Here is a 72,089-nt window from a genome sequence, read left to right as displayed (position 1 = left end):
AGACCATAGGGTGGGGTAGACAGTAGGACAGACCATAGGGTGGGGTAGACAGTAGGACAGACCATAGGGTGGGGTAGACAGTATGACAGACTATAGGGTGGTGTAGACAGTAGGACAGACATGGACCATAGGGTGGGGAAGACAGTAGGACAGACATGGACCATAGGGTGGGGTAGACAGTAGGACAGACCTAGGGTGGGGTAGACAGTAGGACAGACATGGCCCTAAGGGTGGGGTAGACAGTAGGACAGACATGGACCATAGGGTGGGGTAGACAGAAGGACAGACCATAGAGTGGGGTAGACAGTAGGACAGACAATAGGGTGGGGTAGACAGAAGGACAGACATGGACAATAGGGTGGGGTAGACAGTAGGACAGACCATAGAGTGGGGTAGACAGTAGGACAGACCATAGGGTGCGGTAGACAGTAGGACAGACCATAGGGTGGGGTAGACAGTAGGACAGACCATAGGGTTGGGTAGACAGTAGGACAGACATGGACCATAGGGTGGGGTAGACAGTAGGACAGACCATAGGTTGGGGTAGACGGTAGGAAATGACATGGACCATAGGGTGGGGTAGACAGTAGGACAGACCATAGGGTGGGGTAGACAGTAGGACAGACATGGACCATAGGGTGGGGTAGACAGTAGGACAGACCATAGGGTGGGGTAGACAGTAGGACAGACATGGGCCATAGGGTGGGGTAGCAAGTAGGACAGACATGGCCCATTGGGTGGGGTAGACAGTAGGACAGACCTAGGGTGGGGTAGACAGTAGGACAGACATGGACCTAAGGGTGGGGTAGACAGTAGGACAGACATGGACCATAGGGTGGGGTAGACAGTAGGACAGACCATAGAGTGGGGTAGACAGTAGGACAGACAATAGGGTGGGGTAGACAGAAGGACAGACATGGACCATAGGGTGGGGTAGACAGTAGGACAGACCATAGAGTGGGGTAGACAGTAGGACAGACCATAGGGTGGGGTAGACAGTAGGACAGACCATAGGGTTGGGTAGACTGTAGGACAGACATGGACCATAGGGTGGGGTAGACAGTAGGACAGACCATAGGGTGGGGTAGACAGTAGGACAGACCATAAGGTGGGGTAGACAGTAGGACAGACCATAGGGTGGGGTAGACAGTAGTACAGACATGGGCCATAGGGTGGGGTAGACAGTAGGACAGACATGGACCATTGGGTGGGGAAGACAGTAGGACAGACATGGACCATAGGGTGGGGTAGACAGTAGGACAGACATGAACCATAGGGTGGGGTAGACAGTAGGACAGAGCATAGGGTCGGGTAGACAGTAGGACAGACTTGGCCCATAGGGTGGGGTAGACAGTAGGACAGACCATAGGGTGGGGAAGACAGTAGGACAGACATGGACCATTGGGTGGGGTAGACTGTAGGACAGACCATAGGGTGGGGTTGACAGCAGGACAGACATGGGCCATAGGGTGGGGTAGACAGTAGGAGAGACATGGACCATTGGGTGGGGTAGACAGTAGGACAGACATGGACCATAGGGTGGGGTAGACAGTAGGACAGACATGGACCATAGGGTGGGGTAGACAGTAGGACAGACCATAGGGTGGGGTAGACAGCAGGACAGACCATAGGGTGGGGTAGAGAGTAGGACAGACATGGACCATAGGGTGGGGTAGACAGTAGGACAGACCATAGGGTGGGGTAGACAGTAGGACAGACATGGAACATAGGGTGGGGTAGACAGTAGGACAGACCATAGGGTGGGGTAGACAGTAGGACAGACATGGACAATAGGGTGGGGTAGACAGTAGGACAGACCATATGGTGGGGTAGACAGTAGGACAGACCATAGGGTGGGGTAGACAGTAGGAGAGACATGGACCATAGGGTGGGGTAGACAGTAGGACAGACCATAGGGTGGGGTAGACAGTAGGACAGACATGGAACATAGGGTGGGGTAGACAGTAGGACAGACCATATGGTGGGGTAGACAGTAGGACAGACCATAGGGTGGGGTAGACAGTAACACAGACATGGAACATAGGGTGGGGTAGACAGTAGGACAGACCATAGGGTGGGGTAGACAGTAGGACAGACCATAGGGTGGGCTAGACAGTAGGAGAGACATGGACCATAGGGTGGGGTAGACAGTAGGACAGACCATAGGGTGGGGTAGACAGTAGGACAGACATGGGCCATAGGGTGGGGTAGCAAGTAGGACAGACATGGCCCATTGGGTGGGGTAGACAGTAGGACAGACATGACCCATAGGGTGGGGTAGACAGTAGGACAGACATGGCCTATAGGGTGGGGTAGACAGTAGGACAGACCGTAGGGTGGTGTAGACAGTAGGACAGACCATAGAGTGTGGTAGACAGTAGGACAGACCATAGGGTGGGGTAGACAGTATGACAGACCATAGGGTGGTGTAGACAGTAGGACAGACATGGACCATAGGGTGGGGAAGACAGTAGGACAGACCATAGGGTGGGGTTGACAGTAGGACAGACATGGGCCATAGGGTGGGGTAGACAGTAGGAGAGACATGGACCATTGGGTGGGGTAGACAGTAGGACAGACATGGACCATAGGGTGGGGTAGACAGTAGGACAGACATGGACCATAGGGTGGGGTAGACAGTAGGACAGACCATAGGGTGGGGTAGACAGCAGGACAGACCATAGGGTGGGGTAGACAGTAGGACAGACTTGGACCATAGGGTGGGGTAGACAGTAGGACAGACCATAGGGTGGGGTAGACAGTAGGACAGACATGGAACATAGGGTGGGGTAGACAGTAGTACAGACCATAGGGTGGGGTAGACAGTAGGACAGACATGGACAATAGGGTGGGGTAGACAGTAGGACAGACCATATGGTGGGGTAGACAGTAGGACAGACCATAGGGTGGGGTAGACAGTAGGAGAGACATGGACCATAGGGTGGGGTAGACAGTAGGACAGACATGGGCCATAGGGTGGGGTAGCAAGTAGGACAGACATGGCCCATTGGGTGGGGTAGACAGTAGGACAGACATGCCCCATAGGGTGGGGTAGACAGTAGGACAGACATGGGCTATAGGGTGGGGTAGACAGTAGGACAGACCATAGGGTGGTGTAGACAGTAGGACAGACCATAGAGTGTGGTAGACAGTAGGACAGACAATAGGGTGGGGTAGACAGTATGACAGACTATAGGGTGGTGTAGACAGTAGGACAGACATGGACCATAGGGTGGTGAAGACAGTAGGACAGACATGGACCATAGGGTGGGGTAAACAGTAGGACAGACCTAGGGTGGGGTAGACAGTAGGACAGACATGGACCTAAGGGTGGGGTAGACAGTAGGACAGACATGGACCATAGGGTGGGGTAGACAGAAGGACAGACCATAGAGTGGGGTAGACAGTAGGACAGACAATAGGGTGGGGTAGACAGAAGGACAGACATGGACCATAGGGTGGGGTAGACAGTAGGACAGACCATAGAGTGGGGTAGACAGTAGGACAGACCATAGGGTGGGGTAGACAGTAGGACAGACCATAGGGTGGGGTAGACAGTAGGACAGACCATAGGGTGGGGTAGACAGTATGACAGACCATAGGGTGGTGTAGACAGTAGGACAGACATGGACCATAGGGTGGGGAAGACAGTAGGACAGACCATAGGGTGGGGTTGACAGTAGGACAGACATGGGCCATAGGGTGGGGTAGACAGTAGGAGAGACATGGACCATTGGGTGGGGTAGACAGTAGGACAGACATGGACCATAGGGTGGGGTAGACAGTAGGACAGACATGGACCATAGGGTGGGGTAGACAGTAGGACAGACCATAGGGTGGGGTAGACAGCAGGACAGACCATAGGGTGGGGTAGACAGTAGGACAGACATGGACCATAGGGTGGGGTAGACAGTAGGACAGACCATAGGGTGGGGTAGACAGTAGGACAGACATGGGACATAGGGTGGGGTAGACAGTAGTACAGACCATAGGGTGGGGTAGACAGTAGGACAGACATGGACAATAGGGTGGGGTAGACAGTAGGACAGACCATATGGTGGGGTAGACAGTAGGACAGACCATAGGGTGGGGTAGACAGTAGGAGAGACATGGACCATAGGGTGGGGTAGACAGTAGGACAGACATGGGCCATAGGGTGGGGTAGCAAGTAGGACAGACATGGCCCATTGGGTGGGGTAGACAGTAGGACAGACATGCCCCATAGGGTGGGGTAGACAGTAGGACAGACATGGACTATAGGGTGGGGTAGACAGTAGGACAGACCATAGGGTGGTGTAGACAGTAGGACAGACCATAGAGTGTGGTAGACAGTAGGACAGACCATAGGGTGGGGTAGACAGTATGACAGACTATAGGGTGGTGTAGACAGTAGGACAGACATGGACCATAGGGTGGGGAAGACAGTAGGACAGACATGGACCATAGGGTGGGGTAGACAGAAGGACAGACCATAGAGTGGGGTAGACAGTAGGACAGACAATAGGGTGGGGTAGACAGAAGGACAGACATGGACCATAGGGTGGGGTAGACAGTAGGACAGACCATAGAGTGGGGTAGACAGTAGGACAGACCATAGGGTGGGGTAGACAGTAGGACAGACCATAGGGTGGGGTAGACAGTAGGACAGACCATAGGGTGGGGTAGACAGTATGACAGACTATAGGGTGGTGTAGACAGTAGGACAGACATGGACCATAGGGTGGGGAAGACAGTAGGACAGACATGGACCATAGGGTGGGGTAGACAGTAGGACAGACCTAGGGTGGGGTAGACAGTAGGACAGACATGGCCCTAAGGGTGGGGTAGACAGTAGGACAGACATGGACCATAGGGTGGGGTAGACAGAAGGACAGACCATAGAGTGGGGTAGACAGTAGGACAGACAATAGGGTGGGGTAGACAGAAGGACAGACATGGACAATAGGGTGGGGTAGACAGTAGGACAGACCATAGAGTGGGGTAGACAGTAGGACAGACCATAGGGTGCGGTAGACAGTAGGACAGACCATAGGGTGGGGTAGACAGTAGGACAGACCATAGGGTTGGGTAGACAGTAGGACAGACATGGACCATAGGGTGGGGTAGACAGTAGGACAGACCATAGGTTGGGGTAGACGGTAGGAAATGACATGGACCATAGGGTGGGGTAGACAGTAGGACAGACCATAGGGTGGGGTAGACAGTAGGACAGACATGGACCATAGGGTGGGGTAGACAGTAGGACAGACCATAGGGTGGGGTAGACAGTAGGACAGACATGGGCCATAGGGTGGGGTAGCAAGTAGGACAGACATGGCCCATTGGGTGGGGTAGACAGTAGGACAGACCTAGGGTGGGGTAGACAGTAGGACAGACATGGACCTAAGGGTGGGGTAGACAGTAGGACAGACATGGACCATAGGGTGGGGTAGACAGTAGGACAGACCATAGAGTGGGGTAGACAGTAGGACAGACAATAGGGTGGGGTAGACAGAAGGACAGACATGGACCATAGGGTGGGGTAGACAGTAGGACAGACCATAGAGTGGGGTAGACAGTAGGACAGACCATAGGGTGGGGTAGACAGTAGGACAGACCATAGGGTTGGGTAGACTGTAGGACAGACATGGACCATAGGGTGGGGTAGACAGTAGGACAGACCATAGGGTGGGGTAGACAGTAGGACAGACCATAAGGTGGGGTAGACAGTAGGACAGACCATAGGGTGGGGTAGACAGTAGTACAGACATGGGCCATAGGGTGGGGTAGACAGTAGGACAGACATGGACCATTGGGTGGGGAAGACAGTAGGACAGACATGGACCATAGGGTGGGGTAGACAGTAGGACAGACATGAACCATAGGGTGGGGTAGACAGTAGGACAGAGCATAGGGTCGGGTAGACAGTAGGACAGACTTGGCCCATAGGGTGGGGTAGACAGTAGGACAGACCATAGGGTGGGGAAGACAGTAGGACAGACATGGACCATTGGGTGGGGTAGACTGTAGGACAGACCATAGGGTGGGGTTGACAGCAGGACAGACATGGGCCATAGGGTGGGGTAGACAGTAGGAGAGACATGGACCATTGGGTGGGGTAGACAGTAGGACAGACATGGACCATAGGGTGGGGTAGACAGTAGGACAGACATGGACCATAGGGTGGGGTAGACAGTAGGACAGACCATAGGGTGGGGTAGACAGCAGGACAGACCATAGGGTGGGGTAGAGAGTAGGACAGACATGGACCATAGGGTGGGGTAGACAGTAGGACAGACCATAGGGTGGGGTAGACAGTAGGACAGACATGGAACATAGGGTGGGGTAGACAGTAGGACAGACCATAGGGTGGGGTAGACAGTAGGACAGACATGGACAATAGGGTGGGGTAGACAGTAGGACAGACCATATGGTGGGGTAGACAGTAGGACAGACCATAGGGTGGGGTAGACAGTAGGAGAGACATGGACCATAGGGTGGGGTAGACAGTAGGACAGACCATAGGGTGGGGTAGACAGTAGGACAGACATGGAACATAGGGTGGGGTAGACAGTAGGACAGACCATATGGTGGGGTAGACAGTAGGACAGACCATAGGGTGGGGTAGACAGTAACACAGACATGGAACATAGGGTGGGGTAGACAGTAGGACAGACCATAGGGTGGGGTAGACAGTAGGACAGACCATAGGGTGGGCTAGACAGTAGGAGAGACATGGACCATAGGGTGGGGTAGACAGTAGGACAGACCATAGGGTGGGGTAGACAGTAGGACAGACATGGGCCATAGGGTGGGGTAGCAAGTAGGACAGACATGGCCCATTGGGTGGGGTAGACAGTAGGACAGACATGACCCATAGGGTGGGGTAGACAGTAGGACAGACATGGCCTATAGGGTGGGGTAGACAGTAGGACAGACCGTAGGGTGGTGTAGACAGTAGGACAGACCATAGAGTGTGGTAGACAGTAGGACAGACCATAGGGTGGGGTAGACAGTATGACAGACCATAGGGTGGTGTAGACAGTAGGACAGACATGGACCATAGGGTGGGGAAGACAGTAGGACAGACCATAGGGTGGGGTTGACAGTAGGACAGACATGGGCCATAGGGTGGGGTAGACAGTAGGAGAGACATGGACCATTGGGTGGGGTAGACAGTAGGACAGACATGGACCATAGGGTGGGGTAGACAGTAGGACAGACATGGACCATAGGGTGGGGTAGACAGTAGGACAGACCATAGGGTGGGGTAGACAGCAGGACAGACCATAGGGTGGGGTAGACAGTAGGACAGACATGGACCATAGGGTGGGGTAGACAGTAGGACAGACCATAGGGTGGGGTAGACAGTAGGACAGACATGGAACATAGGGTGGGGTAGACAGTAGTACAGACCATAGGGTGGGGTAGACAGTAGGACAGACATGGACAATAGGGTGGGGTAGACAGTAGGACAGACCATATGGTGGGGTAGACAGTAGGACAGACCATAGGGTGGGGTAGACAGTAGGAGAGACATGGACCATAGGGTGGGGTAGACAGTAGGACAGACATGGGCCATAGGGTGGGGTAGCAAGTAGGACAGACATGGCCCATTGGGTGGGGTAGACAGTAGGACAGACATGCCCCATAGGGTGGGGTAGACAGTAGGACAGACATGGACTATAGGGTGGGGTAGACAGTAGGACAGACCATAGGGTGGTGTAGACAGTAGGACAGACCATAGAGTGTGGTAGACAGTAGGACAGACCATATGGTGGGGTAGACAGTATGACAGACTATAGGGTGGTGTAGACAGTAGGACAGACATGGACCATAGGGTGGGGAAGACAGTAGGACAGACATGGACCATAGGGTTGGGTAGACAGTAGGACAGACCTAGGGTGGGGTAGACAGTAGGACAGACATGGACCTAAGGGTGGGGTAGACAGTAGGACAGACATGGACCATAGGGTGGGGTAGACAGAAGGACAGACCATAGAGTGGGGTAGACAGTAGGACAGACAATAGGGTGGGGTAGACAGAAGGACAGACATGGACCATAGGGTGGGGTAGACAGTAGGACAGACCATAGAGTGGGGTAGACAGTAGGACAGACCATAGGGTGGGGTAGACAGTAGGACAGACCATAGGGTGGGGTAGACAGTAGGACAGACCATAGGGTGGGGTAGACAGTATGACAGACTATAGGGTGGTGTAGACAGTAGGACAGACATGGACCATAGGGTGGGGAAGACAGTAGGACAGACATGGACCATAGGGTGGGGTAGACAGTAGGACAGACCTAGGGTGGGGTAGAGAGTAGGACAGACATGGACCTAAAGGTGGGGTAGACAGTAGGACAGACATGGACCATAGGGTGGGGTAGACAGAAGGACAGACCATAGAGTGGGGTAGACAGTAGGACAGACAATAGGGTGGGGTAGACAGAAGGACAGACATGGACCATAGGGTGGGGTAGACAGTAGGACAGACCATAGAGTGGGGTAGACAGTAGGACAGACCATAGGGTGGGGTAGACAGTAGGACAGACCATAGGGTGGGGTAGACAGTAGGACAGACCATAGGGTTGGGTAGACAGTAGGACAGACATGGACCATAGGGTGGGGTAGACAGTAGGACAGACCATAGGTTGGGGTAGACGGTAGGAAAAGACATGGACCATAGGGTGGGGTAGACAGTAGGACAGACCATAGGGTGGGGTAGACAGTAGGACAGACATGGACCATAGGGTGGGGTAGACAGTAGGACAGACCATAGGGTGGGGTAGACAGTAGGACAGACCATAGGGTGGGGTAGACAGTAGGAGAGACATTGACCATAGGGTGGGGTAGACAGTAGGACAGACCATAGGGTGGGGTAGACAGTAGGACAGACCATAGGGTGGGGTAGACAGTAGGAGAGACATGGACCATAGGGTGGGGTAGACAGTAGGACAGACCATAGGGTGGGGTAGACAGTAGGACAGACATGGGCCATAGGGTGGGGTAGCAAGTAGGACAGACATGGCCCATTGGGTGGGGTAGACAGTAGGACAGACATGACCCATAGGGTGGGGTAGACAGTAGGAAAGACATGGACTATAGGGTGGGGTAGACAGTAGGACAGACCATAGGGTGGTGTAGACAGTAGGATTGACCATAGAGTGTGGTAGACAGTAGGACAGACCATAGGGTGGGGTAGACAGTATGACAGACCATAGGGTGGTGTAGACAGTAGGACAGACATGGACCATAGGGTGGGGTAGACAGTAGGACAGACCATAGAGTGGGGTAGACAGTAGGACAGACATGGACCTAAGGGTGGGGTAGACAGTAGGACAGACATGGACCATAGGGTGGGGTAGACAGTAGGACAGACCATAGAGTGGGGTAGACAGTAGGACAGACAATAGGGTGGGGTAGACAGAAGGACAGACATGGACCATAGGGTGGGGTAGACAGTGGGACAGACCATAGAGTGGGGTAGACAGTAGGACAGACCATAGGGTGGGGTAGACAGAAGGACAGACCATAGGGTGGGGTAGACAGTAGGACAGACCATAGGGTTGGGTAGACTGTAGGACAGACATGGACCATAGGGTGGGGTAGACAGTAGGACAGACCATAGGGTGGGGTAGACAGTAGGACAGACCATAGGGTGGTTTAGACAGTAGGACAGACCATAGGGTGGGGTAGACAGTAGTACAGACATGGGCCATAGGGTGGGGTAGACAGTAGGACAGACATGGACCATTGGGTGGGGAAGACAGTAGGACAGACATGGACCATAGGGTGGGGTAGACAGTAGGACAGACATGAACCATAGGGTGGGGTAGACAGTAGGACAGAGCATAGGGTCGGGTAGACAGTAGGACAGACTTGGCCCATAGGGTGGGGTAGACAGTAGGACAGACCATAGGGTGGGGAAGACAGTAGGACAGACATGGACCATTGGGTGGGGTAGACAGTAGGACAGACCATAGGGTGGGGTTGACAGTAGGACAGACATGGGCCATAGGGTGGGGTAGACAGTAGGAGAGACATGGACCATTGGGTGGGGTAGACAGTAGGACAGACATGGACCATAGGGTGGGGTAGACAGTAGGACAGACATGGACCATAGGGTGGGGTAGACAGTAGGACAGACCATAGGGTGGGGTAGACAGCAGGACAGACCATAGGGTGGGGTAGAGAGTAGGACAGACATGGACCATAGGGTGGGGTAGACAGTAGGACAGACCATAGGGTGGGGTAGACAGTAGGACAGACATGGAACATAGGGTGGGGTAGACAGTAGGACAGACCATAGGGTGGGGTAGACAGTAGGACAGACATGGACAATAGGGTGGGGTAGACAGTAGGACAGACCATATGGTGGGGTAGACAGTAGGACAGACCATAGGGTGGGGTAGACAGTAGGAGAGACATGGACCATAGGGTGGGGTAGACAGTAGGACAGACATGGGCCATAGGGTGGGGTAGCAAGTAGGACAGACATGGCCCATTGGGTGGGGTAGACAGTAGGACAGACATGACCCATAGGGTGGGGTAGACAGTAGGACAGACATGGACTATAGGGTGGGGTAGACAGTAGGACAGACCATAGGGTGGTGTAGACAGTAGGACAGACCATAGAGTGTGGTAGACAGTAGGACAGACCATAGGGTGGGGTAGACAGTATGACAGACTATAGGGTGGTGTAGACAGTAGGACAGACATGGACCATAGGGTGGGGTAGACAGTAGGACAGACATGGACCATAGGGTGGGGTAGACAGTAGGACAGACATGGACCATAGGGTGGGGTAGACAGTAGGACAGACCATAGGGTGGGGTAGACAGCAGGACAGACCATAGGGTGGGGTAGACAGTAGGACAGACATGGACCATAGGGTGGGGTAGACAGTAGGACAGACCATAGGGTGGGGTAGACAGTAGGACAGACATGGAACATAGGGTGGGGTAGACAGTAGTACAGACCATAGGGTGGGGTAGACAGTAGGACAGACATGGACAATAGGGTGGGGTAGACAGTAGGACAGACCATATGGTCGGGTAGACGGTAGGACAGACATGGACCATAGGGTGGGGTAGACAGTAGGACAGACCATAGGGTGGGTTAGACAGTAGGACAGACATGGACCATAGGGTGGGGTAGACAGTAGGACAGACCATAGGGTGGGGTAGACAGTAGGACAGACATGGACCATAGGGTGGGGTAGATAGTAGGACAGACCATAGGGTGGGGTAGACAGTGGGACAGACATGGACCATGGGGTGGGGTAGACAGTAGGACAGACCATAGGGTGGGGTAGACAGTAGGACAGACCAATAGTTGGGGTAGACAGTAGGACAGACATGGAACATAGGGTGGGGTAGACAGTAGGATAGACCATATTGTGGGGTAGACAGTAGGACAGACCATAGGGAGGGGTTGACAGTAGGACAGACATGGACCATAGGGTGGGGTAGACAGTAGGACAGACCATAGGGTGGGGTAGACAGTAGGACAGACCATAGGTTGGGGTAGACAGGAGGACAGACAAGGACCATTGGGTGGCGTAGACAGTAGGACAGATCATAGGGTGGTTAGACAGTAGGACAGACCATAGGGTGGAGTAGATATTAGGACAGACATGAACCATAGGGTGGGGTAGACAGTAGGACAGACTATAGGGTGGTGTAGACAGTAGGACAGACCATAGGGTGGGGTAGACAGTAGGACAGACCATAGGGTGGGGTAGACAGTAGGACAGACATGGACCATAGGGTGGGGTAGACAGTAGGACAGACCATAGGGTGGGGTAGACAGTAGGACAGACCATAGGGTGGGGTAGACAGTAGGACAGACATGGGCCATAGGGTGGGGTAGACAGTAGGACAGACCATAGGGTGGGGTTGACAGTAGGACAGAGATGGACCATAGGGTGGGGTAGACAGTAGGACAGACCAATAGTTGGGGTAGACAGTAGGACAGACATGGACCATAGGGTGGGGTAGACAGTAGGATAGACCATATTGTGGGGTAGACAGTAGGACAGACCATAGGGAGGGGTTGACAGTAGGACAGACATGGACCATAGGGTGGGGTAGACAGTAGGACAGACCATAGGGTGGGGTAGACAGTAGGACAGACCATAGGTTGGGGTAGACAGGAAGACAGACAAGGACCATTGGGTGGCGTAGACAGTAGGACAGATCATAGGGTGGTTAGACAGTAGGACAGACCATAGGGTGGAGTAGATATTAGGACAGACATGAACCATAAGGTGGGGTAGACAGTAGGACAGACTATAGGGTGGTGTAGACAGTAGGACAGACCATAGGGTGGGGTAGACAGTAGGACAGACCATAGGGTGGGGTAGACAGTAGGACAGACATGGACCATAGGGTGGGGTAGACAGTAGGACAGACCATAGGGTGGGGTTGACAGTAGGACAGAGATGGACCATAGGGTGGGGTAGACAGTAGGACAGACCATAGGGTGGGGTAGACAGTAGGACAGACCATAGGGTGGGGTAGACAGTAGGACAGACCATAGGGTGGGGTAGACAGTAGGACAGACATGGGCCATAGGGTGGGGTAGACAGTAGGACAAACATGGACCATTGGGTGGGGTAGACAGTAGGACAGACATGGACCATAGGGTGGGGTAGACAGTAGGACAGACATGGACCATAGGGTGGGGTAGACAGTAGGACAGAGCATAGGGTCGGGTAGACAGTAGGACAGAGTTGGCCCATAGGGTGGGGTAGACAGTAGGACAGACCATAGGGTGGGGAAGACAGTAGGACAGACATGGACCATTGGGTGGGGTAGACAGTAGGACAGACCATAGGGTGGGGTTGACAGTAGGACAGACATGGGCCATAAGGTGGGGTAGACAGTAGGAGAGACATGGACCATTGGGTGTGGTAGACAGTAGGACAGACATGGACCATAGGGTGGGGTAGACAGTAGGACAGACATGGGCCATAGGGTGGGGTAGACAGTAGGACAGAGTATAGGGTCGGGTAGACAGTAGGACAGACTTGGCCCAAAGGGTGGGGTAGACAGTAGGACAGACCATAGGGTGGGGTGGACAGCAGGACAGACCATAGGGAGGGGTAGACAGTAGGACAGACATGGCCCATAGGGTGAGGTAGACAGTAGGACAGACCATAGGGTGGGGTAGACAGTAGGACAGACATGGACAATAGGGTGGGGTAGACAGTAGGACAGACTATATGGTGGGGTAGACAGTAGGACAGACCATAGGGTGGGGTAGACAGTAGGAGAGACATGGACCATAGGGTGGGGTAGACAGTAGGACAGACCATAGGGTGGGGTAGACAGTAGGACAGACATGGACCATTGGGTGGGGTAGACAGTAGGACAGACCATAGGGTGGTGTAGACAGTAAGACAGACCATAGGGTGGGGTAGACAGTAGGACAGAAATGGACCATAGGGTGGGGTAGACAGTAGGACAGACCATAGGGTGGGGTAGACAGTAGGACAGACCAATAGTTGGGGTAGACAGTAGGACAGACATGGACCATAGGGTGGGGTAGACAGTAGGATAGACCATATTGTGGGGTAGACAGTAGGACAGACCATAGGGAGGGGTTGACAGTAGGACAGACATGGACCATAGGGTGGGGTAGACAGTAGGACAGACCATAGGGTGGGGTAGACAGTAGGACAGACCATAGGTTGGGGTAGACAGGAGGACAGACAAGGACCATTGGGTGGCGTAGACAGTAGGACAGACCATAGGGTGGGGTAGACAGTAGGACAGACCAATAGTTGGGGTAGACAGTAGGACAGACATGGACCATAGGGTGGGGTAGACAGTAGGATAGACCATATTGTGGGGTAGACAGTAGGACAGACCATAGGGAGGGGTTGACAGTAGGACAGACATGGACCATAGGGTGGGGTAGACAGTAGGACAGACCATAGGGTGGGGTAGACAGTAGGACAGACCATAGGTTGGGGTAGACAGGAGGACAGACAAGGACCATTGGGTGGCGTAGACAGTAGGACAGATCATAGGGTGGTTAGACAGTAGGACAGACCATAGGGTGGAGTAGATATTAGGACAGACATGAACCATAGGGTGGGGTAGACAGTAGGACAGACTATAGGGTGGTGTAGACAGTAGGACAGACCATAGGGTGGGGTAGACAGTAGGACAGACCATAGGGTGGGGTAGACAGTAGGACAGACATGGGCCATAGGGTGGGGTAGACAGTAGGACAGACCATAGGGTGGGGTAGATAGTAGAACAGACCATAGGGTGGGGTAGACAGTAGGACAGACATGGGCCATAGGGTGGGGTAGACAGTAGGACAGACCATAGGGTGGGGTTGACAGTAGGACAGAGATGGACCATAGGGTGGGGTAGACAGTAGGACAGACCATAGGGTGGGGTAGACAGTAGGACAGACCATTGGGTGGGGTAGACAGTAGGACAGACCATAGGGTGGGGTAGACAGTAGGACAGACCATAGGGTGGGGTAGACAGTAGGACAGACATGGGCCATAGGGTGGGGTAGACAGTAGGACAAAGATGGACCATTGGGTGGGGTAGACAGTAGGACAGACATGGACCATAGGGTGGGGTAGACAGTAGGACAGACATGGACCATAGGGTGGGGTAGACAGTAGGACAGAGCATAGGGTCGGGTAGACAGTAGGACAGAGTTGGCCCATAGGGTGGGGTAGACAGTAGGACAGACCATAGGGTGGGGAAGACAGTAGGACAGACATGGACCATTGGGTGGGGTAGACAGTAGGACAGACCATAGGGTGGGGTTGACAGTAGGACAGACATGGGCCATAAGGTGGGGTAGACAGTAGGAGAGACATGGACCATTGGGTGTGGTAGACAGTAGGACAGACATGGACCATAGGGTGGGGTAGACAGTAGGACAGACATGGGCCATAGGGTGGGGTAGACAGTAGGACAGAGTATAGGGTCGGGTAGACAGTAGGACAGACTTGGCCCATAGGGTGGGGTAGACAGTAGGACAGACCATAGGGTGGGGTGGACAGCAGGACAGACCATAGGGAGGGGTAGACAGTAGGACAGACATGGCCCATAGGGTGAGGTAGACAGTAGGACAGACCATAGGGTGGGGTAGACAGTAGGACAGACATGGACAATAGGGTGGGGTAGACAGTAGGACAGACCATATGGTGGGGTAGACAGTAGGACAGACCATAGGGTGGGGTAGACAGTAGGAGAGACATGGACCATAGGGTGGGGTAGACAGTAGGACAGACCATAGGGTGGGGTAGACAGTAGGACAGACATGGACCATTGGGTGGGGTAGACAGTAGGACAGACCATAGGGTGGTGTAGACAGTAAGACAGACCATAGGGTGGGGTAGACAGTAGGACAGAAATGGCCCATAGGGTGGGGTAGACAGTAGGACAGACCATAGGGTGGTGTAGACAGTAGGACAGACCATTGGGTGGGGTAGACAGTAGGACAGACCATATGGTGGGGTAGACAGTAGGACAGACCATAGGGTGGGGAAGACAGTAGGACAGACCATAGGGTGGGGTAGACAGTAGGACAGACCATTGGGTGGGGTAGACAGTAGGACAGACATGGACCATAGGGGGGTAGACAGTAGGACAGACATGAACCATAGGGTGGGGTAGACAGTAGGACAGAGCATAGGGTCGGGTAGACAGTAGGACAGACTTGGCCCATAGGGTGGGGTAGACAGTAGGACAGACCATAGGGTGGGGAAGACAGTAGGACAGACATGGACCATTGGGTGGGGTAGACAGTAGAACAGACCATAGGGTGGGGTTGACAGTAGGACAGACATGGGCCATAGGGTGGGGTAGACAGTAGGAGAGACATGGACCATTGGGTGGGGTAGACAGTAGTACAGACATGGACCATAGGGTGGGGTAGACAGTAGGACAGACATGGACCATAGGGTGGGGTAGACAGTAGGACAGACCATAGGGTGGGGTAGACAGCAGGACAGACCATAGGGTGGGGTAGACAGTAGGACAGACATGGACCATAGGGTGGGGTAGACAGTAGGACAGACCATAGGGTGGGGTACACAGTAGGGCAGACATGGAACGGAACATAGGGTGGGGTAGACAGTAGGACAGACCATAGGGTGGGGTAGACAGTAGGGCAGACATGGACAATAGGGTGGGGTAGACAGTAGGACAGACCATATGGTGGGGTAGACAGTAGGACAGACCATAGGGTGGGGTAGACAGTAGGAGAGACATGGACCATAGGGTGGGGTAGACAGTAGGACAGACCATAGGGTGGGGTAGACAGTAGGACAGACATGGGCCATAGGGTGGAGTAGCAAGTAGGACAGACATGGCCCATTGGGTGGGGTAGACAGTAGGACAGACATGACCCATAGGGTGGGGTAGACAGTAGGACAGACATGGACTATAGGGTGGGGTAGACAGTAGGACAGACCATAGGGTGGGGTAGACAGTAGGACAGACATGGACCATAGGGTGGGGTAGACAGTAGGACAGACCATAGGGTGGGGTAGACAGCAGGACAGACCATAGGGTGGGGTAGACAGTAGGACAGACATGGACCATAGGGTGGGGTAGACAGTAGGACAGACCATAGGGTGGGGTACACAGTAGGACAGACATGGCACATAGGGTGGGGTAGACAGTAGGACAGACCATAGGGTGGGGTAGACAGTAGGACAGACATGGACAATAGGGTGGGGTAGACAGTAGGACAGACCATATGGTGGGGTAGACAGTAGGACAGACCATAGGGTGGGGTAGACAGTAGGAGAGACATGGACCATAGGGTGGGGTAGACAGTAGGACAGACCATAGGGTGGGGTAGACAGTAGGACAGACATGGGCCATAGGGTGGGGTAGCAAGTAGGACAGACATGGCCCATTGGGTGGGGTAGACAGTAGGACAGACATGACCCATAGGGTGGGGTAGACAGTAGGACAGACATGGACTATAGGGTGGGGTAGACAGTAGGACAGACCATAGGGTGGTGTAGACAGTAGGACAGACCATAGAGTGTGGTAGACAGTAGGACAGACCATAGGGTGGGGTAGACAGTATGACAGACCATAGGGTGGTGTAGACAGTAGGACAGACATGGACCATAGGGTGGGGAAGAAAGTAGGACAGACATGGAACATAGGGTGGGGTAGACAGTAGGACAGACCTAGGGTGGGGTAGACAGTAGGACAGACATGGACCTAAGGGTGGGGTAGACAGTAGGACAGACCATAGAGTGGGGTAGACAGTAGGACAGACAATAGGGTGTGGTAGACAGAAGGACAGACATGGACCATAGGGTGGGGTAGACAGTAGGACAGACCATAGAGTGTGGTAGACAGTAGGACAGACCATAGGGTGGGGTAGACAGTAGGACAGACCATAAGGTGGGGTAGACAGTAGGACAGACCATAGGGTTGGGTAGACAGTAGGACAGACATGGCCCATAGGGTGGGGTAGACAGTAGGACAGACCATAGGGTGGGGTAGACGGTAGGACAGACATGGACCATAGGGTGGGGTAGACAGTAGGACAGACCATAGGGTGGGGTAGACAGTAGGACAGACATGGACCATAGGGTGGGGTAGACAGTAGGACAGACCATAGGGTGGGGTAGACAGTAGGACAGACATGGACCATAGGGTGGGGTAGATAGTAGGACAGACCATAGGGTGGGGTAGACAGTAGGACAGACATGGACCATGGGGTGGGGTAGACAGTAGGACAGACCATAGGGTGGGGTAGACAGTAGGACAGACCAATAGTTGGGGTAGACAGTAGGACAGACATGGACCATAGGGTGGGGTAGACAGTAGGATAGACCATATGGTGGGGTAGACAGTAGGACAGACCATAGGGAGGGGTAGACAGTAGGACAGACATGGACCATAGGGCGGGGTAGACAGTAGGACAGACCATAGGGTGGGGTAGACAGCATGACAGACCATATGGTGGGGTAGACAGTAGAACAGACATGGACCATAGGGTGGGGTAGACAGTAGGACAGACCTGAGGGTGGGGTAGACAGTAGGACAGACATGGGACATAGGGTGGGGTAGACAGTAGGACAGACCATAGGGTGGGGTAGACAGTAGGACAGACATGGACAATAGGGTGGGGTAGACAGTAGGACAGACCATATGGTGGGGTAGACAGTAGGACAGACCATAGGGTGGGGTAGACAGTAGGACAGACATGGAACATAGGGTGGGGTAGACAGTAGGACAGACCATAGGGTGGGGTAGACAGTAGGACAGACATGGACAATAGGGTGGGGTAGACAGTAGGACAGACCATATGGTGGGGTAGACAGTAGGACAGACCATAGGGTGGGGTAGACAGTAGAAAAGATATGGACCATAGGGTGGGGTAGACAGTAGGACAGACATGGGACATAGGGTGGGGTAGCAAGTAGGACAGACATGGACCATTGGGTGGGGTAGACAGTAGGACAGACATGACCCATAGGGTGGGGTAGACAGTAGGACAGACATGGACTATAGGGTGGGGTAGACAGTAGGACAGACCATAGGGTGGTGTAGACAGTAGGACAGAACATAGAGTGTGGTAGACAGTAGGACAGACCATAGGGTGGGGTAGACAGTATGACAGACATGGACCATAGGGTGGGGTAGACAGTAGGACAGACCTAGGGTGGGGTAGACAGTAGGACAGACATGGACCTAAGGGTGGGGTAGACAGTAGGACAGACATGGACCATAGGGTGGGGTAGACAGTAGGACAGACCATAGATTGGGCTAGACAGTAGGACAGACAATAGGGTGGGGTAGACAGTAGGACAGACATGGACCATAGGGTGGGGTAGACAGTAGGACAGACCATAGAGTGGCGTAGACTGTAGGACAGACCATAGGGTGGGGTAGACAGTAGGACAGACCATAGGGTGGGGTAGACAGTAGGACAGACCATAGGGTTGGGTAGACAGTAGGACAGACATGGACCATAGGGTGGGGTAGACAGTAGGACAGACCATAGGGTGGGGTAGACAGTAGGACAGACATGGACAATAGGGTGGGGTAGACAGTAGGACAGACCATATGGTGGGGTAGACAGTAGGACAGACCATAGGGTGGGGTAGACAGTAGAAAAGATATGGACCATAGGGTGGGGTAGACAGTAGGACAGACCATAGGGTGGGGTAGACAGTAGGACAGACATGGGCCATAGGGTGGGGTAGCAAGTAGAACAGACATGGCCCATTGGGTGGGGTAGACAGTAGGACAGACATGACCCATAGGGTGGGGTAGACAGTAGGACAGACATGGACTATAGGGTGGGGTAGACAGTAGGACAGACCATAGGGTGGTGTAGACAGTAGGACAGAACATAGAGTGTGGTAGACAGTAGGACAGACCATAGGGTGGGGTAGACAGTATGACAGACATGGACCATAGGGTGGGGTAGACAGTAGGACAGACCTAGGGTGGGGTAGACAGTAGGACAGACATGGACCTAAGGGTGGGGTAGACAGTAGGACAGACATGGACCATAGGGTGGGGTAGACAGTAGGACAGACCATAGAGTGGGGTAGACAGTAGGACAGACAATAGGGTGGGGTAGACAGAAGGACAGACATGGGCATAGGGTGGGGTAGACCGTAGGACAGACCATAGAGTGGGGTAGACTGTAGGACAGACCATAGGGTGGGGTAGACAGTAGGACAGACCATAGGGTGGGGTAGACAGTAGGACAGACCATAGGGTTGGGTAGACAGTAGGACAGACATGGACCATAGGGTGGGGTAGACAGTAGGACAGACCATAGGGTGGGGTAGACGGTAGGACAGACATGGACCATAGGGTGGGGTAGACAGTAGGACAGACCATAGGGTGGGGTAGACAGTAGGACAGACATGGACCATAGGGTGGGGTAGACAGTAGGACAGACCATAGGGTGGGGTAGGCAGTAGGACAGACATGGACCATAGGGTGGGGTAGATAGTAGGACAGACCATAGGGTGGGGTAGACAGTAGGACAGACATGGACCATGGGGTGGGGTAGACAGTAGGACAGACCATAGGGTGGGGTAGACAGTGGGACAGACCAATAGTTGGGGTAGACAGTAGGACAGACATGGACCATAGGGTGGGGTAGCAAGTAGGACAGACATGGCCCATTGGGTGGGGTAGACAGTAGGACAGACATGACCCATAGGGTGGGGTAGACAGTAGGACAGACATGGACTATAGGTTGGGGTAGACAGTAGGACAGACCATAGGGTGGGGTAGACAGTAGGACAGACATGAGCCATAGGGTGGGGTAGCAAGTAGGACAGACATGGCCCATTGGGTGGGGTAGACAGTAGGACAGACATGACCCATAGGGTGGGGTAGACAGTAGGACAGACATGGTCTATAGGTTGGGGTAGACAGTAGGACAGACCATAGGGTGGTGTAGACAGTAGGACAGACCATAGAGTGTGGTAGACAGTAGGACAGACCATAGGGTGGGGTAGACAGTATGACAGACCATAGGGTGGTGTAGACAGTACGACAGACATGGACCATAGGGTGGGGAAGAAAGTAGGACAGACATGGACCATAGGGTGGGGTAGACAGTAGGACAGACCTAGGGTGGGGTAGACAGTAGGACAGACATGGACCTAAGGGTGGGGTAGACAGTAGGACAGACATGGACCATAGGGTGGGGTAGACAGTAGGACAGACCATAGAGTGGGGTAGACAGTAGGACAGACAATAGGGTGGGGTAGACAGAAGGACAGACATGGACCATAGGGTGGGGTAGACAGTAGGACAGACCATAGAGTGGGGTAGAAAGTAGGACAGACCATAGGGTGGGGTAGACAGTAGGACAGACCATAGGGTGGGGTAGACAGTAGGACAGACCATAGGGTTGGGTAGACAGTAGGACAGACATGGGCCATAGGGTGGGGTAGACAGTAGGACAGACCATAGGGTGGGGTAGACGGTAGGACAGACATGGACCATAGGGTGGGGTAGACAGTAGGACAGACCATAGGGTGGGGTAGACAGTAGGACAGACATGGACCATAGGGTGGTGTAGACAGTAGGACAGACCATAGGGTGGGGTAGACAGTAGGACAGACATGGACCATAGGGTGGGTTAGATAGTAGGACAGACCATAGGGTGGGGTAGACAGTAGGACAGACCAATAGTTGGGGTAGACAGTAGGACAGACATGGACCATAGGGTGGGGTAGACAGTAGGATAGACCATAGGGTTGGGTAGACAGTAGGACAGACATGGACCATAGGGTGGGGTAGACAGTAGGACAGACCATAGGGTGGGGTAGACAGTAGGACAGACCATAGGGTTGGGTAGACAGTAGGACAGACATGGACTATAGGGTGGGGTAGACAGTAGGACAGACATGGACCATAGGGTGGGGTAGACAGTAGGACAGACCATAGGGTGGGGTAGACAGTGGGACAGACCAATAGTTGGGGTAGACAGTAGGACAGACATGGACCATAGGGTGGGGTAGACAGTAGGACAGACCATAGAGTGTGGTAGACAGTAGGACAGACCATAGGGTGGGGGAGACAGTATGACAGACCATAGGGTGGTGTAGACAGTACGACAGACATGGACCATAGGGTGGGGAAGAAAGTAGGACAGACATGGTCCATAGGGTGGGGTAGACAGTAGGACAGACCTAGGGTGGGGTAGAAAGTAGGACAGACATGGACCTAAGGGTGGGGTAGACAGTAGGACAGACATGGACCATAGGGTGGGGTAGACAGTAGGACAGACCATAGAGTGGGGTAGACAGTAGGACAGACAATAGGGTGGGGTAGACAGAAGGACAGACATGGACCATAGGGTGGGGTAGACAGTAGGACAGACCATAGAGTGGGGTAGACAGTAGGACAGACCATAGGGTGGGGTAGACAGTAGGACAGACCATAGGGTGGGGTAGACAGTAGGACAGACCATAGGGTTGGGTAGACAGTAGGACAGACATGGACCATAGGGTGGGGTAGACAGTAGGACAGACCATAGGGTGGGGTAGACGGTAGGACAGACATGGACCATAGGGTGGGGTAGACAGTAGGACAGACCATAGGGTCGGGTAGACAGTAGGACAGACTTGGCCCATAAGGTGGGGTAGACAGTAGGACAGACCATAGGGTGGGGAAGACAGTAGGACAGACATGGACCATTGGGTGGGGTAGACAGTAGGACAGACCATAGGGTGGGGTTGACAGTAGGACAGACATGGACCATAGGGTGGGGTAGACAGTAGGACAGACCATAGGGTGGGGTAGACAGTAGGACAGACCATAGGGTTGGGTAGACAGTAGGACAGACATGGACCATAGGGTGGGGTAGACAGTAGGACAGACCATAGGGTGGGGTAGACGGTAGGACAGACATGGACCATAGGGTGGGGTAGACAGTAGGACAGACCATAGGGTGGGGTAGACAGTAGGACAGACATGGACCATAGGGTGGGGTAGACAGTAGGACAGACCATAGGGTGGGGTAGACAGTAGGACAGACATGGACCATAGGGTGGGGTAGATAGTAGGACAGACCATAGGGTGGGGTAGACAGTAGGACAGACATGGACCATGGGGTGGGGTAGACAGTAGGACAGACCATAGGGTGGGGTAGACAGTGGGACAGACCAATAGTTGGGGTAGACAGTAGGACAGACATGGGCCATAGGGTGGGGTAGACAGTAGGACAGACCATAGGGTGGGGTAGACAGTAGGACAGACATGGGCCATAGGGTGGGGTAGCAAGTAGGACAGACATGGCCCATTGGGTGGGGTAGACAGTAGGACAGACATTACCCATAGGGTGGGGTAGACAGTAGGACAGACATGGACTATAGGTTGGGGTAGACAGTAGGACAGACCATAGGGTGGTGTAGACAGTAGGACAGACCATAGAGTGTGGTAGACAGTAGGACAGACCATAGGGTGGGGTAGACAGTATGACAGACCATAGGGTGGTGTAGACAGTACGACAGACATGGACCATAGGGTGGGGAAGAAAGTAGGACAGACATGGACCATAGGGTGGGGTAGACAGTAGGACAGACCTAGGGTGGGGTAGACAGTAGGACAGACATGGACCTAAGGGTGGGGTAGACAGTAGGACAGACATGGACCATAGGGTGGGGTAGACAGTAGGACAGACCATAGAGTGGGGTAGACAGTAGGACAGACAATAGGGTGGGGTAGACAGAAGGACAGACATGGACCATAGGGTGGGGTAGACAGTAGGACAGACCATAGAGTGGGGTAGAAAGTAGGACAGACCATAGGGTGGGGTAGACAGTAGGACAGACCATAGGGTGGGGTAGACAGTAGACAGACCATAGGGTTGGGTAGACAGTAGGACAGACATGGGACATAGGGTGGGGTAGACAGTAGGACAGACCATAGGGTGGGGTAGACGGTAGGACAGACATGGACCATAGGGTGGGGTAGACAGTAGGACAGACCATAGGGTGGGGTAGACAGTAGGACAGACATGGACCATAGGGTGGGGTAGACAGTAGGACAGACCATAGGGTGGGGTAGACAGTAGGACAGACATGGACCATAGGGTGGGTTAGATAGTAGGACAGACCATAGGGTGGGGTAGACAGTAGGACAGACATGGACCATGGGGTGGGGTAGACAGTAGGACAGACCATAGGGTGGGGTAGACAGTAGGACAGACCAATAGTTGGGGTAGACAGTAGGACAGACATGGACCATAGGGTGGGGTAGACAGTAGGATAGACCATAGGGTTGGGTAGACAGTAGGACAGACATGGACCATAGGGTGGGGTAGACAGTAGGACAGACCATAGGGTGGGGTAGACAGTAGGACAGACCATAGGGTTGGGTAGACAGTAGGACAGACATGGACTATAGAGTGGGGTAGACAGTAGGACAGACATGGACCATAGGGTGGGGTAGACAGTAGGACAGACCATAGGGTGGGGTAGACAGTAGGACAGACATGGACCATAGGGTGGGGAAGATAGTAGGACAGACCATAGGGTGGGGTAGACAGTAGGACAGACATGGACCATGGGGTGGGGTAGACAGTAGGACAGACCATAGGGTGGGGTAGACAGTGGGACAGACCAATAGTTGGGGTAGACAGTAGGACAGACATGGACCATAGGGTGGGGTAGACAGTAGGACAGACCATAGGGTGGGGTAGACAGTAGGACAGACATGGGCCATAGGGTGGGGTAGCAAGTAGGACAGACATGGCCCATTGGGTGGGGTAGACAGTAGGACAGACATGACCCATAGGGTGGGGTAGACAGTAGGACAGACATGGACTATAGGGTGGGGTAGACAGTAGGACAGACCATAGGGTGGTGTAGACAGTAGGACAGACCATAGAGTGTGGTAGACAGTAGGACAGACCATAGGGTGGGGGAGACAGTATGACAGACCATAGGGTGGTGTAGACAGTACGACAGACATGGACCATAGGGTGGGGAAGAAAGTAGGACAGACATGGTCCATAGGGTGGGGTAGACAGTAGGACAGACCTAGGGTGGGGTAGAAAGTAGGACAGACATGGACCTAAGGGTGGGGTAGACAGTAGGACAGACATGGACCATAGGGTGGGGTAGACAGTAGGACAGACCATAGAGTGGGGTAGACAGTAGGACAGACAATAGGGTGGGGTAGACAGAAGGACAGACATGGACCATAGGGTGGGGTAGACAGTAGGACAGACCATAGAGTGGGGTAGACAGTAGGACAGACCATAGGGTGGGGTAGACAGTAGGACAGACCATAGGGTGGGGTAGACAGTAGGACAGACCATAGGGTTGGGTAGACAGTAGGACAGACATGGACCATAGGGTGGGGTAGACAGTAGGACAGACCATAGGGTGGGGTAGACGGTAGGACAGACATGGACCATAGGGTGGGGTAGACAGTAGGACAGACCATAGGGTCGGGTAGACAGTAGGACAGACTTGGCCCATAAGGTGGGGTAGACAGTAGGACAGACCATAGGGTGGGGAAGACAGTAGGACAGACATGGACCATTGGGTGGGGTAGACAGTAGGACAGACCATAGGGTGGGGTTGACAGTAGGACAGACATGGACCATAGGGTGGGGTAGACAGTAGGACAGACCATAGGGTGGGGTAGACAGCAGGACAGACCATAGGTGGGGTAGACAGTAGGACAGACATGGACCATAGGGTGGGGTAGACAGTAGGACAGACCATAGGGTGGGGTTGACAGTAGGACAGACTTCGACCATAGGGTGGGGTAGACAGTAGGACAGACCATAGGGTGGGGTTGACAGTAGGACAGACATGGACCATAGGGTGGGGTAGACAGTAGGACAGATCATAGGGTGGTGTAGACAGTAGGACAGACCATAGGGTGGAGTAGACAGTAGAACAGACATGGACCATAGGGTGGGGTAGACGGTAGGACAGACCATAGGGTGGGGTAGACAGTAGGACAGACATGGACCATAGGGTGGTGTAGACAGTAGGACAGACCATAGAGTGGGGTAGAAAGTAGGACAGACCATAGGGTGGGGTAGACAGTAGGACAGACCATAGGGTGGGGTAGACAGTAGGACAGACCATAGGGTTGGGTAGACAGTAGGACAGACATGGGACATAGGGTGGGGTAGACAGTAGGACAGACCATAGGGTGGGGTAGACGGTAGGACAGACATGGACCATAGGGTGGGGTAGACAGTAGGACAGACCATAGGGTGGGGTAGACAGTAGGACAGACATGGACCATAGGGTGGGGTAGACAGTAGGACAGACCATAGGGTGGGGTAGACAGTAGGACAGACATGGACCATAGGGTGGGTTAGATAGTAGGACAGACCATAGGGTGGGGTAGACAGTAGGACAGACATGGACCATGGGGTGGGGTAGACAGTAGGACAGACCATAGGGTGGGGTAGACAGTAGGACAGACCAATAGTTGGGGTAGACAGTAGGACAGACATGGACCATAGGGTGGGGTAGACAGTAGGATAGACCATAGGGTTGGGTAGACAGTAGGACAGACATGGACCATAGGGTGGGGTAGACAGTAGGACAGACCATAGGGTGGGGTAGACAGTAGGACAGACCATAGGGTTGGGTAGACAGTAGGACAGACATGGACTATAGAGTGGGGTAGACAGTAGGACAGACATGGACCATAGGGTGGGGTAGACAGTAGGACAGACCATAGGGTGGGGTAGACAGTAGGACAGACATGGACCATAGGGTGGGGAAGATAGTAGGACAGACCATAGGGTGGGGTAGACAGTAGGACAGACATGGACCATGGGGTGGGGTAGACAGTAGGACAGACCATAGGGTGGGGTAGACAGTGGGACAGACCAATAGTTGGGGTAGACAGTAGGACAGACATGGACCATAGGGTGGGGTAGACAGTAGGACAGACCATAGGGTGGGGTAGACAGTAGGACAGACATGGGCCATAGGGTGGGGTAGCAAGTAGGACAGACATGGCCCATTGGGTGGGGTAGACAGTAGGACAGACATGACCCATAGGGTGGGGTAGACAGTAGGACAGACATGGACTATAGGGTGGGGTAGACAGTAGGACAGACCATAGGGTGGTGTAGACAGTAGGACAGACCATAGAGTGTGGTAGACAGTAGGACAGACCATAGGGTGGGGGAGACAGTATGACAGACCATAGGGTGGTGTAGACAGTACGACAGACATGGACCATAGGGTGGGGAAGAAAGTAGGACAGACATGGTCCAGAGGGTGGGGTAGACAGTAGGACAGACCTAGGGTGGGGTAGAAAGTAGGACAGACATGGACCTAAGGGTGGGGTAGACAGTAGGACAGACATGGACCATAGGGTGGGGTAGACAGTAGGACAGACCATAGAGTGGGGTAGACAGTAGGACAGACAATAGGGTGGGGTAGACAGAAGGACAGACATGGACCATAGGGTGGGGTAGACAGTAGGACAGACCATAGAGTGGGGTAGACAGTAGGACAGACCATAGGGTGGGGTAGACAGTAGGACAGACCATAGGGTGGGGTAGACAGTAGGACAGACCATAGGGTTGGGTAGACAGTAGGACAGACATGGACCATAGGGTGGGGTAGACAGTAGGACAGACCATAGGGTGGGGTAGACGGTAGGACAGACATGGACCATAGGGTGGGGTAGACAGTAGGACAGACCATAGGGTCGGGTAGACAGTAGGACAGACTTGGCCCATAAGGTGGGGTAGACAGTAGGACAGACCATAGGGTGGGGAAGACAGTAGGACAGACATGGACCATTGGGTGGGGTAGACAGTAGGACAGACCATAGGGTGGGGTTGACAGTAGGACAGACATGGACCATAGGGTGGGGTAGACAGTAGGACAGACCATAGGGTGGGGTAGACAGCAGGACAGACCATAGGTGGGGTAGACAGTAGGACAGACATGGACCATAGGGTGGGGTAGACAGTAGGACAGACCATAGGGTGGGGTTGACAGTAGGACAGACTTCGACCATAGGGTGGGGTAGACAGTAGGACAGACCATAGGGTGGGGTTGACAGTAGGACAGACATGGACCATAGGGTGGGGTAGACAGTAGGACAGATCATAGGGTGGTGTAGACAGTAGGACAGACCATAGGGTGGAGTAGACAGTAGAACAGACATGGACCATAGGGTGGGGTAGACGGTAGGACAGACCATAGGGTGGGGTAGACAGTAGGACAGACATGGACCATAGGGTGGTGTAGACAGTAGGACAGACCATAGGGTGGGGTAGACAGTAGGACAGACATGGGCCATAGGGTGGGGTAAACGGTAGGACAGACCATAGGGTGGGGTAGACAGTAGGACAGACCATAGGGTGGGGTAGACAGTAGGACAGAACATAGGGTGGGGTAGACAGTAGGACAGACATGGACCATAGGGTGGGGTAGACAGTAGGACAGACCATAGGGTGGGTTAGACAGTAGGACAGACATGGACCATACGGTGGGGTAGACAGTAGGACAGACATGGACCATTGGGTGGGGTAGACAGTAGGACAGACATGGACCATAGGGTGGGGTAGACAGTAGGACAGACATGGACCATAGGGTGGGGTAGACAGTAGGACAGAGCATAGGGTCGGGTAGACAGTAGGACAGACCTGGCCCATAGGGTGGGGTAGACAGTAGGACAGACCATAGGGTGGGGAAGACCGTAGGACATACATGGACCATTGGGTGGAGTAGACAGTAGGACAGACCATAGGGTGGGGTTGACAGTAGGACAGACATGGACCATAGGGTGGGGTAGACAGTAGGACAGACCATAGGGTGGGGTAGACAGCAGGACAGACCATAGGGTGGGGTAGACAGTAGGACAGACATGGACCCTTGGGTGGGGTAGACAGTAGGACAGACCATAGGGTGGGGTTGACAGTAGGACAGACTTGGACCATAGGGTGGGGTAGACAGTAGGACAGACCATAGGGTGGGGTTGACAGTAGGACAGACATGGACAATAGGGTGGGGTAGACAGTAGGACAGACCATAGGGTGGGGTAGACAGTAGGACAGACATGGAACATAGGGTGGGGTAGACAGTAGGACAGACCATAGGGTGGGGTAGACAGTAGTACAGACATGGACCATAGGGTGGGGTAGACAGTAGGACAGACCATAGGGTGGTGTAGACAGTAGGACAGACCATAGGGTGGGGTAGACAGTAGGACAGACCATAGGGTGGGGTAGACAGTAGGACAGACATGGGCCATAGGGTGGGGTAAACGGTAGGACAGACCATAGGGTGGGGTAGACAGTAGGACAGACCATAGGGTGGGGTAGACAGTAGGACAGAACATAGGGTGGGGTAGACAGTAGGACAGACATGGACCATAGGGTGGGGTAGACAGTAGGACAGACCATAGGGTGGGTTAGACAGTAGGACAGACATGGACCATAGGGTGGGGTAGACAGTAGGACAGACATGGACCATTGGGTGGGGTAGACAGTAGGACAGACATGGACCATAGGGTGGGGTAGACAGTAGGACAGACATGGACCATAGGGTGGGGTAGACAGTAGGACAGAGCATAGGGTCGGGTAGACAGTAGGACAGACCTGGCCCATAGGGTGGGGTAGACAGTAGGACAGACCATAGGGTGGGGAAGACCGTAGGACATACATGGACCATTGGGTGGAGTAGACAGTAGGACAGACCATAGGGTGGGGTTGACAGTAGGACAGACATGGACCATAGGGTGGGGTAGACAGTAGGACAGACCATAGGGTGGGGTAGACAGCAGGACAGACCATAGGGTGGGGTAGACAGTAGGACAGACATGGACCCTTGGGTGGGGTAGACAGTAGGACAGACCATAGGGTGGGGTTGACAGTAGGACAGACTTGGACCATAGGGTGGGGTAGACAGTAGGACAGACCATAGGGTGGGGTTGACAGTAGGACAGACATGGACAATAGGGTGGGGTAGACAGTAGGACAGACCATAGGGTGGGGTAGACAGTAGGACAGACATGGAACATAGGGTGGGGTAGACAGTAGGACAGACCATAGGGTGGGGTAGACAGTAGTACAGACATGGACCATAGGGTGGGGTAGACAGTAGGACAGACCATAGGGTGGGTTAGACAGTAGGACCGACCATAGGGTGGGGGTAGACAGTAGGACAGACATGGACCATAGGGTGGGGTAGACAGTAGGACAGACCATAGGGTGGGGTAGACAGTAGGACAGACCATAGGGTGGGGTAGACAGTAGGACAGACCATAGGGTGGGGTAGACAGTAGGACAGACATGGGCCATAGGGTGGGGTAGACAGTAGGACAGACATGGACCATTGGGTGGGGTAGACAGTAGGACAGACATGGCCCATAGGGTGGGGTAGACAGTAGGACAGACATGGACCATAGGGTGGGGTAGACAGTAGGACAGACCATAGGGTCGGGTAGACAGTAGGACAGACTTGGCCCATAGGGTGGGGTAGACAGTAGGACAGACCATAGGGTGGGGAAGACAGTAGGACAGACATGGATCATTGGGTGGGGTAGACAGTAGGACAGACCATAGGGTGGGGTTGACAGTAGGACAGACATGGACCATAGGGTGGGGTAGACAGTAGGACAGACCATAGGGTGGGGTAGACAGCAGGACAGACCATAGGGTAGGGTAGACAGTAGGACAGACATGGACCATAGGGTGGGGTAGACAGTAGGACAGACCATAGGGTGGGGTTGACAGTAGGACAGACTTGGACCATAGGGTGGGGTAGACAGTAGGACAGACCATAGGGTGGGGTTGACAGTAGGACAGACATGGACCATAGGGTGGGGTAGACAGTAGGACAGACCATAGGGTGGGTTAGACAGTAGCACAGACCATAGGGTGGGGGTAGACAGTAGGACAGACATGGTCCATAGGGTGGGGTAGACAGTAGGACAGACCATAGGGTGGGGTTGACAGTAGGACAGACATGGGCCATAGGGTGGGGTAGACAGTAGGACAGACCATAGGGTGGGGAAGACAGTAGGACAGACCATAGGGAGGGGTAGACAGTAGGACAGACCATAGGGTGGGGTAGACAGTAGGACAGACCATAGGGTGGGGTAGACAGTCGGACAGTCATGGACCATAGGTTGGGGTAGACAGTAGGACAGACATGGCCAATAGGGTGGGGTAGACAGTAGGACAGACCATAGGGTGGGGTAGACTGTAGGACAGACATGGGCCATAGGGTGGGGTAGACAGTAGGACAGACATGGCCCATTGGGTGGGGTAGACAGTAGGACAGACATGACCCATAGGGTGGGGTAGACAGTAGGACAGACATGGCCTATAGGCTGGGGTAGACAGTAGGCCAGACCATAGGGTCGGGTAGACAGTAGGACAGACTTGGCCCATAGGGTGGGGTAGACAGTAGGACAGACCATAGGGTGGGGTAGACAGTAGGACAGACCAATAGTTGGGGTAGACTGTAGGACAGACATGGACCATAGGGTGGGGTAGACAGTAGGATAGACCATATGGTGGGGTAGACAGTAGGACAGACCATAGGGAGGGGTAGACAGTAGGACAGACATGGACCATAGGGTGGGGTAGACTGTAGGACAGACCATAGGGTGGGGTAGACAGTAGGACAGACAAGGACCATTGGGTGGGGTAGACAGTAGGACAGACCATACGGTGGTGTAGACAGTAGGACAGACCATAGGGTGGGGTAGACAGTAGGACAGACATGGGCATAGGGTGGGGTAGAAAGTAGGACAGACCATACGGTGGGGTAGACAGTAGGACAGACCATAGAGTGGGGTAGAGAGTAGGACAGACATGGGCCATAGGGTGGGGTAGACAGTAGGACAGACCATAGGGTGGGGTTGACAGTAGGACAGACATGGACCATAGGGTGGGGTAGACAGTAGGACAGACCATAGGGTGGGGTAGACAGTAGGACAGACCATAGGGTGGGGTAGACAGTAGGACAGACCATAGGGTGGGGTAGACAGTAGGACAGACCATAGGGTGGGGTAGCCAGTAGGACAGACCATAGGGTGGGGTAGACAGTAGGACAGACATGGGCCATAGGGTGGGGTAGACAGTAGGACAGACATGGGACATAGGGTGGGGTAGACAGTAGGACAGACATGGACCATTGGGTGGGGTAGACAGTAGGACAGACATGGACCATAGGGTGGGGTAGACAGTAGGACAGACATGGTACATAGGGTGGGGTAGACAGTAGGACAGACCATAGGGTCGGGTAGACAGTAGGACAGACTTTGCCCATAGGGTGGGGTAGACAGTAGGACAGACCATAGGGTGGGGAAGACAGTAGGACAGACATGGACCATTGGGTGGGGTAGACAGTAGGACAGACCATAGGGTGGGGTTGACAGTAGGACAGACATGGACCATAGGGTGGGGTAGACAGTAGGACAGACCATAGGGTCGGGTAGACAGTAGGACAGACTTGGCCCATAGGGTGGGGTAGACAGTAGGACAGACCATAGGGTGGGGAAGACAGTAGGACAGACATGGATCATTGGGTGGGGTAGACAGTAGGACAGACCATAGGGTGGGGTTGACAGTAGGACAGACATGGACCATAGGGTGGGGTAGACAGTAGGACAGACCATAGGGTGGGGTAGACAGCAGGACAGACCATAGGGTACGGTAGACAGTAGGACAGACATGGACCATAGGGTGGGGTAGACAGTAGGACAGACCATAGGGTGGGGTTGACAGTAGGACAGACTTGGACCATAGGGTGGGGTAGACAGTAGGACAGACCATAGGGTGGGGTTGACAGTAGGACAGACATGGACCATAGGGTGGGGTAGACAGTAGGACAGACCATAGGGTGGGTTAGACAGTAGGACAGACCATAGGGTGGGGGTAGACAGTAGGACAGACATGGTCCATAGGGTGGGGTAGACAGTAGGACAGACCATAGGGTGGGGTTGACAGTAGGACAGACATGGGCCATAGGGTGGGGTAGACAGTAGGACAGACCATAGGGTGGGGAAGACAGTAGGACAGACCATAGGGAGGGGTAGACAGTAGGACAGACCATAGGGTGGGGTAGACAGTAGGACAGACCATAGGGTGGGGTAGACAGTCGGACAGTCATGGACCATAGGTTGGGGTAGACAGTAGGACAGACATGGCCAATAGGGTGGGGTAGACAGTAGGACAGACCATAGGGTGGGGTAGACAGTAGGACAGACATGGGCCATAGGGTGGGGTAGACAGTAGGACAGACATGGCCCATTGGGTGGGGTAGACAGTAGGACAGACATGACCCATTGGGTGGGGTAGACAGTAGGACAGACATGGCCTATAGGCTGGGGTAGACAGTAGGCCAGACCATAGGGTCGGGTAGACAGTAGGACAGACTTGGCCCATAGGGTGGGGTAGACAGTAGGACAGACCATAGGGTGGGGTAGACAGTAGGACAGACATTGTCCATAGGGTGGGGTAGACAGTAGGACAGACCATAGGGTGGGGTTGACAGTAGGACAGACATGGGCCATAGGGTGGGGTAGACAGTAGGACAGACCATAGGGTGGGGAAGACAGTAGGACAGACCATAGGGAGGGGTAGACAGTAGGACAGACCATAGGGTGGGGTAGACAGTAGGACAGACCATAGGGTGGGGTAGACAGTCGGACAGTCATGGACCATAGGTTGGGGTAGACAGTAGGACAGACATGGCCAATAGGGTGGGGTAGACAGTAGGACAGACCGTAGGGTGGGGTAGACAGTAGGACAGACATGGGCCATAGGGTGGGGTAGACAGTAGGACAGACATGGCCCATTGGGTGGGGTAGACAGTAGGACAGACATGACCCATAGGGTGGGGTAGACAGTAGGACAGACATGGCCTATAGGCTGGGGTAGACAGTAGGCCAGACCATAGGGTCGGGTAGACAGTAGGACAGACTTGGCCCATAGGGTGGGGTAGACAGTAGGACAGACCATAGGGTGGGGTAGACAGTAGGACAGACCAATAGTTGGGGTAGACAGTAGGACAGACATGGACCATAGGGTGGGGTAGACAGTAGGATAGACCATATGGTGGGGTAGACAGTAGGACAGACCATAGGGAGGGGTAGACAGTAGGACAGACATGGACCATAGGGTGGGGTAGACTGTAGGACAGACCATAGGGTGGGGTAGACAGTAGGACAGACAAGGACCATTGGGTGGGGTAGACAGTAGGACAGACCATACGGTGGTGTAGACAGTAGGACAGACCATAGGGTGGGGTAGACAGTAGGACAGACATGGGCATAGGGTGGGGTAGACAGTAGGACAGACCATACGGTGGGGTAGACAGTAGGACAGACCATAGAGTGGGGTAGACAGTAGGACAGACATGGGCCATAGGGTGGGGTAGACAGTAGGACAGACCATAGGGTGGGGTTGACAGTAGGACAGACATGGACCATAGGGTGGGGTAGACAGTAGGACAGACCATAGGGTGGGGTAGACAGTAGGACAGACCATAGGGTGGGGTAGACAGTAGGACAGACCATAGGGTGTGGTAGACAGTAGGACAGACCATAGAACAGACCATAGGGTGGGGTAGACAGTAGGACAGACATGGGCCATAGGGTGGGGTAGACAGTAGGACAGACATGGGACATAGGGTGGGGTAGACAGTAGGACAGACATGGACCATTGGGTGGGGTAGACAGTAGGACAGACATGGACCATAGGGTGGGGTAGACAGTAGGACAGACATGGTACATAGGGTGGGGTAGACAGTAGGACAGACCATAGGGTCGGGTAGACAGTAGGACAGACTTTGCCCATAGAGTGGGGTAGACAGTAGGACAGACCATAGGGTGGGGAAGACAGTAGGACAGACATGGGCCATAGGGTGGGGTAGACAGTAGGACAGACCATAGGGTGGGGAAGACAGTAGGACAGACCATAGGGAGGGGTAGACAGTAGGACAGACCATAGGGTGGGGTAGACAGTAGGACAGACCATAGGGTGGGGTAGACAGTCGGACAGTCATGGACCATAGGTTGGGGTAGACAGTAGGACAGACATGGACCATAGGGTGGGGTTGACAGTAGGACAGACATGGGCCATAGGGTGGGGTAGACAGTAGGACAGACCATAGGGTGGGGAAGACAGTAGGACAGACCATAGGGAGGGGTAGACAGTAGGACAGACCATAGGGTGGGGTAGACAGTAGGACAGACCATAGGGTGGGGTAGACAGTCGGACAGTCATGGACCATAGGTTGGGGTAGACAGTAGGACAGACATGGCCAATAGGGTGGGGTAGACAGTAGGACAGACCATAGGGTGGGGTAGACTGTAGGACAGACATGGGCCATAGGGTGGGGTAGACAGTAGGACAGACATGGCCCATTGGGTGGGGTAGACAGTAGGACAGACATGACCCATAGGGTGGGGTAGACAGTAGGACAGACATGGCCTATAGGCTGGGGTAGACAGTAGGCCAGACCATAGGGTCGGGTAGACAGTAGGACAGACTTGGCCCATAGGGTGGGGTAGACAGTAGGACAGACCATAGGGTGGGGTAGACAGTAGGACAGACCAATAGTTGGGGTAGACTGTAGGACAGACATGGACCATAGGGTGGGGTAGACAGTAGGATAGACCATATGGTGGGGTAGACAGTAGGACAGACCATAGGGAGGGGTAGACAGTAGGACAGACATGGACCATAGGGTGGGGTAGACTGTAGGACAGACCATAGGGTGGGGTAGACAGTAGGACAGACAAGGACCATTGGGTGGGGTAGACAGTAGGACAGACCATACGGTGGTGTAGACAGTAGGACAGACCATAGGGTGGGGTAGACAGTAGGACAGACATGGGCATAGGGTGGGGTAGACAGTAGGACAGACCATACGGTGGGGTAGACAGTAGGACAGACCATAGAGTGGGGTAGAGAGTAGGACAGACATGGACCATAGGGTGGGGTAGACAGTAGGACAGACCATAGGGTGGGGTTGACAGTAGGACAGACATGGACCATAGGGTGGGGTAGACAGTAGGACAGACCATAGGGTGGGGTAGACAGTAGGACAGACCATAGGGTGGGGTAGACAGTAGGACAGACCATAGGGTGGGGTAGACAGTAGGACAGACCATAGGGTGGGGTAGCCAGTAGGACAGACCATAGGGTGGGGTAGACAGTAGGACAGACATGGGCCATAGGGTGGGGTAGACAGTAGGACAGACATGGGACATAGGGTGGGGTAGACAGTAGGACAGACATGGACCATTGGGTGGGGTAGACAGTAGGACAGACATGGACCATAGGGTGGGGTAGACAGTAGGACAGACATGGTACATAGGGTGGGGTAGACAGTAGGACAGACCATAGGGTCGGGTAGACAGTAGGACAGACTTTGCCCATAGGGTGGGGTAGACAGTAGGACAGACCATAGGGTGGGGAAGACAGTAGGACAGACATGGACCATTGGGTGGGGTAGACAGTAGGACAGACCATAGGGTGGGGTTGACAGTAGGACAGACATGGACCATAGGGTGGGGTAGACAGTAGGACAGACCATAGGGTCGGGTAGACAGTAGGACAGACTTGGCCCATAGGGTGGGGTAGACAGTAGGACAGACCATAGGGTGGGGAAGACAGTAGGACAGACATGGATCATTGGGTGGGGTAGACAGTAGGACAGACCATAGGGTGGGGTTGACAGTAGGACAGACATGGACCATAGGGTGGGGTAGACAGTAGGACAGACCATAGGGTGGGGTAGACAGCAGGACAGACCATAGGGTACGGTAGACAGTAGGACAGACATGGACCATAGGGTGGGGTAGACAGTAGGACAGACCATAGGGTGGGGTTGACAGTAGGACAGACTTGGACCATAGGGTGGGGTAGACAGTAGGACAGACCATAGGGTGGGGTTGACAGTAGGACAGACATGGACCATAGGGTGGGGTAGACAGTAGGACAGACCATAGGGTGGGTTAGACAGTAGGACAGACCATAGGGTGGGGGTAGACAGTAGGACAGACATGGTCCATAGGGTGGGGTAGACAGTAGGACAGACCATAGGGTGGGGTTGACAGTAGGACAGACATGGGCCATAGGGTGGGGTAGACAGTAGGACAGACCATAGGGTGGGGAAGACAGTAGGACAGACCATAGGGAGGGGTAGACAGTAGGACAGACCATAGGGTGGGGTAGACAGTAGGACAGACCATAGGGTGGGGTAGACAGTCGGACAGTCATGGACCATAGGTTGGGGTAGACAGTAGGACAGACATGGCCAATAGGGTGGGGTAGACAGTAGGACAGACCATAGGGTGGGGTAGACAGTAGGACAGACATGGGCCATAGGGTGGGGTAGACAGTAGGACAGACATGGCCCATTGGGTGGGGTAGACAGTAGGACAGACATGACCCATAGGGTGGGGTAGACAGTAGGACAGACATGGCCTATAGGCTGGGGTAGACAGTAGGCCAGACCATAGGGTCGGGTAGACAGTAGGACAGACTTGGCCCATAGGGTGGGGTAGACAGTAGGACAGACCATAGGGTGGGGTAGACAGTAGGACAGACATTGTCCATAGGGTGGGGTAGACAGTAGGACAGACCATAGGGTGGGGTTGACAGTAGGACAGACATGGGCCATAGGGTGGGGTAGACAGTAGGACAGACCATAGGGTGGGGAAGACAGTAGGACAGACCATAGGGAGGGGTAGACAGTAGGACAGACCATAGGGTGGGGTAGACAGTAGGACAGACCATAGGGTGGGGTAGACAGTCGGACAGTCATGGACCATAGGTTGGGGTAGACAGTAGGACAGACATGGCCAATAGGGTGGGGTAGACAGTAGGACAGACCGTAGGGTGGGGTAGACAGTAGGACAGACATGGGCCATAGGGTGGGGTAGACAGTAGGACAGACATGGCCCATTGGGTGGGGTAGACAGTAGGACAGACATGACCCATAGGGTGGGGTAGACAGTAGGACAGACATGGCCTATAGGCTGGGGTAGACAGTAGGCCAGACCATAGGGTCGGGTAGACAGTAGGACAGACTTGGCCCATAGGGTGGGGTAGACAGTAGGACAGACCATAGGGTGGGGTAGACAGTAGGACAGACCAATAGTTGGGGTAGACAGTAGGACAGACATGGACCATAGGGTGGGGTAGACAGTAGGATAGACCATATGGTGGGGTAGACAGTAGGACAGACCATAGGGAGGGGTAGACAGTAGGACAGACATGGACCATAGGGTGGGGTAGACTGTAGGACAGACCATAGGGTGGGGTAGACAGTAGGACAGACAAGGACCATTGGGTGGGGTAGACAGTAGGACAGACCATACGGTGGTGTAGACAGTAGGACAGACCATAGGGTGGGGTAGACAGTAGGACAGACATGGGCATAGGGTGGGGTAGACAGTAGGACAGACCATACGGTGGGGTAGACAGTAGGACAGACCATAGAGTGGGGTAGACAGTAGGACAGACATGGGCCATAGGGTGGGGTAGACAGTAGGACAGACCATAGGGTGGGGTTGACAGTAGGACAGACATGGACCATAGGGTGGGGTAGACAGTAGGACAGACCATAGGGTGGGGTAGACAGTAGGACAGACCATAGGGTGGGGTAGACAGTAGGACAGACCATAGGGTGTGGTAGACAGTAGGACAGACCATAGAACAGACCATAGGGTGGGGTAGACAGTAGGACAGACATGGGCCATAGGGTGGGGTAGACAGTAGGACAGACATGGGACATAGGGTGGGGTAGACAGTAGGACAGACATGGACCATTGGGTGGGGTAGACAGTAGGACAGACATGGACCATAGGGTGGGGTAGACAGTAGGACAGACATGGTACATAGGGTGGGGTAGACAGTAGGACAGACCATAGGGTCGGGTAGACAGTAGGACAGACTTTGCCCATAGAGTGGGGTAGACAGTAGGACAGACCATAGGGTGGGGAAGACAGTAGGACAGACATGGACCATTGGGTGGGGTAGACAGTAGGACAGACCATAGGGTGGGGTTGACAGTAGGACAGACATGGACCATAGGGTGGGGTAGACAGTAGGACAGACCATAGGGTGGGGTAGACAGCAGGACAGACCATAGGGTGGGGTAGACAGTAGGACAGACATGGACCATAGGGTGGGGTAGACAGTAGGACAGACCATAGGGTGGGGTTGACAGTAGGACAGACATGGAACATAGGGTGGGGTAGACAGTAGGACAGACCATAGGGTGGGGTAGACAGTAGGACAGACATGGGCCATAGGGTGGGGTAGACAGTAGGACAGACCATAGGGTGGGTTAGACAGTAGGACAGACCATAGGGTGGGGGTAGACAGTAGGACAGACATGGACCATAGGGTGGGGTAGACAGTAGGACAGACCATAGGGTGGGGTAGACAGTAGGACAGACCATAGGGTGGGGTAGACAGTAGGACAGACCATAGGGTGGGGTAGACAGTAGGACAGACCATAGGGTGGGGTAGACAGTAGGACAGACCATAGGGTGGGGTAGACAGTAGGACAGACATGGGCCATAGGGTGGGGTAGACAGTAGGACAGACATGACTCCGTTGGGTGAGATAGACAGTAGGACAGACATGGACCATAGGGTGGGGTAGACAGTAGGACAGACCATAGGGTCGGGTAGACAGTAGGACAGACTTGGCCCATAGGGTGGGTTAGACAGTAGGACAGACCATAGGGTGGAGAAGACAGTAGGACAGACATGGACAATTGGGTGGGGTAGACAGTAGGACAGACCATAGGGTGGGGTTGACAGTAGGACAGACATGGACCATAGGGTGGGGTAGACAGTAGGACAGACCATAGGGTGGGGTAGACAGTAGGACAGATATGGAACATAGGGTGGGGTAGACAGTAGGACAGACCATATGGTGGGGTAGACAGTAGGACAGACATGGACAATGGGTGGGGTAGACAGTAGGACAGACCGTAGGGTGGGGTAGACAGTAGGACAGACCATAGGGTGGGGTATAAAGTAGGACAGACCATAGGGTGGGGTAGACAGTAGGACAGACCATAGGGTGGGGTAGACAGTAGGACAGACCATAGGGTGGGGTAGACAGTAGGACAGACATGGACATAGGGTGGGGTAGACAGTAGGACAGACATGGGACATAGGGTGGGGTAGACAGTAGGACAGACATGGTCCATTGGGTGGGGTAGACAGTAGGACAGACATGGACCATAGGGTGGGGTAGACTGTAGGACAGACATGGACCATAGGGTGGGGTAGACAGTAGGACAGACCATAGGGTGGGGTAGACAGTAGGACAGACAAGGACCATTGGGTGGGGTAGACAGTAGGACAGACCATACGGTGGTGTAGACAGTAGGACAGACCATAGGGTGGGGTAGACAGTAGGACAGACATGGGCATAGGGTGGGGTAGACAGTAGGACAGACCATACGGTGGGGTAGACAGTAGGACAGACCATAGAGTGGGGTAGACAGTAGGACAGACATGGGCCATAGGGTGGGGTAGACAGTAGGACAGACCATAGGGTGGGGTTGACAGTAGGACAGACATGGACCATAGGGTGGGGTAGACAGTAGGACAGACCATAGGGTGGGGTAGACAGTAGGACAGACCATAGGGTGGGGTAGACAGTAGGACAGACCATAGGGTGGGGTAGACAGTAGGACAGACCATAGGGTGGGGTAGCCAGTAGGACAGACCATAGGGTGGGGTAGACAGTAGGACAGACATGGGCCATAGGGTGGGGTAGACAGTAGGACAGACATGGGACATAGGGTGGGGTAGACAGTAGGACAGACATGGACCATTGGGTGGGGTAGACAGTAGGACAGACATGGACCATAGGGTGGGGTAGACAGTAGGACAGACATGGTACATAGGGTGGGGTAGACAGTAGGACAGACCATAGGGTCGGGTAGACAGTAGGACAGACTTTGCCCATAGGGTGGGGTAGACAGTAGGACAGACCATAGGGTGGGGAAGACAGTAGGACAGACATGGACCATTGGGTGGGGTAGACAGTAGGACAGACCATAGGGTGGGGTTGACAGTAGGACAGACATGGACCATAGGGTGGGGTAGACAGTAGGACAGACCATAGGGTGGGGTAGACAGCAGGACAGACCATAGGGTGGGGTAGACAGTAGGACAGACATGGACCATAGGGCGGGGTAGACAATAGGACAGACCATAGGGTGGGGTTGACAGTAGGACAGACAGGGAACATAGGGTGGGGTAGACAGTAGGACAGACCATAGGGTGGGGTAGACAGTAGGACAGACATGGGCCATAGGTTGGGGTAGACAGTAGGACAGACCATAGGGTGGGTTAGACAGTAGGACAGACCATAGGGTGGGGGTAGACAGTAGGACAGACATGGACCATAGGGTGGGGTAGACAGTAGGACAGACCATAGGGTGGGGTAGACAGTAGGACAGACCATAGGGTGGGGTAGACAGTAGGACAGACCATAGGGTGGGGTAGACAGTAGGACAGACCATAGGGTGGGGTAGACAGTAGGACAGACATGGGCCATAGGGTGGGGTAGACAGTAGGACAGACATGACTCCGTTGGGTGAGATAGACAGTAGGACAGACATGGACCATAGGGTGGGGTAGACAGTAGGACAGACCATAGGGTCGGGTAGACAGTAGGACAGACTTGGCCCATAGGGTGGGGTAGACAGTAGGACAGACCATAGGGTGGAGAAGACAGTAGGACAGACATGGACAATTGGGTGGGGTAGACAGTAGGACAGACCATAGGGTGGGGTTGACAGTAGGACAGACATGGACCATAGGGTGGGGTAGACAGTAGGACAGACCATAGGGTGGGGTAGACAGTAGGACAGATATGGAACATAGGGTGGGGTAGACAGTAGGACAGACCATATGGTGGGGTAGACAGTAGGACAGACATGGACAATGGGTGGGGTAGACAGTAGGACAGACCGTAGGGTGGGGTAGACAGTAGGACAGACCATAGGGTGGGGTATAAAGTAGGACAGACCATAGGGTGGGGTAGACAGTAGGACAGACCATAGGGTGGGGTAGACAGTAGGACAGACCATAGGGTGGGGTAGACAGTAGGACAGACATGGACATAGGGTGGGGTAGACAGTAGGACAGACATGGGACATAGGGTGGGGTAGACAGTAGGACAGACATGGACCATTGGGTGGGGTAGACAGTAGGACATTCATGGACCATAGGGTGGGGTAGACTGTAGGACAGACATGGACCATAGGGTGGGGTAGACAGTAGGACAGACCATAGGGTCGGGTAGACAGTAGGACAGACTTTGCCCATAGGGTGGGGTAGACAGTAGGACAGACCATAGGGTGGGGAAGACAGTAGGACAGACATGGACCCTTGGGTGGGGTAGACAGTAGGACAGACCATAGGGTGGGGTTGACAGTAGGACAGACATGGACCATAGGGTGGGGTAGACAGTAGGACAGACCATAGGGTGGGGTAGACAGCAGGACAGACCATAGGGTGGGGTAGACAGTAGGACAGACATGGACCATAGGGTGGGGTAGACAGTAGGACAGACCATAGGGTGGGGTTGACAGTAGGACAGACATGGGCCATAGGGTGGGGTAGACAGTAGGACAGACCATAGGGTGGGGTAGACAGTAGGACAGACCATAGGGTGGGGTAGACAGTAGGACAGACCATAGGGTGGGGTAGACAGTAGGACAGACCATAGGGTGGGGTAGACAGTAGGACAGACATGGACCATAGGGTGGGGTAGACATTAGGACTGACATGGGCCATAGGGTGGGGTAGACAGTAGGACAGACATGGTCCATAGGGTGGGGTCGACAGTAAGACAGACCATAGGGTTGGGTAGACAGTAGGACAGACCATAGGGTGGTGTAGACAGTAGGACAGACCATAAGGTGGGGTAGACAGTAGGACAGACCATAGGGTGGGGTAGACAGTAGGACAGACCATAGGGTGGAGTAGACTGTAGGACAGACCTAGGGTGGGGTAGACAGTAGGACAGACATGGACCTAAGGGTGGGGTAGACAGTAGGACAGACATGACCCATAGGGTGGGGTAGACAGTAGGACAGACATGGACTATAGGTTGGGGTAGACAGTAGGACAGACCATAGGGTGGTGTAGACAGTAGGACAGACCATAGAGTGTGGTAGACAGTAGGACAGACCATAGGGTGGGGTAGACAGTATGACAGACCATAGGGTGGTGTAGACAGTACGACAGACATGGACCATAGGGTGGGGAAGAAAGTAGGACAGACATGGACCATAGGGTGGGGTAGACAGTAGGACAGACCTAGGGTGGGGTAGACAGTAGGACAGACATGGACCTAAGGGTGGGGTAGACAGTAGGACAGACATGGACCATAGGGTGGGGTAGACAGTAGGACAGACCATAGAGTGGGGTAGACAGTAGGACAGACAATAGGGTGGGGTAGACAGAAGGACAGACATGGACCATAGGGTGGGGTAGACAGTAGGACAGACCATAGAGTGGGGTAGAAAGTAGGACAGACCATAGGGTGGGGTAGACAGTAGGACAGACCATAGGGTGGGGTAGACAGTAGGACAGACCATAGGGTTGGGTAGACAGTAGGACAGACATGGGCCATAGGGTGGGGTAGACAGTAGGACAGACCATAGGGTGGGGTAGACGGTAGGACAGACATGGACCATAGGGTGGGGTAGACAGTAGGACAGACCATAGGGTGGGGTAGACAGTAGGACAGACATGGACCATAGGGTGGGGTAGACAGTAGGACAGACCATAGGGTGGGGTAGACAGTAGGACAGACATGGGCCATAGGGTGGGGTAGACAGTAGGACAGACATGGCCCATTGGGTGGGGTAGACAGTAGGACAGACATGACCCATAGGGTGGGGTAGACAGTAGGACAGACATGGCCTATAGGCTGGGGTAGACAGTAGGCCAGACCATAGGGTCGGGTAGACAGTAGGACAGACTTGGCCCATAGGGTGGGGTAGACAGTAGGACAGACCATAGGGTGGGGTAGACAGTAGTACAGACCAATAGTTGGGGTAGACTGTAGGACAGACATGGACCATAGGGTGGGGTAGACAGTAGGATAGACCATATGGTGGGGTAGACAGTAGGACAGACCATAGGGAGGGGTAGACAGTAGGACAGACATGGACCATAGGGTGGGGTAGACTGTAGGACAGACCATAGGGTGGGGTAGACAGTAGGACAGACAAGGACCATTGGGTGGGGTAGACAGTAGGACAGACCATACGGTGGTGTAGACAGTAGGACAGACCATAGGGTGGGGTAGACAGTAGGACAGACATGGGCATAGGGTGGGGTAGACAGTAGGACAGACCATACGGTGGGGTAGACAGTAGGACAGACCATAGAGTGGGGTAGACAGTAGGACAGACATGGGCCATAGGGTGGGGTAGACAGTAGGACAGACCATAGGGTGGGGTTGACAGTAGGACAGACATGGACCATAGGGTGGGGTAGACAGTAGGACAGACCATAGGGTGGGGTAGACAGTAGGACAGACCATAGGGTGGGGTAGACAGTAGGACAGACCATAGGGTGGGGTAGACAGTAGGACAGACCATAGGGTGGGGTAGCCAGTAGGACAGACCATAGGGTGGGGTAGACAGTAGGACAGACATGGGCCATAGGGTGGGGTAGACAGTAGGACAGACATGGGACATAGGGTGGGCTAGACAGTAGGACAGACATGGACCATTGGGTGGGGTAGACAGTAGGACAGACATGGACCATAGGGTGGGGTAGACAGTAGGACAGACATGGTACATAGGGTGGGGTAGACAGTAGGACAGACCATAGGGTCGGGTAGACAGTAGGACAGACTTTGCCCATAGGGTGGGGTAGACAGTAGGACAGACCATAGGGTGGGGAAGACAGTAGGACAGACATGGACCATTGGGTGGGGTAGACAGTAGGACAGACCATAGGGTGGGGTTGACAGTAGGACAGACATGGACCATAGGGTGGGGTAGACAGTAGGACAGACCATAGGGTCGGGTAGACAGTAGGACAGACTTGGCCCATAGGGTGGGGTAGACAGTAGGACAGACCATAGGGTGGGGAAGACAGTAGGACAGACATGGATCATTGGGTGGGGTAGACAGTAGGACAGACCATAGGGTGGGGTTGACAGTAGGACAGACATGGACCATAGGGTGGGGTAGACAGTAGGACAGACCATTGGGTGGGGTAGACAGCAGGACAGACCATAGGGTAGGGTAGACAGTAGGACAGACATGGACCATAGGGTGGGGTAGACAGTAGGACAGACCATAGGGTGGGGTTGACAGTAGGACAGACTTGGACCATAGGGTGGGGTAGACAGTAGGACAGACCATAGGGTGGGGTTGACAGTAGGACAGACATGGACCATAGGGTGGGGTAGACAGTAGGACAGACCATATGGTGGGTTAGACAGTAGGACAGACCATAGGGTGGGGGTAGACAGTAGGACAGACATGGTCCATAGGGTGGGGTAGACAGTAGGACAGACCATAGGGTGGGGTTGACAGTAGGACAGACATGGGCCATAGGGTGGGGTAGACAGTAGGACAGACCATAGGGTGGGGAAGACAGTAGGACAGACCATAGGGAGGGGTAGACAGTAGGACAGACCATAGGGTGGGGTAGACAGTAGGACAGACCATAGGGTGGGGTAGACAGTCGGACAGTCATGGACCATAGGTTGGGGTAGACAGTAGGACAGACATGGCCAATAGGGTGGGGTAGACAGTAGGACAGACCATAGGGTGGGGTAGACAGTAGGACAGACATGGGCCATAGGGTGGGGTAGACAGTAGGACAGACATGGCCCATTGGGTGGGGTAGACAGTAGGACAGACATGACCCATAGGGTGGGGTAGACAGTAGGACAGACATGGCCTATAGGCTGGGGTAGACAGTAGGCCAGACCATAGGGTCGGGTAGACAGTAGGACAGACTTGGCCCATAGGGTGGGGTAGACAGTAGGACAGACCATAGGGTGGGGTAGACAGTAGGACAGACATGGTCCATAGGGTGGGGTAGACAGTAGGACAGACCATAGGGTGGGGTTGACAGTAGGACAGACATGGGCCATAGGGTGGGGTAGACAGTAGGACAGACCATAGGGTGGGGAAGACAGTAGGACAGACCATAGGGAGGGGTAGACAGTCGGACAGTCATGGACCATAGGTTGGGGTAGACAGTAGGACAGACATGGCCAATAGGGTGGGGTAGACAGTAGGACAGACCGTAGGGTGGGGTAGACAGTAGGACAGACATGGGCCATAGGGTGGGGTAGACAGTAGGACAGACATGGCCCATTGGGTGGGGTAGACAGTAGGACAGACATGACCCATAGGGTGGGGTAGACAGTAGGACAGACATGGCCTATAGGCTGGGGTAGACAGTAGGCCAGACCATAGGGTCGGGTAGACAGTAGGACAGACTTGGCCCATAGGGTGGGGTAGACAGTAGGACAGACCATAGGGTGGGGTAGACAGTAGGACAGAGCAATAGTTGGGGTAGACAGTAGGACAGACATGGACCATAGGGTGGGGTAGACAGTAGGATAGACCATATGGTGGGGTAGACAGTAGGACAGACCATAGGGAGGGGTAGACAGTAGGACAGACATGGACCATAGGGTGGGGTAGACTGTAGGACAGACCATAGGGTGGGGTAGACAGTAGGACAGACAAGGACCATTGGGTGGGGTAGACAGTAGGACAGACCATACGGTGGTGTAGACAGTAGGACAGACCATAGGGTGGGGTAGACAGTAGGACAGACATGGGCATAGGGTGGGGTAGACAGTAGGACAGACCATACGGTGGGGTAGACAGTAGGACAGACCATAGAGTGGGGTAGACAGTAGGACAGACATGGGCCATAGGGTGGGGTAGACAGTAGGACAGACCATAGGGTGGGGTTGACAGTAGGACAGACATGGACCATAGGGTGGGGTAGACAGTAGGACAGACCATAGGGTGGGGTAGACAGTAGGACAGACCATAGGGTGGGGTAGACAGTAGGACAGACCATAGGGTGTGGTAGACAGTAGGACAGACCATAGGACAGACCATAGGGTGGGGTAGACAGTAGGACAGACATGGGCCATAGGGTGGGGTAGACAGTAGGACAGACATGGGACATAGGGTGGGGTAGACAGTAGGACAGACATGGACCATTGGGTGGGGTAGACAGTAGGACAGACATGGACCATAGGGTGGGGTAGACAGTAGGACAGACATGGTACATAGGGTGGGGTAGACAGTAGGACAGACCATAGGGTCGGGTAGACAGTAGGACAGACTTTGCCCATAGAGTGGGGTAGACAGTAGGACAGACCATAGGGTGGGGAAGACAGTAGGACAGACATGGACCATTGGGTGGGGTAGACAGTAGGACAGACCATAGGGTGGGGTTGACAGTAGGACAGACATGGACCATAGGGTGGGGTAGACAGTAGGACAGACCATAGGGTGGGGTAGACAGCAGGACAGACCATAGGGTGGGGTAGACAGTAGGACAGACATGGACCATAGGGTGGGGTAGACAGTAGGACAGACCATAGGGTGGGGTTGACAGTAGGACAGACATGGAACATAGGGTGGGGTAGACAGTAGGACAGACCATAGGGTGGGGTAGACAGTAGGACAGACATGGGCCATAGGGTGGGGTAGACAGTAGGACAGACCATAGGGTGGGTTAGACAGTAGGACAGACCATAGGGTGGGGGTAGACAGTAGGACAGACATGGACCATAGGGTGGGGTAGACAGTAGGACAGACCATAGGGTGGGGTAGACAGTAGGACAGACCATAGGGTGGGGTAGACAGTAGGACAGACCATAGGGTGGGGTAGACAGTAGGACAGACCATAGGGTGGGGTAGACAGTAGGACAGACCATAGGGTGGGGTAGACAGTAGGACAGACATGGGCCATAGGGTGGGGTAGACAGTAGGACAGACATGACTCCGTTGGGTGAGATAGACAGTAGGACAGACATGGACCATAGGGTGGGGTAGACAGTAGGACAGACCATAGGGTCGGGTAGACAGTAGGACAGACTTGGCCCATAGGGTGGGGTAGACAGTAGGACAGACCATAGGGTGGAGAAGACAGTAGGACAGACATGGACAATTGGGTGGGGTAGACAGTAGGACAGACCATAGGGTGGGGTTGACAGTAGGACAGACATGGACCATAGGGTGGGGTAGACAGTAGGACAGACCATAGGGTGGGGTAGACAGTAGGACAGATATGGAACATAGGGTGGGGTAGACAGTAGGACAGACCATATGGTGGGGTAGACAGTAGGACAGACATGGACAATGGGTGGGGTAGACAGTAGGACAGACCGTAGGGTGGGGTAGACAGTAGGACAGACCATAGGGTGGGGTATAAAGTAGGACAGACCATAGGGTGGGGTAGACAGTAGGACAGACCATAGGGTGGGGTAGACAGTAGGACAGACCATAGGGTGGGGTAGACAGTAGGACAGACATGGACATAGGGTGGGGTAGACAGTAGGACAGACATGGGACATAGGGTGGGGTAGACAGTAGGACAGACATGGACCATTGGGTGGGGTAGACAGTAGGACAGACATGGACCATAGGGTGGGGTAGACTGTAGGACAGACATGGACCATAGGGTGGGGTAGACAGTAGGACAGACCATAGGGTGGGGTAGACAGTAGGACAGACAAGGACCATTGGGTGGGGTAGACAGTAGGACAGACCATACGGTGGTGTAGACAGTAGGACAGACCATAGGGTGGGGTAGACAGTAGGACAGACATGGGCATAGGGTGGGGTAGACAGTAGGACAGACCATACGGTGGGGTAGACAGTAGGACAGACCATAGAGTGGGGTAGACAGTAGGACAGACATGGGCCATAGGGTGGGGTAGACAGTAGGACAGACCATAGGGTGGGGTTGACAGTAGGACAGACATGGACCATAGGGTGGGGTAGACAGTAGGACAGACCATAGGGTGGGGTAGACAGTAGGACAGACCATAGGGTGGGGTAGACAGTAGGACAGACCATAGGGTGGGGTAGACAGTAGGACAGACCATAGGGTGGGGTAGCCAGTAGGACAGACCATAGGGTGGGGTAGACAGTAGGACAGACATGGGCCATAGGGTGGGGTAGACAGTAGGACAGACATGGGACATAGGGTGGGGTAGACAGTAGGACAGACATGGACCATTGGGTGGGGTAGACAGTAGGACAGACATGGACCATAGGGTGGGGTAGACAGTAGGACAGACATGGTACATAGGGTGGGGTAGACAGTAGGACAGACCATAGGGTCGGGTAGACAGTAGGACAGACTTTGCCCATAGGGTGGGGTAGACAGTAGGACAGACCATAGGGTGGGGAAGACAGTAGGACAGACATGGACCATTGGGTGGGGTAGACAGTAGGACAGACCATAGGGTGGGGTTGACAGTAGGACAGACATGGACCATAGGGTGGGGTAGACAGTAGGACAGACCATAGGGTGGGGTAGACAGCAGGACAGACCATAGGGTGGGGTAGACAGTAGGACAGACATGGACCATAGGGTGGGGTAGACAGTAGGACAGACCATAGGGTGGGGTTGACAGTAGGACAGACAGGGAACATAGGGTGGGGTAGACAGTAGGACAGACCATAGGGTGGGGTAGACAGTAGGACAGACATGGGCCATAGGGTGGGGTAGACAGTAGGACAGACCATAGGGTGGGTTAGACAGTAGGACAGACCATAGGGTGGGGGTAGACAGTAGGACAGACATGGACCATAGGGTGGGGTAGACAGTAGGACAGACCATAGGGTGGGGTAGACAGTAGGACAGACCATAGGGTGGGGTAGACAGTAGGACAGACCATAGGGTGGGGTAGACAGTAGGACAGACCATAGGGTGGGGTAGACAGTAGGACAGACATGGGCCATAGGGTGGGGTAGACAGTAGGACAGACATGACTCCGTTGGGTGAGATAGACAGTAGGACAGACATGGACCATAGGGTGGGGTAGACAGTAGGACAGACCATAGGGTCGGGTAGACAGTAGGACAGACTTGGCCCATAGGGTGGGGTAGACAGTAGGACAGACCATAGGGTGGAGAAGACAGTAGGACAGACATGGACAATTGGGTGGGGTAGACAGTAGGACAGACCATAGGGTGGGGTTGACAGTAGGACAGACATGGACCATAGGGTGGGGTAGACAGTAGGACAGACCATAGGGTGGGGTAGACAGTAGGACAGATATGGAACATAGGGTGGGGTAGACAGTAGGACAGACCATATGGTGGGGTAGACAGTAGGACAGACATGGACAATGGGTGGGGTAGACAGTAGGACAGACCGTAGGGTGGGGTAGACAGTAGGACAGACCATAGGGTGGGGTATAAAGTAGGACAGACCATAGGGTGGGGTAGACAGTAGGACAGACCATAGGGTGGGGTAGACAGTAGGACAGACCATAGGGTCGGGTAGACAGTAGGACAGACATGGACATAGGGTGGGGTAGACAGTAGGACAGACATGGGACATAGGGTGGGGTAGACAGTAGGACAGACATGGACCATTGGGTGGGGTAGACAGTAGGACATTCATGGACCATAGGGTGGGGTAGACTGTAGGACAGACATGGACCATAGGGTGGGGTAGACAGTAGGACAGACCATAGGGTCGGGTAGACAGTAGGACAGACTTTGCCCATAGGGTGGGGTAGACAGTAGGACAGACCATAGGGTGGGGAAGACAGTAGGACAGACATGGACCCTTGGGTGGGGTAGACAGTAGGACAGACCATAGGGTGGGGTTGACAGTAGGACAGACATGGACCATAGGGTGGGGTAGACAGTAGGACAGACCATAGGGTGGGGTAGACAGCAGGACAGACCATAGGGTGGGGTAGACAGTAGGACAGACATGGACCATAGGGTGGGGTAGACAGTAGGACAGACCATAGGGTGGGGTTGACAGTAGGACAGACATGGGCCATAGGGTGGGGTAGACAGTAGGACAGACCATAGGGTGGGGTAGACAGTAGGACAGACCATAGGGTGGGGTAGACAGTAGGACAGACCATAGGGTGGGGTAGACAGTAGGACAGACCATAGGGTGGGGTAGACAGTAGGACAGACATGGACCATAGGGTGGGGTAGACATTAGGACTGACATGGGCCATAGGGTGGGGTAGACAGTAGGACAGACATGGTCCATAGGGTGGGGTCGACAGTAAGACAGACCATAGGGTGGGGTAGACAGTAGGACAGACCATAGGGTGGTGTAGACAGTAGGACAGACCATAAGGTGGGGTAGACAGTAGGACAGACCATAGGGTGGGGTAGACAGTAGGACAGACCATAGGGTGGAGTAGACTGTAGGACAGACCTAGGGTGGGGTAGACAGTAGGACAGACATGGACCTAAGGGTGGGGTAGACAGTAGGACAGACATGACCCATAGGGTGGGGTAGACAGTAGGACAGACATGGACTATAGGTTGGGGTAGACAGTAGGACAGACCATAGGGTGGTGTAGACAGTAGGACAGACCATAGAGTGTGGTAGACAGTAGGACAGACCATAGGGTGGGGTAGACAGTATGACAGACCATAGGGTGGTGTAGACAGTACGACAGACATGGACCATAGGGTGGGGAAGAAAGTAGGACAGACATGGACCATAGGGTGGGGTAGACAGTAGGACAGACCTAGGGTGGGGTAGACAGTAGGACAGACATGGACCTAAGGGTGGGGTAGACAGTAGGACAGACATGGACCATAGGGTGGGGTAGACAGTAGGACAGACCATAGAGTGGGGTAGACAGTAGGACAGACAATAGGGTGGGGTAGACAGAAGGACAGACATGGACCATAGGGTGGGGTAGACAGTAGGACAGACCATAGAGTGGGGTAGAAAGTAGGACAGACCATAGGGTGGGGTAGACAGTAGGACAGACCATAGGGTGGGGTAGACAGTAGGACAGACCATAGGGTTGGGTAGACAGTAGGACAGACATGGGCCATAGGGTGGGGTAGACAGTAGGACAGACCATAGGGTGGGGTAGACGGTAGGACAGACATGGACCATAGGGTGGGGTAGACAGTAGGACAGACCATAGGGTGGGGTAGACAGTAGGACAGACATGGACCATAGGGTGGGGTAGACAGTAGGACAGACCATAGGGTGGGGTAGACAGTAGGACAGACATGGACCATAGGGTGGGTTAGATAGTAGGACAGACCATAGGGTGGGGTAGACAGTAGGACAGACATGGACCATGGGGTGGGGTAGACAGTAGGACAGACCATAGGGTGGGGTAGACAGTAGGACAGACCAATAGTTGGGGTAGACAGTAGGACAGACATGGACCATAGGGTGGGGTAGACAGTAGGAAAGACCATAGGGTTGGGTAGACAGTAGGACAGACATGGACCATAGGGTGGGGTAGACAGTAGGACAGACCATAGGGTGGGGTAGACAGTAGGACAGACCATAGGGTTGGGTAGACAGTAGGACAGACATGGACTATAGGGTGGGGTAGACAGTAGGACAGACATGGACCATAGGGTGGGGTAGACAGTAGGACAGACCATAGGGTGGGGTAGACAGTAGGACAGACATGGCCCATAGGGTGGGGAAGATAGTAGGACAGACATGGGACATAGGGTGGGGTAGACAGTAGGACAGACATGGACCATTGGGTGGGGTAGACAGTAGGACAGACATGGACCATAGGGTGGGGTAGACTGTAGGACAGACATGGACCATAGGGTGGGGTAGACAGTAGGACAGACCATAGGGTGGGGTAGACAGTAGGACAGACAAGGACCATTGGGTGGGGTAGACAGTAGGACAGACCATACGGTGGTGTAGACAGTAGGACAGACCATAGGGTGGGGTAGACAGTAGGACAGACATGGGCATAGGGTGGGGTAGACAGTAGGACAGACCATACGGTGGGGTAGACAGTAGGACAGACCATAGAGTGGGGTAGACAGTAGGACAGACATGGGCCATAGGGTGGGGTAGACAGTAGGACAGACCATAGGGTGGGGTTGACAGTAGGACAGACATGGACCATAGGGTGGGGTAGACAGTAGGACAGACCATAGGGTGGGGTAGACAGTAGGACAGACCATAGGGTGGGGTAGACAGTAGGACAGACCATAGGGTGGGGTAGACAGTAGGACAGACCATAGGGTGGGGTAGCCAGTAGGACAGACCATAGGGTGGGGTAGACAGTAGGACAGACATGGGCCATAGGGTGGGGTAGACAGTAGGACAGACATGGGACATAGGGTGGGGTAGACAGTAGGACAGACATGGACCATTGGGTGGGGTAGACAGTAGGACAGACATGGACCATAGGGTGGGGTAGACAGTAGGACAGACATGGTACATAGGGTGGGGTAGACAGTAGGACAGACCATAGGGTCGGGTAGACAGTAGGACAGACTTTGCCCATAGGGTGGGGTAGACAGTAGGACAGACCATAGGGTGGGGAAGACAGTAGGACAGACATGGACCATTGGGTGGGGTAGACAGTAGGACAGACCATAGGGTGGGGTTGACAGTAGGACAGACATGGACCATAGGGTGGGGTAGACAGTAGGACAGACCATAGGGTGGGGTAGACAGCAGGACAGACCATAGGGTGGGGTAGACAGTAGGACAGACATGGACCATAGGGTGGGGTAGACAGTAGGACAGACCATAGGGTGGGGTTGACAGTAGGACAGACAGGGAACATAGGGTGGGGTAGACAGTAGGACAGACCATAGGGTGGGGTAGACAGTAGGACAGACATGGGCCATAGGGTGGGGTAGACAGTAGGACAGACCATAGGGTGGGTTAGACAGTAGGACAGACCATAGGGTGGGGGTAGACAGTAGGACAGACATGGACCATAGGGTGGGGTAGACAGTAGGACAGACCATAGGGTGGGGTAGACAGTAGGACAGACCATAGGGTGGGGTAGACAGTAGGACAGACCATAGGGTGGGGTAGACAGTAGGACAGACCATAGGGTGGGGTAGACAGTAGGACAGACATGGGCCATAGGGTGGGGTAGACAGTAGGACAGACATGACTCCGTTGGGTGAGATAGACAGTAGGACAGACATGGACCATAGGGTGGGGTAGACAGTAGGACAGACCATAGGGTCGGGTAGACAGTAGGACAGACTTGGCCCATAGGGTGGGGTAGACAGTAGGACAGACCATAGGGTGGAGAAGACAGTAGGACAGACATGGACAATTGGGTGGGGTAGACAGTAGGACAGACCATAGGGTGGGGTTGACAGTAGGACAGACATGGACCATAGGGTGGGGTAGACAGTAGGACAGACCATAGGGTGGGGTAGACAGTAGGACAGATATGGAACATAGGGTGGGGTAGACAGTAGGACAGACCATATGGTGGGGTAGACAGTAGGACAGACATGGACAATGGGTGGGGTAGACAGTAGGACAGACCGTAGGGTGGGGTAGACAGTAGGACAGACCATAGGGTGGGGTATAAAGTAGGACAGACCATAGGGTGGGGTAGACAGTAGGACAGACCATAGGGTGGGGTAGACAGTAGGACAGACCATAGGGTCGGGTAGACAGTAGGACAGACATGGACATAGGGTGGGGTAGACAGTAGGACAGACATGGGACATAGGGTGGGGTAGACAGTAGGACAGACATGGACCATTGGGTGGGGTAGACAGTAGGACATTCATGGACCATAGGGTGGGGTAGACTGTAGGACAGACATGGACCATAGGGTGGGGTAGACAGTAGGACAGACCATAGGGTCGGGTAGACAGTAGGACAGACTTTGCCCATAGGGTGGGGTAGACAGTAGGACAGACCATAGGGTGGGGAAGACAGTAGGACAGACATGGACCCTTGGGTGGGGTAGACAGTAGGACAGACCATAGGGTGGGGTTGACAGTAGGACAGACATGGACCATAGGGTGGGGTAGACAGTAGGACAGACCATAGGGTGGGGTAGACAGCAGGACAGACCATAGGGTGGGGTAGACAGTAGGACAGACATGGACCATAGGGTGGGGTAGACAGTAGGACAGACCATAGGGTGGGGTTGACAGTAGGACAGACATGGGCCATAGGGTGGGGTAGACAGTAGGACAGACCATAGGGTGGGGTAGACAGTAGGACAGACCATAGGGTGGGGTAGACAGTAGGACAGACCATAGGGTGGGGTAGACAGTAGGACAGACCATAGGGTGGGGTAGACAGTAGGACAGACATGGACCATAGGGTGGGGTAGACATTAGGACTGACATGGGCCATAGGGTGGGGTAGACAGTAGGACAGACATGGTCCATAGGGTGGGGTCGACAGTAAGACAGACCATAGGGTGGGGTAGACAGTAGGACAGACCATAGGGTGGTGTAGACAGTAGGACAGACCATAAGGTGGGGTAGACAGTAGGACAGACCATAGGGTGGGGTAGACAGTAGGACAGACCATAGGGTGGAGTAGACTGTAGGACAGACCTAGGGTGGGGTAGACAGTAGGACAGACATGGACCTAAGGGTGGGGTAGACAGTAGGACAGACATGACCCATAGGGTGGGGTAGACAGTAGGACAGACATGGACTATAGGTTGGGGTAGACAGTAGGACAGACCATAGGGTGGTGTAGACAGTAGGACAGACCATAGAGTGTGGTAGACAGTAGGACAGACCATAGGGTGGGGTAGACAGTATGACAGACCATAGGGTGGTGTAGACAGTACGACAGACATGGACCATAGGGTGGGGAAGAAAGTAGGACAGACATGGACCATAGGGTGGGGTAGACAGTAGGACAGACCTAGGGTGGGGTAGACAGTAGGACAGACATGGACCTAAGGGTGGGGTAGACAGTAGGACAGACATGGACCATAGGGTGGGGTAGACAGTAGGACAGACCATAGAGTGGGGTAGACAGTAGGACAGACAATAGGGTGGGGTAGACAGAAGGACAGACATGGACCATAGGGTGGGGTAGACAGTAGGACAGACCATAGAGTGGGGTAGAAAGTAGGACAGACCATAGGGTGGGGTAGACAGTAGGACAGACCATAGGGTGGGGTAGACAGTAGGACAGACCATAGGGTTGGGTAGACAGTAGGACAGACATGGGCCATAGGGTGGGGTAGACAGTAGGACAGACCATAGGGTGGGGTAGACGGTAGGACAGACATGGACCATAGGGTGGGGTAGACAGTAGGACAGACCATAGGGTGGGGTAGACAGTAGGACAGACATGGACCATAGGGTGGGGTAGACAGTAGGACAGACCATAGGGTGGGGTAGACAGTAGGACAGACATGGACCATAGGGTGGGTTAGATAGTAGGACAGACCATAGGGTGGGGTAGACAGTAGGACAGACATGGACCATGGGGTGGGGTAGACAGTAGGACAGACCATAGGGTGGGGTAGACAGTAGGACAGACCAATAGTTGGGGTAGACAGTAGGACAGACATGGACCATAGGGTGGGGTAGACAGTAGGATAGACCATAGGGTTGGGTAGACAGTAGGACAGACATGGACCATAGGGTGGGGTAGACAGTAGGACAGACCATAGGGTGGGGTAGACAGTAGGACAGACCATAGGGTTGGGTAGACAGTAGGACAGACATGGACTATAGGGTGGGGTAGACAGTAGGACAGACATGGACCATAGGGTGGGGTAGACAGTAGGACAGACCATAGGGTGGGGTAGACAGTAGGACAGACATGGCCCATAGGGTGGGGAAGATAGTAGGACAGACCATAGGGTGGGGTAGACAGTAGGACAGACATGGACCATGGGGTGGGGTAGACAGTAGGACAGACCATAGGGTGGGGTAGACAGTGGGACAGACCAATAGTTGGGGTAGACAGTAGGACAGACATGGACCATAGGGTGGGGTAGACAGTAGGACAGACCATAGGGTGGGGTAGACAGTAGGACAGACATGGGCCATAGGGTGGGGTAGCAAGTAGGACAGACATGGCCCATTGGGTGGGGTAGACAGTAGGACAGACATGACCCATAGGGTGGGGTAGACAGTAGGACAGACATGGACTATAGGGTGGGGTAGACAGTAGGACAGACCATAGGGTGGTGTAGACAGTAGGACAGACCATAGAGTGTGGTAGACAGTAGGACAGACCATAGGGTGGGGGAGACAGTATGACAGACCATAGGGTGGTGTAGACAGTACGACAGACATGGACCATAGGGTGGGGAAGAAAGTAGGACAGACATGGTCCATAGGGTGGGGTAGACAGTAGGACAGACCTAGGGTGGGGTAGAAAGTAGGACAGACATGGACCTAAGGGTGGGGTAGACAGTAGGACAGACATGGACCATAGGGTGGGTTAGACAGTAGGACAGACCATAGAGTGGGGTAGACAGTAGGACAGACAATAGGGTGGGGTAGACAGAAGGACAGACATGGACCATAGGGTGGGGTAGACAGTAGGACAGACCATAGAGTGGGGTAGACAGTAGGACAGACCATAGGGTGGGGTAGACAGTAGGACAGACCATAGGGTGGGGTAGACAGTAGGACAGACCATAGGGTTGGGTAGACAGTAGGACAGACATGGACCATAGGGTGGGGTAGACAGTAGGACAGACCATAGGGTGGGGTAGACGGTAGGACAGACATGGACCATAGGGTGGGGTAGACAGTAGGACAGACCATAGGGTCGGGTAGACAGTAGGACAGACTTGGCCCATAAGGTGGGGTAGACAGTAGGACAGACCATAGGGTGGGGAAGACAGTAGGACAGACATGGACCATTGGGTGGGGTAGACAGTAGGACAGACCATAGGGTGGGGTTGACAGTAGGACAGACATGGACCATAGGGTGGGGTAGACAGTAGGACAGACCATAGGGTGGGGTAGACAGCAGGACAGACCATAGGTGGGGTAGACAGTAGGACAGACATGGACCATAGGGTGGGGTAGACAGTAGGACAGACCATAGGGTGGGGTTGACAGTAGGACAGACTTCGACCATAGGGTGGGGTAGACAGTAGGACAGACCATAGGGTGGGGTTGACAGTAGGACAGACATGGACCATAGGGTGGGGTAGACAGTAGGACAGATCATAGGGTGGTGTAGACAGTAGGACAGACCATAGGGTGGAGTAGACAGTAGGACAGACATGGACCATAGGGTGGGGTAGACGGTAGGACAGACCATAGGGTGGGGTAGACAGTAGGACAGACATGGACCATAGGGTGGTGTAGACAGTAGGACAGACCATAGGGTGGGGTAGACAGTAGGACAGACATGGGCCATAGGGTGGGGTAAACGGTAGGACAGACCATAGGGTGGGGTAGACATTAGGACAGACCATAGGGTGGGGTAGACAGTAGGACAGAACATAGGGTGGGGTAGACAGTAGGACAGACATGGACCATAGGGTGGGGTAGACAGTAGGACAGACCATAGGGTGGGTTAGACAGTAGGACAGACATGGACCATACGGTGGGGTAGACAGTAGGACAGACATGGACCATTGGGTGGGGTAGACAGTAGGACAGACATGGACCATAGGGTGGGGTAGACAGTAGGACAGACATGGACCATAGGGTGGGGTAGACAGTAGGACAGAGCATAGGGTCGGGTAGACAGTAGGACAGACCTGGCCCATAGGGTGGGGTAGACAGTAGGACAGACCATAGGGTGGGGAAGACCGTAGGACATACATGGACCATTGGGTGGAGTAGACAGTAGGACAGACCATAGGGTGGGGTTGACAGTAGGACAGACATGGACCATAGGGTGGGGTAGACAGTAGGACAGACCATAGGGTGGGGTAGACAGCAGGACAGACCATAGGGTGGGGTAGACAGTAGGACAGACATGGACCCTTGGGTGGGGTAGACAGTAGGACAGACCATAGGGTGGGGTTGACAGTAGGACAGACTTGGACCATAGGGTGGGGTAGACAGTAGGACAGACCATAGGGTGGGGTTGACAGTAGGACAGACATGGACAATAGGGTGGGGTAGACAGTAGGACAGACCATAGGGTGGGGTAGACAGTAGGACAGACATGGAACATAGGGTGGGGTAGACAGTAGGACAGACCATAGGGTGGGGTAGACAGTAGTACAGACATGGACCATAGGGTGGGGTAGACAGTAGGACAGACCATAGGGTGGTGTAGACAGTAGGACAGACCATAGGGTGGGGTAGACAGTAGGACAGACCATAGGGTGGGGTAGACAGTAGGACAGACATGGGCCATAGGGTGGGGTAAACGGTAGGACAGACCATAGGGTGGGGTAGACAGTAGGACAGACCATAGGGTGGGGTAGACAGTAGGACAGAACATAGGGTGGGGTAGACAGTAGGACAGACATGGACCATAGGGTGGGGTAGACAGTAGGACAGACCATAGGGTGGGTTAGACAGTAGGACAGACATGGACCATAGGGTGGGGTAGACAGTAGGACAGACATGGACCATTGGGTGGGGTAGACAGTAGGACAGACATGGACCATAGGGTGGGGTAGACAGTAGGACAGACATGGACCATAGGGTGGGGTAGACAGTAGGACAGAGCATAGGGTCGGGTAGACAGTAGGACAGACCTGGCCCATAGGGTGGGGTAGACAGTAGGACAGACCATAGGGTGGGGAAGACCGTAGGACATACATGGACCATTGGGTGGAGTAGACAGTAGGACAGACCATAGGGTGGGGTTGACAGTAGGACAGACATGGACCATAGGGTGGGGTAGACAGTAGGACAGACCATAGGGTGGGGTAGACAGCAGGACAGACCATAGGGTGGGGTAGACAGTAGGACAGACATGGACCCTTGGGTGGGGTAGACAGTAGGACAGACCATAGGGTGGGGTTGACAGTAGGACAGACTTGGACCATAGGGTGGGGTAGACAGTAGGACAGACCATAGGGTGGGGTTGACAGTAGGACAGACATGGACAATAGGGTGGGGTAGACAGTAGGACAGACCATAGGGTGGGGTAGACAGTAGGACAGACATGGAACATAGGGTGGGGTAGACAGTAGGACAGACCATAGGGTGGGGTAGACAGTAGTACAGACATGGACCATAGGGTGGGGTAGACAGTAGGACAGACCATAGGGTGGGTTAGACAGTAGGACCGACCATAGGGTGGGGGTAGACAGTAGGACAGACATGGACCATAGGGTGGGGTAGACAGTAGGACAGACCATAGGGTGGGGTAGACAGTAGGACAGACCATAGGGTGGGGTAGACAGTAGGACAGACCATAGGGTGGGGTAGACAGTAGGACAGACATGGGCCATAGGGTGGGGTAGACAGTAGGACAGACATGGACCATTGGGTGGGGTAGACAGTAGGACAGACATGGGCCATAGGGTGGGGTAGACAGTAGGACAGACATGGACCATAGGGTGGGGTAGACAGTAGGACAGACCATAGGGTCGGGTAGACAGTAGGACAGACTTGGACCATAGGGTGGGGTAGACAGTAGGACAGACCATAGGGTGGGGAAGACAGTAGGACAGACATGGATCATTGGGTGGGGTAGACAGTAGGACAGACCATAGGGTGGGGTTGACAGTAGGACAGACATGGACCATAGGGTGGGGTAGACAGTAGGACAGACCATAGGGTGGGGTAGACAGCAGGACAGACCATAGGGTAGGGTAGACAGTAGGACAGACATGGACCATAGGGTGGGGTAGACAGTAGGACAGACCATAGGGTGGGGTTGACAGTAGGACAGACTTGGACCATAGGGTGGGGTAGACAGTAGGACAGACCATAGGGTGGGGTTGACAGTAGGACAGACATGGACCATAGGGTGGGGTAGACAGTAGGACAGACCATAGGGTGGGTTAGACAGTAGGACAGACCATAGGGTGGGGGTAGACAGTAGGACAGACATGGTCCATAGGGTGGGGTAGACAGTAGGACAGACCATAGGGTGGGGTTGACAGTAGGACAGACATGGGCCATAGGGTGGGGTAGACAGTAGGACAGACCATAGGGTGGGGAAGACAGTAGGACAGACCATAGGGAGGGGTAGACAGTAGGACAGACCATAGGGTGGGGTAGACAGTAGGACAGACCATAGGGTGGGGTAGACAGTCGGACAGTCATGGACCATAGGTTGGGGTAGACAGTAGGACAGACATGGCCAATAGGGTGGGGTAGACAGTAGGACAGACCATAGGGTGGGGTAGACAGTAGGACAGACATGGGCCATAGGGTGGGGTAGACAGTAGGACAGACATGGCCCATTGGGTGGGGTAGACAGTAGGACAGACATGACCCATAGGGTGGGGTAGACAGTAGGACAGACATGGCCTATAGGCTGGGGTAGACAGTAGGCCAGACCATAGGGTCGGGTAGACAGTAGGACAGACTTGGCCCATAGGGTGGGGTAGACAGTAGGACAGACCATAGGGTGGGGTAGACAGTAGGACAGACCAATAGTTGGGGTAGACTGTAGGACAGACATGGACCATAGGGTGGGGTAGACAGTAGGATAGACCATATGGTGGGGTAGACAGTAGGACAGACCATAGGGAGGGGTAGACAGTAGGACAGACATGGACCATAGGGTGGGGTAGACTGTAGGACAGACCATAGGGTGGGGTAGACAGTAGGACAGACAAGGACCATTGGGTGGGGTAGACAGTAGGACAGACCATACGGTGGTGTAGACAGTAGGACAGACCATAGGGTGGGGTAGACAGTAGGACAGACATGGGCATAGGGTGGGGTAGACAGTAGGACAGACCATACGGTGGGGTAGACAGTAGGACAGACCATAGAGTGGGGTAGACAGTAGGACAGACATGGGCCATAGGGTGGGGTAGACAGTAGGACAGACCATAGGGTGGGGTTGACAGTAGGACAGACATGGACCATAGGGTGGGGTAGACAGTAGGACAGACCATAGGGTGGGGTAGACAGTAGGACAGACCATAGGGTGGGGTAGACAGTAGGACAGACCATAGGGTGGGGTAGACAGTAGGACAGACCATAGGGTGGGGTAGCCAGTAGGACAGACCATAGGGTGGGGTAGACAGTAGGACAGACATGGGCCATAGGGTGGGGTAGACAGTAGGACAGACATGGGACATAGGGTGGGGTAGACAGTAGTACAGACATGGACCATAGGGTGGGGTAGACAGTAGGACAGACCATAGGGTGGGTTAGACAGTAGGACCGACCATAGGGTGGGGGTAGACAGTAGGACAGACATGGACCATAGGGTGGGGTAGACAGTAGGACAGACCATAGGGTGGGGTAGACAGTAGGACAGACCATAGGGTGGGGTAGACAGTAGGACAGACCATAGGGTGGGGTAGACAGTAGGACAGACATGGGCCATAGGGTGGGGTAGACAGTAGGACAGACCATAGAGTGTGGTAGACAGTAGGACAGACCATAGGGTGGGGGAGACAGTATGACAGACCATAGGGTGGTGTAGACAGTACGACAGACATGGACCATAGGGTGGGGAAGAAAGTAGGACAGACATGGTCCATAGGGTGGGGTAGACAGTAGGACAGACCTAGGGTGGGGTAGAAAGTAGGACAGACATGGACCTAAGGGTGGGGTAGACAGTAGGACAGACATGGACCATAGGGTGGGTTAGACAGTAGGACAGACCTTAGAGTGGGGTAGACAGTAGGACAGACAATAGGGTGGGGTAGACAGAAGGACAGACATGGACCATAGGGTGGGGTAGACAGTAGGACAGACCATAGAGTGGGGTAGACAGTAGGACAGACCATAGGGTGGGGTAGACAGTAGGACAGACCATAGGGTGGGGTAGACAGTAGGACAGACCATAGGGTTGGGTAGACAGTAGGACAGACATGGACCATAGGGTGGGGTAGACAGTAGGACAGACCATAGGGTGGGGTAGACGGTAGGACAGACATGGACCATAGGGTGGGGTAGACAGTAGGACAGACCATAGGGTCGGGTAGACAGTAGGACAGACTTGGCCCATAAGGTGGGGTAGACAGTAGGACAGACCATAGGGTGGGGAAGACAGTAGGACAGACATGGACCATTGGGTGGGGTAGACAGTAGGACAGACCATAGGGTGGGGTTGACAGTAGGACAGACATGGACCATAGGGTGGGGTAGACAGTAGGACAGACCATAGGGTGGGGTAGACAGCAGGACAGACCATAGGTGGGGTAGACAGTAGGACAGACATGGACCATAGGGTGGGGTAGACAGTAGGACAGACCATAGGGTGGGGTTGACAGTAGGACAGACTTCGACCATAGGGTGGGGTAGACAGTAGGACAGACCATAGGGTGGGGTTGACAGTAGGACAGACATGGACCATAGGGTGGGGTAGACAGTAGGACAGATCATAGGGTGGTGTAGACAGTAGGACAGACCATAGGGTGGAGTAGACAGTAGGACAGACATGGACCATAGGGTGGGGTAGACGGTAGGACAGACCATAGGGTGGGGTAGACAGTAGGACAGACATGGACCATAGGGTGGTGTAGACAGTAGGACAGACCATAGGGTGGGGTAGACAGTAGGACAGACATGGGCCATAGGGTGGGGTAAACGGTAGGACAGACCATAGGGTGGGGTAGACATTAGGACAGACCATAGGGTGGGGTAGACAGTAGGACAGAACATAGGGTGGGGTAGACAGTAGGACAGACATGGACCATAGGGTGGGGTAGACAGTAGGACAGACCATAGGGTGGGTTAGACAGTAGGACAGACATGGACCATACGGTGGGGTAGACAGTAGGACAGACATGGACCATTGGGTGGGGTAGACAGTAGGACAGACATGGACCATAGGGTGGGGTAGACAGTAGGACAGACATGGACCATAGGGTGGGGTAGACAGTAGGACAGAGCATAGGGTCGGGTAGACAGTAGGACAGACCTGGCCCATAGGGTGGGGTAGACAGTAGGACAGACCATAGGGTGGGGAAGACCGTAGGACATACATGGACCATTGGGTGGAGTAGACAGTAGGACAGACCATAGGGTGGGGTTGACAGTAGGACAGACATGGACCATAGGGTGGGGTAGACAGTAGGACAGACCATAGGGTGGGGTAGACAGCAGGACAGACCATAGGTTGGGGTAGACAGTAGGACAGACATGGACCCTTGGGTGGGGTAGACAGTAGGACAGACCATAGGGTGGGGTTGACAGTAGGACAGACTTGGACCATAGGGTGGGGTAGACAGTAGGACAGACCATAGGGTGGGGTTGACAGTAGGACAGACATGGACAATAGGGTGGGGTAGACAGTAGGACAGACCATAGGGTGGGGTAGACAGTAGGACAGACATGGAACATAGGGTGGGGTAGACAGTAGGACAGACCATAGGGTGGGGTAGACAGTAGTACAGACATGGACCATAGGGTGGGGTAGACAGTAGGACAGACCATAGGGTGGTGTAGACAGTAGGACAGACCATAGGGTGGGGTAGACAGTAGGACAGACCATAGGGTGGGGTAGACAGTAGGACAGACATGGGCCATAGGGTGGGGTAAACGGTAGGACAGACCATAGGGTGGGGTAGACAGTAGGACAGACCATAGGGTGGGGTAGACAGTAGGACAGAACATAGGGTGGGGTAGACAGTAGGACAGACATGGACCATAGGGTGGGGTAGACAGTAGGACAGACCATAGGGTGGGTTAGACAGTAGGACAGACATGGACCATAGGGTGGGGTAGACAGTAGGACAGACATGGACCATTGGGTGGGGTAGACAGTAGGACAGACATGGACCATAGGGTGGGGTAGACAGTAGGACAGACATGGACCATAGGGTGGGGTAGACAGTAGGACAGAGCATAGGGTCGGGTAGACAGTAGGACAGACCTGGCCCATAGGGTGGGGTAGACAGTAGGACAGACCATAGGGTGGGGAAGACCGTAGGACATACATGGACCATTGGGTGGAGTAGACAGTAGGACAGACCATAGGGTGGGGTTGACAGTAGGACAGACATGGACCATAGGGTGGGGTAGACAGTAGGACAGACCATAGGGTGGGGTAGACAGCAGGACAGACCATAGGGTGGGGTAGACAGTAGGACAGACATGGACCCTTGGGTGGGGTAGACAGTAGGACAGACCATAGGGTGGGGTTGACAGTAGGACAGACTTGGACCATAGGGTGGGGTAGACAGTAGGACAGACCATAGGGTGGGGTTGACAGTAGGACAGACATGGACAATAGGGTGGGGTAGACAGTAGGACAGACCATAGGGTGGGGTAGACAGTAGGACAGACATGGAACATAGGGTGGGGTAGACAGTAGGACAGACCATAGGGTGGGGTAGACAGTAGTACAGACATGGACCATAGGGTGGGGTAGACAGTAGGACAGACCATAGGGTGGGTTAGACAGTAGGACCGACCATAGGGTGGGGGTAGACAGTAGGACAGACATGGACCATAGGGTGGGGTAGACAGTAGGACAGACCATAGGGTGGGGTAGACAGTAGGACAGACCATAGGGTGGGGTAGACAGTAGGACAGACCATAGGGTGGGGTAGACAGTAGGACAGACATGGGCCATAGGGTGGGGTAGACAGTAGGACAGACATGGACCATTGGGTGGGGTAGACAGTAGGACAGACATGGGCCATAGGGTGGGGTAGACAGTAGGACAGACATGGACCATAGGGTGGGGTAGACAGTAGGACAGACCATAGGGTCGGGTAGACAGTAGGACAGACTTGGACCATAGGGTGGGGTAGACAGTAGGACAGACCATAGGGTGGGGAAGACAGTAGGACAGACATGGATCATTGGGTGGGGTAGACAGTAGGACAGACCATAGGGTGGGGTTGACAGTAGGACAGACATGGACCATAGGGTGGGGTAGACAGTAGGACAGACCATAGGGTGGGGTAGACAGCAGGACAGACCATAGGGTAGGGTAGACAGTAGGACAGACATGGACCATAGGGTGGGGTAGACAGTAGGACAGACCATAGGGTGGGGTTGACAGTAGGACAGACTTGGACCATAGGGTGGGGTAGACAGTAGGACAGACCATAGGGTGGGGTTGACAGTAGGACAGACATGGACCATAGGTTGGGGTAGACAGTAGGACAGACCATAGGGTGGGTTAGACAGTAGGACAGACCATAGGGTGGGGGTAGACAGTAGGACAGACATGGTCCATAGGGTGGGGTAGACAGTAGGACAGACCATAGGGTGGGGTTGACAGTAGGACAGACATGGGCCATAGGGTGGGGTAGACAGTAGGACAGACCATAGGGTGGGGAAGACAGTAGGACAGACCATAGGGAGGGGTAGACAGTAGGACAGACCATAGGGTGGGGTAGACAGTAGGACAGACCATAGGGTGGGGTAGACAGTCGGACAGTCATGGACCATAGGTTGGGGTAGACAGTAGGACAGACATGGCCAATAGGGTGGGGTAGACAGTAGGACAGACCATAGGGTGGGGTAGACAGTAGGACAGACATGGGCCATAGGGTGGGGTAGACAGTAGGACAGACATGGCCCATTGGGTGGGGTAGACAGTAGGACAGACATGACCCATAGGGTGGGGTAGACAGTAGGACAGACATGGCCTATAGGCTGGGGTAGACAGTAGGCCAGACCATAGGGTCGGGTAGACAGTAGGACAGACTTGGCCCATAGGGTGGGGTAGACAGTAGGACAGACCATAGGGTGGGGTAGACAGTAGGACAGACCAATAGTTGGGGTAGACTGTAGGACAGACATGGACCATAGGGTGGGGTAGACAGTAGGATAGACCATATGGTGGGGTAGACAGTAGGACAGACCATAGGGAGGGGTAGACAGTAGGACAGACATGGACCATAGGGTGGGGTAGACTGTAGGACAGACCATAGGGTGGGGTAGACAGTAGGACAGACCATAGGGTGGGGTAGACGGTAGGACAGACATGGACCATAGGGTGGGGTAGACAGTAGGACAGACCATAGGGTGGGTTAGACAGTAGGACAGACCATAGGGTGGGGGTAGACAGTAGGACAGACATGGTCCATAGGGTGGGGTAGACAGTAGGACAGACCATAGGGTGGGGTTGACAGTAGGACAGACATGGGCCATAGGGTGGGGTAGACAGTAGGACAGACCATAGGGTGGGGAAGACAGTAGGACAGACCATAGGGAGGGGTAGACAGTAGGACAGACCATAGGGTGGGGTAGACAGTAGGACAGACCATAGGGTGGGGTAGACAGTCGGACAGTCATGGACCATAGGTTGGGGTAGACAGTAGGACAGACATGGCCAATAGGGTGGGGTAGACAGTAGGACAGACCATAGGGTGGGGTAGACAGTAGGACAGACATGGGCCATAGGGTGGGGTAGACAGTAGGACAGACATGGCCCATTGGGTGGGGTAGACAGTAGGACAGACATGACCCATAGGGTGGGGTAGACAGTAGGACAGACATGGCCTATAGGCTGGGGTAGACAGTAGGCCAGACCATAGGGTCGGGTAGACAGTAGGACAGACTTGGCCCATAGGGTGGGGTAGACAGTAGGACAGACCATAGGGTGGGGTAGACAGTAGGACAGACCAATAGTTGGGGTAGACTGTAGGACAGACATGGACCATAGGGTGGGGTAGACAGTAGGATAGACCATATGGTGGGGTAGACAGTAGGACAGACCATAGGGAGGGGTAGACAGTAGGACAGACATGGACCATAGGGTGGGGTAGACTGTAGGACAGACCATAGGGTGGGGTAGACAGTAGGACAGACAAGGACCATTGGGTGGGGTAGACAGTAGGACAGACCATACGGTGGTGTAGACAGTAGGACAGACCATAGGGTGGGGTAGACAGTAGGACAGACATGGGCATAGGGTGGGGTAGACAGTAGGACAGACCATACGGTGGGGTAGACAGTAGGACAGACCATAGAGTGGGGTAGACAGTAGGACAGACATGGGCCATAGGGTGGGGTAGACAGTAGGACAGACCATAGGGTGGGGTTGACAGTAGGACAGACATGGACCATAGGGTGGGGTAGACAGTAGGACAGACCATAGGGTGGGGTAGACAGTAGGACAGACCATAGGGTGGGGTAGACAGTAGGACAGACCATAGGGTGGGGTAGACAGTAGGACAGACCATAGGGTGGGGTAGCCAGTAGGACAGACCATAGGGTGGGGTAGACAGTAGGACAGACATGGGCCATAGGGTGGGGTAGACAGTAGGACAGACATGGGACATAGGGTGGGGTAGACAGTAGTACAGACATGGACCATAGGGTGGGGTAGACAGTAGGACAGACCATAGGGTGGGTTAGACAGTAGGACCGACCATAGGGTGGGGGTAGACAGTAGGACAGACATGGACCATAGGGTGGGGTAGACAGTAGGACAGACCATAGGGTGGGGTAGACAGTAGGACAGACCATAGGGTGGGGTAGACAGTAGGACAGACCATAGGGTGGGGTAGACAGTAGGACAGACATGGGCCATAGGGTGGGGTAGACAGTAGGACAGACCATAGAGTGTGGTAGACAGTAGGACAGACCATAGGGTGGGGGAGACAGTATGACAGACCATAGGGTGGTGTAGACAGTACGACAGACATGGACCATAGGGTGGGGAAGAAAGTAGGACAGACATGGTCCATAGGGTGGGGTAGACAGTAGGACAGACCTAGGGTGGGGTAGAAAGTAGGACAGACATGGACCTAAGGGTGGGGTAGACAGTAGGACAGACATGGACCATAGGGTGGGTTAGACAGTAGGACAGACCATAGAGTGGGGTAGACAGTAGGACAGACAATAGGGTGGGGTAGACAGAAGGACAGACATGGACCATAGGGTGGGGTAGACAGTAGGACAGACCATAGAGTGGGGTAGACAGTAGGACAGACCATAGGGTGGGGTAGACAGTAGGACAGACCATAGGGTGGGGTAGACAGTAGGACAGACCATAGGGTTGGGTAGACAGTAGGACAGACATGGACCATAGGGTGGGGTAGACAGTAGGACAGACCATAGGGTGGGGTAGACGGTAGGACAGACATGGACCATAGGGTGGGGTAGACAGTAGGACAGACCATAGGGTCGGGTAGACAGTAGGACAGACTTGGCCCATAAGGTGGGGTAGACAGTAGGACAGACCATAGGGTGGGGAAGACAGTAGGACAGACATGGACCATTGGGTGGGGTAGACAGTAGGACAGACCATAGGGTGGGGTTGACAGTAGGACAGACATGGACCATAGGGTGGGGTAGACAGTAGGACAGACCATAGGGTGGGGTAGACAGCAGGACAGACCATAGGTGGGGTAGACAGTAGGACAGACATGGACCATAGGGTGGGGTAGACAGTAGGACAGACCATAGGGTGGGGTTGACAGTAGGACAGACTTCGACCATAGGGTGGGGTAGACAGTAGGACAGACCATAGGGTGGGGTTGACAGTAGGACAGACATGGACCATAGGGTGGGGTAGACAGTAGGACAGATCATAGGGTGGTGTAGACAGTAGGACAGACCATAGGGTGGAGTAGACAGTAGGACAGACATGGACCATAGGGTGGGGTAGACGGTAGGACAGACCATAGGGTGGGGTAGACAGTAGGACAGACATGGACCATAGGGTGGTGTAGACAGTAGGACAGACCATAGGGTGGGGTAGACAGTAGGACAGACATGGGCCATAGGGTGGGGTAAACGGTAGGACAGACCATAGGGTGGGGTAGACATTAGGACAGACCATAGGGTGGGGTAGACAGTAGGACAGAACATAGGGTGGGGTAGACAGTAGGACAGACATGGACCATAGGGTGGGGTAGACAGTAGGACAGACCATAGGGTGGGTTAGACAGTAGGACAGACATGGACCATACGGTGGGGTAGACAGTAGGACAGACATGGACCATTGGGTGGGGTAGACAGTAGGACAGACATGGACCATAGGGTGGGGTAGACAGTAGGACAGACATGGACCATAGGGTGGGGTAGACAGTAGGACAGAGCATAGGGTCGGGTAGACAGTAGGACAGACCTGGCCCATAGGGTGGGGTAGACAGTAGGACAGACCATAGGGTGGGGAAGACCGTAGGACATACATGGACCATTGGGTGGAGTAGACAGTAGGACAGACCATAGGGTGGGGTTGACAGTAGGACAGACATGGACCATAGGGTGGGGTAGACAGTAGGACAGACCATAGGGTGGGGTAGACAGCAGGACAGACCATAGGTTGGGGTAGACAGTAGGACAGACATGGACCCTTGGGTGGGGTAGACAGTAGGACAGACCATAGGGTGGGGTTGACAGTAGGACAGACTTGGACCATAGGGTGGGGTAGACAGTAGGACAGACCATAGGGTGGGGTTGACAGTAGGACAGACATGGACAATAGGGTGGGGTAGACAGTAGGACAGACCATAGGGTGGGGTAGACAGTAGGACAGACATGGAACATAGGGTGGGGTAGACAGTAGGACAGACCATAGGGTGGGGTAGACAGTAGTACAGACATGGACCATAGGGTGGGGTAGACAGTAGGACAGACCATAGGGTGGTGTAGACAGTAGGACAGACCATAGGGTGGGGTAGACAGTAGGACAGACCATAGGGTGGGGTAGACAGTAGGACAGACATGGGCCATAGGGTGGGGTAAACGGTAGGACAGACCATAGGGTGGGGTAGACAGTAGGACAGACCATAGGGTGGGGTAGACAGTAGGACAGAACATAGGGTGGGGTAGACAGTAGGACAGACATGGACCATAGGGTGGGGTAGACAGTAGGACAGACCATAGGGTGGGTTAGACAGTAGGACAGACATGGACCATAGGGTGGGGTAGACAGTAGGACAGACATGGACCATTGGGTGGGGTAGACAGTAGGACAGACATGGACCATAGGGTGGGGTAGACAGTAGGACAGACATGGACCATAGGGTGGGGTAGACAGTAGGACAGAGCATAGGGTCGGGTAGACAGTAGGACAGACCTGGCCCATAGGGTGGGGTAGACAGTAGGACAGACCATAGGGTGGGGAAGACCGTAGGACATACATGGACCATTGGGTGGAGTAGACAGTAGGACAGACCATAGGGTGGGGTTGACAGTAGGACAGACATGGACCATAGGGTGGGGTAGACAGTAGGACAGACCATAGGGTGGGGTAGACAGCAGGACAGACCATAGGGTGGGGTAGACAGTAGGACAGACATGGACCCTTGGGTGGGGTAGACAGTAGGACAGACCATAGGGTGGGGTTGACAGTAGGACAGACTTGGACCATAGGGTGGGGTAGACAGTAGGACAGACCATAGGGTGGGGTTGACAGTAGGACAGACATGGACAATAGGGTGGGGTAGACAGTAGGACAGACCATAGGGTGGGGTAGACAGTAGGACAGACATGGAACATAGGGTGGGGTAGACAGTAGGACAGACCATAGGGTGGGGTAGACAGTAGTACAGACATGGACCATAGGGTGGGGTAGACAGTAGGACAGACCATAGGGTGGGTTAGACAGTAGGACCGACCATAGGGTGGGGGTAGACAGTAGGACAGACATGGACCATAGGGTGGGGTAGACAGTAGGACAGACCATAGGGTGGGGTAGACAGTAGGACAGACCATAGGGTGGGGTAGACAGTAGGACAGACCATAGGGTGGGGTAGACAGTAGGACAGACATGGGCCATAGGGTGGGGTAGACAGTAGGACAGACATGGACCATTGGGTGGGGTAGACAGTAGGACAGACATGGGCCATAGGGTGGGGTAGACAGTAGGACAGACATGGACCATAGGGTGGGGTAGACAGTAGGACAGACCATAGGGTCGGGTAGACAGTAGGACAGACTTGGACCATAGGGTGGGGTAGACAGTAGGACAGACCATAGGGTGGGGAAGACAGTAGGACAGACATGGATCATTGGGTGGGGTAGACAGTAGGACAGACCATAGGGTGGGGTTGACAGTAGGACAGACATGGACCATAGGGTGGGGTAGACAGTAGGACAGACCATAGGGTGGGGTAGACAGCAGGACAGACCATAGGGTAGGGTAGACAGTAGGACAGACATGGACCATAGGGTGGGGTAGACAGTAGGACAGACCATAGGGTGGGGTTGACAGTAGGACAGACTTGGACCATAGGGTGGGGTAGACAGTAGGACAGACCATAGGGTGGGGTTGACAGTAGGACAGACATGGACCATAGGTTGGGGTAGACAGTAGGACAGACCATAGGGTGGGTTAGACAGTAGGACAGACCATAGGGTGGGGGTAGACAGTAGGACAGACATGGTCCATAGGGTGGGGTAGACAGTAGGACAGACCATAGGGTGGGGTTGACAGTAGGACAGACATGGGCCATAGGGTGGGGTAGACAGTAGGACAGACCATAGGGTGGGGAAGACAGTAGGACAGACCATAGGGAGGGGTAGACAGTAGGACAGACCATAGGGTGGGGTAGACAGTAGGACAGACCATAGGGTGGGGTAGACAGTCGGACAGTCATGGACCATAGGTTGGGGTAGACAGTAGGACAGACATGGCCAATAGGGTGGGGTAGACAGTAGGACAGACCATAGGGTGGGGTAGACAGTAG

This window comes from Salmo salar, chromosome 18, assembly GCF_965601325.2.
Source record: "Salmo salar chromosome 18, fSalSal1, whole genome shotgun sequence".
In the NCBI taxonomy this organism is placed as follows: domain Eukaryota; kingdom Metazoa; phylum Chordata; class Actinopteri; order Salmoniformes; family Salmonidae; genus Salmo; species Salmo salar.
The sequence above is the reverse complement of the archived record's forward strand: the minus strand, read 5'-3'. Positions refer to the sequence as shown.